The sequence below is a fragment of the Solanum lycopersicum genome, chromosome 3 (assembly GCF_036512215.1).
Source record: "Solanum lycopersicum chromosome 3, SLM_r2.1".
Taxonomy (NCBI): domain Eukaryota; kingdom Viridiplantae; phylum Streptophyta; class Magnoliopsida; order Solanales; family Solanaceae; genus Solanum; species Solanum lycopersicum.
In genome coordinates, this window is record NC_090802.1 from 49,314,679 (window position 1) to 49,372,011 (window position 57,333).

The 57,333-nt window shown below is 32.1% G+C and overlaps 4 protein-coding genes across 4 annotated transcripts; 2 read left to right on the top strand and 2 right to left on the bottom strand.

The window, feature by feature from the left end:
- The first annotated feature begins 318 nt into the window (after positions 1-318).
- On the top strand, positions 319-2,798 carry LOC101268366 (AAA-ATPase At2g46620-like). The gene has a single exon (XM_004234951.5). The coding sequence runs from the start codon at positions 1,193-1,195 to the stop codon at positions 2,615-2,617; it is 1,425 nt and encodes a 474-aa protein (XP_004234999.1). The 5' UTR covers positions 319-1,192; the 3' UTR covers positions 2,618-2,798.
- A 13,052-nt stretch (positions 2,799-15,850) lies between these two features.
- Positions 15,851-19,847, top strand: LOC101268078 (uncharacterized). Its single transcript, XM_010319744.4, has 8 exons — positions 15,851-16,164; positions 16,991-17,135; positions 17,223-17,391; positions 17,614-17,884; positions 18,427-18,692; positions 18,771-18,986; positions 19,134-19,236; positions 19,361-19,847. The coding sequence occupies exons 1-8, from the start codon at positions 16,011-16,013 to the stop codon at positions 19,423-19,425; spliced, it is 1,389 nt and encodes a 462-aa protein (XP_010318046.1). The 5' UTR covers positions 15,851-16,010; the 3' UTR covers positions 19,426-19,847.
- A 520-nt stretch (positions 19,848-20,367) lies between these two features.
- On the bottom strand, positions 20,368-22,056 carry LOC101267784 (uncharacterized). Its single transcript, XM_004234949.5, has 3 exons — positions 21,844-22,056; positions 21,263-21,422; positions 20,368-20,948 (listed from the first exon to the last, which is right to left on the bottom strand). The coding sequence occupies exons 1-3, from the start codon at positions 21,920-21,922 to the stop codon at positions 20,717-20,719; spliced, it is 471 nt and encodes a 156-aa protein (XP_004234997.1). The 5' UTR covers positions 21,923-22,056; the 3' UTR covers positions 20,368-20,716.
- A 1,188-nt stretch (positions 22,057-23,244) lies between these two features.
- On the bottom strand, positions 23,245-38,053 carry LOC101256264 (MAG2-interacting protein 2). The gene is made up of 12 exons (XM_069295015.1): positions 37,881-38,053; positions 37,742-37,793; positions 36,327-36,500; positions 35,894-36,095; positions 35,585-35,796; positions 34,449-35,454; positions 32,920-33,878; positions 32,057-32,139; positions 29,863-30,222; positions 27,492-28,701; positions 27,106-27,371; positions 23,245-26,078 (listed from the first exon to the last, which is right to left on the bottom strand). The coding sequence occupies exons 1-12, from the start codon at positions 37,968-37,970 to the stop codon at positions 23,469-23,471; spliced, it is 7,224 nt and encodes a 2,407-aa protein (XP_069151116.1). The 5' UTR covers positions 37,971-38,053; the 3' UTR covers positions 23,245-23,468.
- Positions 38,054-57,333: the final 19,280 nt, after the last annotated feature.

The window sequence follows — 57,333 nt, forward strand, 5'->3', positions numbered from 1 at the left end:
AAAAAATTCTAGCTTAGTGGTTTTAATCGTTGAACTCTTACTAAGTTCTTTGCAACTTACGGTGCGCGGGTTCGATTCCCGTTATTTGACTTTGATTTTTTTTCTTTCATTAAACATTTAAATAAAATTTGAAAATAATTATTTAATTTAAAGTTAATAACCAATTTTTTTTCTTTTCATTAAAAATTTAAATAAAATTTAAAAGTAATTATTTAATTTAAAATTAATAAGCAAATCCTATTTATTTATTTCATAAAGCTACTAAAAGTGAAAATACTTTATATAAATTCTCTTTTAATATAACTCATTTGATTTTATTCTTTATTTTTCATTTCTCATTGTTAGTCATCAGAGGTTTGTGAAATCTTGAAATATAAAAGTGATTTCACTCTAAACTGAAATATATCTCTTTTTCTTTGTTGGTTTACTTCTTATCAGATAAACGTGAACATCAAAGCAAAATATTATAAGTACACCCATTCTTTAAATTATATTTACGAGCTACGAGATTTTTGGACACCCTTCATAAAATTTCTGGCTACGCCACTGATAATGGATAACAACGAATCAAACATAATTTAAGTTAATGGTTTAAAATCTCTTGTATTAAAACATGGATAATTTTGAACATAAAAAAAATCAGATCTTCTGGATAGAATAAAAAGAAGAAAAAAACACATCATTTATTCTCAAACAGAAGAAGCACATGAATAACTTGCTATATACTATTACTTAATGGAATAAGTTATAAAGGAATTGGTGTATTATTGCATAATTAGTAGTCTATAATTCTAATTTCTAACCAACTAAGATTATAATAGATCAATTTCCACTAACAAAAAAGGATAGAAAATAAATCTCATTAATCCTGTTTTGACCAATTAAACCTAGCAAATTATGCCGTCTCTTAAATTCAAACAAACAAATTAATAAAGACTTATTCATTAATATAAAATACTAATAATTAATGTGCTGTTACCTGCCAATTCCCCATCCCCTTAAATTTATTTATACTATAATAATCCTTTCTTTATGCTTTTTCTCATCACTTTATATATAGTATACTATATAATATACTTCCATTATTACAACATCCACCTTCTCATCATATCATCATTTTCCCCTCAAATTCCCTTTTTCATCATCATACTTCATTTCACTGTTTGATTTTTACTTTTTTTTTTTTTCAATCATGTTTTGGTATTTGATTGCAATAATTGCTTCAGGTTTGTTTCTGAAGATTCTGTTGAAAACTTCTGTACTGCAAATTGTGAAAAAATGGTGGAGGTTTTTGGAGGATGGTTGTTATGTCTATCAGTTCTACAGGGTACCGCAATTCAATCACAACATGCAGGAAAATCAATTGTATCGAAAAGTTTCTACTTATCTGAATTCGCTCCCCTGTGTTGAAGATTCTGATTTCACCAACCTAATATCCGGCGATAAGTCCAATGAAATTAGCCTTGTTTTGGATGCAAATCAAATGGTTGTTGACAAATTCCTCGGCGCTAGAGTTTTCTGGATCAATAAGAAGGATGAATTTACTGGTTTGAAATCGCTTGTTATGAAGATTAGGAAAAAGGATAAGCGTCGAATTTTACAGCCTTACCTTCAGTATATACACTCTGTGTTCGATGAAATTGAGCAGAGGAAAAAGGAGGTGAGATTATTCGTCAATGTAGATAATGAACCTCAGAGAAACGGACGGTGGAGATCAGTGCCGTTCGCACACCCAGCAACTTTTGATACGGTAGTGATGGACACGGATCTCAAAAACAAGGTGAAATCCGATTTGGAATCGTTTCAAAAATCAAAACAGTACTATCACCGACTCGGCAGAGTTTGGAAACGGAGTTATCTCCTCTACGGACCTTCAGGCACCGGAAAATCAACGTTCATCGCCGGAATAGCAAATTTGCTGAACTACGACGTGTACGACGTCGATTTATCCAAAGTCACTGACGATTCGGATCTGAAAACGCTTCTGTTACAAACAACGAACAAGTCGCTAATTGTGATCGAAGATCTCGATCGTTACCTTGGGACCAAATCAACAGCTCCAAGTTTATCTGGAATTCTCAACTTTATGGATGGAATATTCTCGTGTTGTGGGGAAGAGCGAATCATGATATACACTATCAACAACAAAGATCAAATTGATCCGACGGTTCTCCGTCCAGGAAGAATCGACGTTCACATACACTTCCCTTTATGTAATTTCAACTCTTTCAAAACCCTAGCGAATAGCCATTTGGGTTTAAAAGATCACAAGCTTTTCCCACAGGTAGAGGAGATTTTTCAAACCGGGGCGGCTCTCAGCCCGGCTGAAATCGGCGAGATTATGATATCAAACCGGAGCTCGCCGACTCGGGCATTGAAAACAGTCATTTCAGCTCTGCAAATCAACACCGAGTCGAGGGCGGCGACTCGGCATGCACGGCGGTTGAGCGAGAGCGGGTCGGTTCGAGCCGCCGAGGAAACGGGTGAGTCGGGTATTTTTTGCAAAGAGAATCTCAGAGAGTTCAAGAAGCTATATGGACTTTTACGAGTAAGGAGTTGTAGAAAAGATTCATCCTACGAATTTGATACGTCAGATAAAGATAATTCAAAGGCATGATAATTAACACTAACATATGTTTGTTTGGGGCATAAATAATCACCCTTACCTGCATAATCAGTAGTTTAGTTTAGCTTATAATTTGAAAGTTGATATTGTGATTTATTTAGTTGATTTAACATAAAGATCGTAGCTAAAATTCATTATTTTATATTAATTAATATAGTATTGATCAAAGTTACTCACTGTTATATATATATATATATAAAAATTTATCTGTATCGAGTGTTTAACTATTAGTAGGTCTAATATATTTTCTCGCCGTCTCGCTCAAGAAGCAGCAGATTACGAGGAGTTTCACCAAAAGTTTTGTCTTACAGGTTGAGAACTTGTTTATTAATTGTACGTGTATTCGTTTATTTTGATTTTATTATATATATATACACACTAAATATAGAAGAATCATATATCTTGTTAAGTAATTTGAAACACAAAAGCTTATTTAATGCACTTGTCCAACGCCGCACAAGTATGCTAATATCTGTTCAAATCTTTGATAATGTATTTTTTTCTTCATTTTAAATTAAAAATAATTGTATATCTAGAGAGTTCACCGTGATGTCTAAAGTAAAGTTAAGGTACTATATTGAACCACATAAGGAAATGTGTTAATTTTTATCGTTTAATGTATACCTTTTTAATACATTTTTTCACACGTGTTTGATACTAAGATTTACTACGAAAGCAATATCCATATGGTGTAACACCATTTTGATTACATACTTCTGCCTCTAATAATGTCCTAGTTATCTTCTTATTCCGAGTTGGCATCTAAAAATTCGTTACTTAAAAATAATGTCTTTGCTATAAAATAAAGTATTAGAAATTTAGTACTACAAAGAAATAGAGAGAAATTTAGTAATATTTTTCTTTTAATATTTCGATGCATTTGTTTCTACGTATAAGATGATTATATATATAAAGTAAATATATCCCTAATCCTTCAAAATCATAAAAGAGATCTTTTAAAGTCATAATTAAATCCCTCAAAATTATATTTAAATTTTTTAAAGTCATGAAATGTGAATTCGATAGATGATATCCATGTTTCATTATTTAGAAGAGTTTCATCATTCCCTACTATCGAAAGAAATTTGTTAGTGAAGATAGCAAACTTTATTGATTCCCCATTGAATAATTAGGTAAGGTAGAAAAGAATCAATATCCATTAATAAAGGTGATTGACTTTGTTGTTTTATTGCATGACATTGTAGAAACTTGATCTTTTCTTTGACTTTGCCAATTGAACAATAGACAATGAACATGAATGGAACCAACAGAAAATAAAAATAAAAAGTACCCTCTCCGTTTAAAAAAAAATGTCCTTATTTTATTTTTAGTTTATTTAAAAAAAGAATGATTCCCTTTCTTTTTTGGCACACTTTAATCTTAACTTTTCACGTGACATGTTCAGAATCAAAAGATTAAAATACATTTTGGTACATTTGACATAACTTAAATTTGAGTCACAAGATTAAAAAATTTCTTTTTTTTCTTAAACTCCGTTCCAAGTCAAACTAAGTCAATCTTTTTAAAATGGAAAGAGTAATAAAACAATAAATTCACCAAATTTAAAAAGGGAAATTTTTCATAAAATCCATATTTTAATTTATTTTCGCTCTTTTCCTCTTTGACTTGTGGGCAATAAGCTATCCACTTTGTATAAAAAAAATCGAGATATCATTATGACATTTTCCCTACTGTCCATTCTCCACGACTCAACTTAGCTCGCGTTTGGACATAAATTTGTAAATATTCTTGACAAATATTATTTGAGTGAAAATTTAGGTGAAATTTCACCATGTGTTTGGCCATAAAATTTGGGAGATATATTTCACCTTTTTAGAAAAATATGATTTATACACACAAGTTTTAAAAACTATCAAAACTAACTAAAAGTTTGTATTACAGGTCAATTGAATGTTAGTTACAACAATAACAAATAATATCCATGACACTGAAGCAATGTGATAATTTGGAGTGAGTACAACAAGAATTATTCCATACATCGTGAAGTAGATAAAGTACATGATTTTGTTACTTAAAGCCAATTTTTAATAATTTTCATCAACAATCATATCATTATTTAATATTCACTAAATATTTCATCACTATTTTGGTGTTCACGTAAAAAATGATGTAATACAACGCAAACAAATACTAGAGAGGGTGTTTTTGTGAAAGATAAAAGATTGGGGTAAAATTTTAATTTTTAAAATATCCCAAATAATGGTATTTGGCCCAAATACTAGAAAAAATTAGTATTTGAAAATTTGGGATATTTACCAAAAATATTTGCCAAATAATGACAAATTGTATGAACAAACATTATTTGCCAAATTTTTCCCAAATATTATTTGGAAAATTTATGGCCAAACGGGCCCTTAAAGTGTGGCAATTAATAGATCGTCTATTTTACTCACATGTTATGTTTTGCACCCTTTTTTTTGGATAAAAAATACTAATTAAACAATAATTGAATTACTTATTCTTATTAATTACTTTTTCCAATTTAATATTATCTCTATCTATTTTATTTGTCCAGATTTAACTTTGACAAACTTTTTATAAAGCAATAAATAGAATGTCAATTTTACTATCTCATATTTTGAATATAATAAATTAATTACTATGAAAAATGCATTGAGAGAAGACTATAATTAATAATAAGGTAGGAACTGATGTGATAAATTTAATTTTCAAATGGTACAAGTAAAAATGGACATCTCTTTTAAGTAGATTATTAATGATATTTTAGTTATATAAAATCTTATTTATTTAAATTAAATTAAAAAATTAACCATAACTATTTTGGACCAAAATGTAGTAGTACACATAAACTATAAAGTGGAGATTGGAGAGAGGATTGGATAGATAAATTTACCAGTTTAAAGCTTGTTTTTTAAGAAAAAAATAAATGCCTCTTTTAATATATTTTCCTCTTTGTCATTTTAACGAACAATCATAATCTCAAAGTAACTTAAGCATTTTATTTTCACTCACTCGCCATAAAATCTATTCATAATGATTATTTATGAAAAGGTTTTTTGCTGGTATTTATCTTTTCCTTTTGATTGATAAAAGTGAAAGGTACGTAATTCACGAATTATCTCAAATAATTTAAAATTAAAGTTTGATTGTTGCAGTAATTAATTTATTTGTTTAAGTTTAAGCATTAATAAATGAATGTGATGGAGCGATAAGTACTCATTTATCCTTATAAAGTATCTCAGGTTTGAGTCACTTTTGTCAGGAAACATTTTATTTTCTAATTTGAAACTTTTTAACTCGAATCCTAATTTAGTCGGGCTTCAATTGGATACCAAACATCGGACAGAAAATCAATAATAAATAAATATGAGGTTTCTGAGAATAATAAGAGTATATTTTGTTGAAAGAAGTTGAAATATTGTATAGGAGCTGAAGTGATAATTGTATATGAACTTAATTCCCTAACTTTATTAACATAATTTCAAATATAATTGAATGGGTTGGGTTACGCTCTTCAGCACATTTTAGTTCAATTTAATCCAAATAGTTTTTTGACATGGCATGAAACATTCATTTATTATCTTAATCCATTTTAATCTATTCAAATCTAACTCAACTCATCCATTTGATATTCGACTCTTTTTCGATCATAGAGTTTTGCTCTTTAATTACTTGAAGACGATTGATTGACAAAAATAGTCTCAAAGGTTGTGGAGCTTTAGACTTTTGGCCTCCGAACTTCAAATAAGAAGTTTTAACTTTTGACCTTGAAGGTTTTCTATGAACACATAAGGATCACAAGTTCAAGGAGCATTTAAGTTGGGCCAACAATCAAATCCCACATCCTTACTTGTTATATGAGCCCAACTAATTGTGTTTTTATCATCATCAAGAGTCCAGAACCAACTTTTCAGGCCCAAAAACCTTTATCATAGGAAAAAAATTGGGCAACTTTCACATATAGCAAATAAAAAATTCATATTTGTATGCTATAGCAAACTTTGCATAATTGCGTTTCATAGCAAACATAAAACTGTATAATTTGCTATACATATACAATTGTATAATTCGCTGGCCTAAATTGTATAATTCGCTGGCCTATTTCGCTGCAATTGTATAATTTGTTTTCCATACAGTTGAATCGAATTAAAATGTATGTATATTGCATAATTATAAGTGTATAGCAAGAAGATATATGTTTTTCTCGCTTTATACAAAAACAGAAACACAATATATACACTTCTGTTGTATAAAGCTAGAGAAAATTGTATTTCACTGCAATTGTATAATTCGTTGGTCTTTTTCTCTGCAGTATTTGTATAAAATTTGCATTTGTCTATAATTGAATTGAAGTAAAATGTTTGTAAATTGTATAATTAAGTGTATAACACGAAGATATACATTTTTGCATGTGTATATACAATTTTCTCTCGCTTTATACAAAACAGAAACAGAATTATACACTTCTGTGTATAAAGCGAGAGAGGCGAGCAAGAACGGAGAGTGGCGAGCGAGATTTTTGGGAGAGAGACGCTGGCAAATTTTAGCTAATGTTTGCTATGGAGCACAATTAAATCAAACCCTAGCTATTCCATTTAATTTAGGTTTTTAGTTTGCTATTACATACAATTTTCCCAAAAAAAGTACCTAAGTAATTAATTCATGTTCATTGGTCAAATTAATTAATCAAAGTGTATTAATTCATGTTTATTAATTAAAAAGGGAAAGAATGACAAATATGTCTTGAACTATCGTAAATGGTACACATATATCTTCCGTCATACCTTTGGAACATCTGTTCCCTGCCGTCCAAAAACTAGAGCATGCACCCTTTATACTGACGGACCTACATGTGTCATAATCCTATCAAATTGATTGAGAAATTCATGCCGACCTTAACATTTATCAAATATTGCATCGATGAGTAAGATTGTGTCATGTGTCCCTATCTAGTCTTCCATTAGAGTGAAGGACATATATGTTCTAGTATTTTAACAATAGAAGCACCTATATCTCAAAAATATGATAGAGAATATCTGATTTTATTTAGACAGTTCAGATATATTTAGAAATATAAGAGTATAAAAATAAAATTAACTAATTATTTAAGAAAATATGAAATCTTCTAAAATAATAATAGTCGAATAAAAATGAAGAAAATAGAGTATATTTATATATTAAGATAAAAGACAATAATCATTAAGGGGGAGGGCTTTGTGCCTAAGTTTGAGATGATGAGAGTTGAGAGTTATCATTGGAAATCATAGTTGACAAGTGCTGTTCGTGCAAGGCACTCATCATGTGCTAATTTACCAAGTTTTTTTTGACTAAAGTACTCCTCCTCCCTTTATTTTCGGTGCTTGTATTATGTATAATAATTTTATAGATGTAATATATAAACTTGTTTTATTTTGTGTTTTGATTGAATTTATTATTTATTAGACTGTTTTAAGATTATCTATACCTTAGTATTGAAATAATAATTCAGGAATAGAAATCTCAAGTTATTTTGAAATACTTGTCACTTTTTGTTAAAGAATGACAAAAGTCTCACATCGTGAGATGAGTGGACTCTTTATAAGGCTTGAGCAATCTTCATCCTTTGAGCTAACTTTTGGGTGTGAGTTAGGCCTAAGACCTAATTTCACATTTTTTATATTTATTTGATTACGTCTAGTTCGGATTTGTTTGTACAGGAATATGTTTTTTCTATCTCTTAAACATAAATAGGGATGTTACTAATTAGATTTTCAATATAGAGAATCCACGGAATTTGAAGTTGTTTGATTTTATTTGTCCTAAATCTCTTATCATAAATAGGTTTTTCTGTTTTGGATTGATTAATCCTTTTTCTGGTAAGAAAAGATTTAGGATTTTATAAATAGAGGAATGTTTTTTCTAACTTAATCAGCATTCACAATGTAGTCTTAAAGACTTTGAGAGTTTTGGTTAGGGAGAAAATTTATGGATCACAAGCTTGACACGTTATCACTTGTGTGAACCTTCCATGTATATTGAGTGAATTGGTTGAGGTTGTTTCTCTCTATATTTTGTACTCTCATATTTATAGTGGATTGCTCATCTCCTTTGTGGACGTAGGTCGATTATCCGAACCACGTTAAATCTTTGTGTCTTTTGATATTTTTTTCGTTGTTTTTTATCACTTGTGTGAACCTTCCATGTATATTGAGTGAATTGGTTGAGGTTGTTTCTCTCTATATTTTGTACTCTCATATTTATAGTGGATTGCTCATCTCCTTTGTGGACGTAGGTCGATTATCCGAACCACGTTAAATCTTTGTGTCTTTTGATATTTTTTTCGTTGTTTTCTTACTCGTGATTTTTCGAAGTTTATTTTGCTGGCTTCCGCGTTACACCTGCTTATTTCCGATTCTAACAGAAGTAACATTCAAGAACAGAAATCATGTTTAACAATGGATGTGAATAGGATGGACGATGATTCAAGCAGACGTACCGGTGCTATCCTCCATCTTTCATTGATAAACCACAAATAGAAAACGGAGACAAAATTATAATGCTCTTGATCACTCAACATTGATTATCCTCTGTGGTGTTTTGGAGTTCATTGCAGAAGAAGGAATAATATTCATGCCATATTGGATGATGCAAAATTTATGCTTACAAGAAGAAGAAGGTGATGTAGTGACGATGAAAAATGTAAGTCACATATGTCAAGCTGCAACCTCACACGAAGGATTTTATGGATATTTCTAATCCGAAGGCTGTATTGGAGATGAGACTGAGAAAACTTTTACTTGCTTAACTAAAGGAGATAGTATAGTATTATGGTGAGTTACAATGATAAAAACAATATTATAGTCAACGAAACCTTGTAATGGAATAAGTATTACTGAGACAGACTAAACCATATTTGGCAAATAGAAGGAAGCTGTGAAAGAGGAGGAACCCAAGTTTCAGGCTTACATATTACTAACATTTTCTTTTGTTAGTCAAATATCTTAATTATGTTTAACTTATTTTACTTTATATAATTTATACAATTTGAGTTAACATTATTACTTCGGCACTCCCTTCGTTCACTAGTATTCGTCACGATTTCTAAATATAAGCACTAGCTAATACTTTAAGATATGCCAAATTTTTATTTTTAGAGTCAACGTATACGCACTTTCACTAATACTTTAAGATACTTTTTTAATCATATTGATATGCAAAGTTATAATTTATAGTATTTTTCATATAGTTTTTGTATATCTAATTATTTAAAATATCGAATTAATATAATTTAATTTAACTTTAAAAATTAATCAAAAATGCAATATGATAAATAAAAATAGAGAAAGGGAATAGTTATTACAAGTACTTCGTGAGTTTCAATTTATTTATAAGGTTTGACGGGATTAAAAAAAAAGAGAAGAAGATATAATTTAAATAATATTTAAAAATCTTTGAGATTATATATAAATCAAAGATTTTTCTTTCATATTGATACAGAATAGATTAATCTTAAAGTAATATTCAAGAATTTTTAAGATTATAAATAAAATATTTTCTTTTAAAAATTAACCAACTTTTTGGAAAAACTTTAATCATAGAGAAAAACTACCCAAGTAATTGATTATGCTCCAAAAAGTATCATTCTAAATATCGAAAAAAACATGTGGGAAATGTTTCGTTATCTTTATCATACATGATTCAAGCAATTTTCATACAGATTTTCTTGGCTCCAAGCAATTTTCACCAGTGATATGATGAATAATGAATAAAATAAGTATTTGGAGAGAATTATAGAGTGCGATTTTTTTATTTATGATTTTATTTTAAAATAACATATAAAAAAGTGAATAATTAATATGAGATATAGAGTAAATATTTTGAATTTATTAATTTAATATAAATATTAATATACAGATTATTTTATGTCTCGAGGATATCAAATTAGTATTTTCTTCCTTTTTATTTGTTGTCATTCTTATTAAAAATATATGTTTAATACTAATTACTTCATCAATTAATATATAAATAACTCTATTTTTTCTATTTTAACATTGAGAGTTGTTACATTTGAAAATCCGAATTTAACCAACATAAGAAAATTAAATAATTAATTCATTTTCATAAACCAATTTAAATAATCAAAATAAATTAATTTGTGTTCATTTATTGAGTATTTGACTTTAAGATCAAAAGCACTAAATTATTGTACAATAGTAAACTTATCTAACATGAAATCTAAAATGATGACATTAAAATAGAAACTGAGGAAGTGTTTGTCATTTTACAATATCAATTCATAAAGAATATTATTCTGGCTATTTTTCCATTGAGAGTTATTACCCTTAAAATTATACATTTAACTTGCATAGAAAAATAAAATAATTAATAATGTTAATTGATCTAATTAATTGATCAAAACCAAATTAATTCATACTTTTATTAAAAAAAAATTAACTTCAAGAGAACACCAAATAAAATTATAATAATAAACTTACTTAATATTTTTTTAAAATAAGAAATTTAAAATAATAATAATTATATAGAAACGGAAAAAATAATATTATATTAAGATAAAAGACTAGTCATTTAAGTAGGCTCCCCGGAGTAAAGGGAGAGTTTTGTGCCTAACTACTTCATAGAAATAGAAATAGCCTTACTTTGAGATGATGAGAGTTGAGAGTATCCTTGAAAATCGTAGTTGACAAGTGCTGTTCGTGCAAGGCACTCATGTGCTACCTATGCAGGTTTTGAATAAAGTATTCCTCGCCGAATTGTGGTGCAGTAGTGAAAATATTTCAATCTTAATTAGAGATTTTGAATTTGAATCTTCGATATGAAAGAAAATTTTGTTGGAATCGTCATCACGAATGGACTTTGTAGAGCGCGATTCAAATTTAATTGAAACTCTAATATGGACTCTGAAAATAGGATGGGAAATAAAAAAAAATATTTCTCTGTTTATTTTAATAGCTTATTCGGTATGAGGTATTAAGTATAATAATTTCATAAATAATGTATAGAAGTATTTTATTTCGCATTTGATTGGAGTTATTAGATTGTTGTGACAACCCTGAGGGATAGCTCGGCTGGTAAAGGCCCGAGGACAAAGTCTTTCAGGTCGCCAGTTCAAGCCTCATAAGGATTCAATCAAATAATCCTAGGAGTCATCGTTTGATCTCAATTCAAGTTATGACACGACTAATGATGATGAGATAAGTTATGTTGAGAATATTTTTATTGAGTATTTGGTTTGCTGAATTCAAAATAATAGGCTTTGCATAGATCTGAAGAATAATTTATTTGTTTACAAAAAGTACTCTTTATGAATGTGAAAAGTGATGTATAAAAAGGTTTTACAGGATATTTTTGTCATTTATTTATTTTATCCTAATATTACTATACCACCCAAAAGGAGAAATAATATAACATATCTCGATATAAGTTATCCCCTACATGCCAACCAAATGACAAATTAAGTAATGACAAATTAAGTAACACTACAATTTAGTCCCATGACTATTTTGTACAATCCTTCACAATGTTAACTACTCCTTAAAGTTAAAACGATAAAATATACAATTAAACTATTTCATTTTATTGATTTTATATAACCATTATTGAGAGTTTGAGTTTTCTAAGTTGTTTCTCAATAGTTAACAAAATAATCGAGACATTGACTAAATATTTATTATCGCATTTGTTCATAAAATCTTCATCCATCTAGCATATATAATAACTTTATATAGTGACACATTAATTTTTTTAATATATATTGTTAATTATCTTCTTTCAAATCACTAACTCTCTCCATTCAAATCGAAGATATCAATTGAAATAAATTATTTTATATGGTGATAGCTTTAATTTTTAACCTTAATTTTAAACTAATTAATAATAATGTATTAAAATATTCTTCGGTGGAATTATTTTTCTACATGAAGTGTCACATGACAAAATTTTAAACAAAAAAAATAGCGTAGACATATCATGAAAAATTAGTTCAACTGTATTTCAGTAACTAATATGTGATAGCTCAGTTAAAAAACTCACTCTCAATAGTTTAAGTATGAAATCAGAAAAATTAAGATAAAACTCACAGTTTCATTAGATGTTTTAGCCTGTACATCACTTTACTTATTTTCCAAATTACTTCACAAAATAGAAGACTATTGATGAATTAATATAAGTATTGTGATAACGTATTATAATTTTAAGTGAATTTTTAGGTAACTATTTTAATTAAGGATAATTTAGATAAGTGAAAATTTTCTATAATTCAAAAGGTAATAATCACTTCATTTTATTTTATTTTTATAAATTTACCCTTATTTAAACAAGTAAATTTCTACATAATCCAAATATCATATCTATTATATTCATTACTATTTAATTAAAACACTTATTATTATTTTTTAGAGATAAAGACGAGCTATAATTCATTCTTTTCAAGATTGATTTTGATCGCTTCATAAAATCATCTTCAATCAATTTTCATCGTATTTTTGGTGTGGCCACTCAAGAATCGTAAATTGTTTAAATTTTACTTATTTATTTTTATAAATAAAATTGAATCCTCTAAGTACCATCAACATATTATAAAAATATAACACGCATCTGATTTTCAACGATAATATCCCTTCATGATTTTAAATTTTAGCTAGAATAGTTAGGTCCACTCTAGCTCATGTTTTGTTATTAATTAATGACAGTTGCGTGTTGTCTGTTAATTTGCTTTGAGTAACTAAACAGAACTCACTAAATTAGGTTTTTGTTTCTTCATTCATTTAATTAATTTGGGACTTTCAACTAGCCAGAGCACTAATTAATATGGCCATTGGAAACTAATCACGCCATACTGTGACACTTTTAAGAGTACTCCACTTTTAATTACTCTTTTGGTCTATTTTTAACTGTCATGATATGTTTTTTGAAAATTAATTTGATTAATTAAAAATTTAAATATTCAAAAATTATAAAAAAAAATTATGAATGTGATAAAAAATATATTGTAAAATTTTTATCGTTTAACTCTAAAAGAGAAAATCATGATAATTAAAAGTGAACGAAGAGGGAGTAACACTTAACATTTTCACAAAAATGTAAATTAGCTTAAATAATAATTCTTTTGCTAAGTTGAAAATTCAAGTTTAAGAAAAAGGTAATCACGATAATAATACAACACAATTGGTAAATTAGTTCAAATTAATAGTCAAACAATTTAACACAATTATTAATAAATTATATAAAATTCACCCATAAAGCAGACAATGCATGCACACCTCCTCCATGATTTTTCCATAGCAGCTATCACCCATAACTCATTATTATTATTATTATTATTATTATTATTATGTAGCTCATTTATCTTAATTTCGTCATTTCTGTTATCTTTTCAAATTGAAATCTATTAAAAATAATTTTTTTATTTTAAAATCAACCTATACGATACCTTTTTGAAAACTTGGTTGAATAAACTATTGTTGTTTATTGTTAATTAGCATCTCATGTGAAGTTTATTAGTGGAGAGACGATACATTTACTAGACCTAGCTGCTAATAATAATAATAATAATAATAATAATAATAATAATAATAATAATGCTATTTTTTGTTCCAAAAACAAACAAATAGCACCATTGCTATATTTTCAACAACCCATCGACCTAACAATATAAATTATTTCATTCCATTTTTAATACTATATAATTACTTTACTTTTCGATAATTAATTCCTAAGCATTTTAACCTAGTTTTCCTATTAATTACTACTATTTATTTATTTATGGCTAGACAGTGACTTTACCTTGTGAAAAATAGTGAGTTCTTATATTTGTCGGTTTACCAGTTATGGACATTACCAAAATAAATTAAATAAAGGAAAATACACACGTTATCGACAATGGAATTTAGCAGTGGGAAACGAAAAATTAAAAGTTCATGAGAAAGCCCATGTGATATTAAATAGTGATAATGAAAGCGAAATGAAAATAAATATATTTATATATTTGGAAAAATTTGGTGCTTCTAACCCTCCTCTCATTTTTAACGAGATTGGTGGTAGAGTAATAAGTGTTTAATCTTTTTTATTAAAAATTTTGGGTTTGAATTTATTTATAGAAAATCATTTTTAGTGGGAAACACTCTATCCTTCATCGTGAAATTGCTTGGAACGAATTTAAATTTAGTCAAATTTTAAATGAAAAATAATAAAATTAAGCCTTCAGCTCTCTCTTTTTTACTCATTTCACATTTCAATAAAAACAAAATTATTAAATTATTTTTATTTAATAAATGAAATAGGTTAATTATTTTCTCTTAAATTTTTAGATTCTAAAGTGATTTTTATTTAAATTAAATTGACTATTAAAATGATATGGCAGGAGTAGACAATAATAACATGACAAAGCTTCCCTTTGTGTAATATTGAAATTGAAATGAACAAAAAAGACTTTCAACACACCTTTGATCATTTGACCAAAAATATTTATAAATGCTTGTTACTCTTTATATTTTATATTAAATGAGTTTTTCTAAAAAAATATTTTTGTAGTTTAAAATAAGTAAATTATTTAAAATTTAATATAAATTTTTGAACTCTAGTATTTTTTTTGTCTTATATCTACATTCTTTAGATGGTAAGGTCAAGAGAGTTAATTGTGTATATTTATAATTCACTTTATATTAATTCTATTTTCAAAAAAAAGTTTGACAATAATTAAAGGAGCAAAAAAGTGGAAAATGATATTTAATTTATGTCATACTTTTTGTTAATAGATATATATTACCTCATAAATTCAATTAATATTAACTAGAGAAATATAAATATACTTTTACTTAGGCATCTACAAGTAAATATTTAAATTTATATAAAATTAATATAATAAATACGCATATACTATATGATATATTCGTTATCCTATTTGATGAATCTAAAAAAATAAAACATTTTCATATCTTGTAGCAATTCAACTCTAAAGTGTATATTTTACCCCTAACAAAATAATTGACTATAAAATTCAATTTTATTTTTTTTCTAAAATTTCATATCAAGTCAAAGTAATTACGAACTAAAAGGCTTATTTCGAAGGACAATTTTATAATACAAAAATTGAAAAAAATATTTTTCAATTATTATTATTTTTGGTTCAGATGGGAGCAATAAGGATACTATGAAGTTGGGTACATAACCACCGACAGATATCACACAATACTTAATAGCCACGTGTCTTTTAGTCTAAAATGAAAGGCTGAGATTACATCTGATAAATCGTCACAGTAAAAGTGACATTTCTTTTAGAGGATTACAGCGCAGAAGAAACCGCGTATACGTTGCTTCAGTATATATATTAACGAACAAACACACCCATTTGTAGGAAGAAGAAGAAGAAGAATATCTGAGTGGCAGTTGAGAAGAGAGAGGAGCAATGGAGTTGTTCTACTATGTGTTGTTTGGGGCCATGGCTGCTGTTGTGGCAGTTCTTGAGCTGGGTGGGAAGACCAACAAAGATCGAATCACAACTTCTCAGGCTTTCAATTCATTCAAAAACAATTACATTCTTGTTTACTCTCTTATGATGGGTACGTTCCGTTTTTCGTTGTTTTCGCTTTTCAGATCTGGTTTTTTTTTTTTAAAAAAAAGAAATTTCTGTGCTAATTGATTCAACTCTACACTTTTCGCATTTTGAATTCTTGTATTTATGGGCTCGATCTGGTTATTTGAGTGTGGGATTTTGGAATTTGGGTGTTGGATTTTGGATCTGAGACCATTATGAGTTTGCTGTTCATACTTCTCAACTTCTTCGTTAATATGGAATCTAATTGGTTTTGCTCTCTTGTGGCTTGGGATCCTAATTTCATTTTTGTTATGTGAATGTTGAATCAGCTTCCGAAGTTTTGATATGCAGTTCAATTTGCTTAATGGTCTTCAGATCTGTGTGCATGGGCATTTTGTTCAATGCTTCCTCAATGCTTCCTTGTTAATCATACTATGTACATATATATACATTTCCTCATTGCCAATGGATGCAAAGCTAGAATGATTATGGACTCATCTAAAAAGCAAAAGAGATGTGGTATTCACTTATTGATGAACCTGTGCTGGAACCAGTTGATATTTAGCAATTATATTTAATCGTATAAATGAGCAATGAGTGGTGATACGTCCAGTTTTATGATGTGATTGCTCTGCTGCTCTCATTGTGTGTGATAGAAAGAATATAAGTTCTACTCTGTTTTAGATTCATTTTTGAAAAGTAGAAGGGGGCAATTTAAGATATTCTTCAAGTTTTGGCAAATGATATTCTTGTTTGTTGGTGTAGTATGTAAATTTAGTTGTATGGATTAAATTCATCATGTGTGAAAGGTGATGATTCCTTTCTAATCCTTGTGTGTTGTGTGGCAATAGCTGGTGATTGGCTACAGGGTCCATATGTATACTACCTTTACAGTACTTATGGCTTTGGCAAGGGGGATATCGGACAGCTATTTATTGCTGGATTTGGATCTTCCATGCTTTTTGGCACAATTGTTGGATCTCTTGCCGACAAACAGTATGATCTCAGAATTTGTGTGTCAATCATCTTTTAATACCCAAAAGCTTCTAGGTACATGATCTTCCTTGCCTTTTAAACTTTCAGGGGTCGGAAGAGGGCATGTGTAACTTACTGTATCACTTACATACTGAGCTGCGTCACCAAGCATTCCCCTCAATACAAGATTCTTATGGTTGGACGTATTTTGGGTGGCATTGCTACATCTCTACTGTTCTCATCATTTGAGTCATGGCTTGTAGCAGAACACTTTAAGGTGCATATCCTTGTTATCAAACTGACTATCAACTGGAAAAGTAGTATGAACTGTTAAGTAGTCCATCTTTATGGAATGTTGATTCTGCTATTGTTGTTCTTGAGATACACACTACAACCATTTGAAATAGCATATCAATTATCTGCTCTTTGTTTTTGGCATATTATTAATTTATCATGTTTTTTCAGAAATTTTAATATAGTACTTGCTTTCTTCATGCAGAGGGGTTTTGAGTCCCAATGGCTCTCACTTACTTTCTCCAAGGCAATATTTGTTGGAAATGGTCTTGTTGCAATCATTGCTGGATTGTTTGGAAATTTTCTTGTTGATTCATTAAATCTCGGCCCTGTGTCTCCTTTTGATGCCGCTGCCTGTTTTCTTGCCATTGGCATGGCAATCATATTATCATCATGGTCGGAGAATTACGGAGACCCATCAGAGAGCAAAGACTTGCTCACTCAATTCAAGGGTGCAGCTGTTGCCATCGCCTCAGGTATAGTTGGATATGCAACACATTATGTCTTAATTCATGAGACAATTTTCAACCCATGTGCTGTATGTTGGTGCAGTGATTCCCTGCCGATGAGATTCAACATCGATGTAGATTTCCTATGTTCTCCCAATATATTCGTTAGAATTCAGCTTCATAGGATGAGGACTTCTAGACTCTGGGAGGGGGCGGGGGCATAGGGAAGTGATTTTGGACAATTATCAGTTTAATTACATTCTGGTATATTCAAAAGTTTACAGGCACACAATGTTTCTTCACCAGGTTATCTGTTAGGATTTAAAGTTCCAAATTAGATTGGTCTGCTAGGGAAGGCGTAGGTTGCAGCTTCTGGGGACTTGCCTCTTGCCCCGTTCTCCTGATACTGCATTCTTTTGTGATATATCTGTTTGATAACTCAACTGATGTTTGGTTGAAAAAAGTCTTCCTTATTCAAGCTTTGTCTTGCACCGTGTCAGATCCGTTCTTTGTTTTGTTTGTTTCATTTACTTCTACACTGTGCTTATTTCTGGATGGTTTTGTGACAGATGAGAAGATTGCATTGCTCGGTGCTATACAATCTCTATTTGAAGGTTCCATGTATACATTTGTGTTTCTCTGGACGCCTGCCCTCAGCCCAAATGATGAAGACATTCCCCATGGCTTTATTTTTGCAACTTTCATGTTGGCTTCAATGTTGGGAAGCTCATTTGCAGCTCGTCTTATGGCAAAGAACTCACCTAAAGTTGAGAGCTACATGCAGATTGTTTTTGTCGTATCTTCTGCAGCTCTCATGCTTCCCATTCTGACAACTGTAAGTAGGATACAACTTTACTTTTAGAATTTTATGCCTTGTGGTTTGGAAGTTGTTTAATGTCTTTCATTGGATCAGTTCTTGGTACCTCCTTCAAATGTGAAAGGGGGAGGCATCACCTTTGCTGGAAGTATCCAGCTTCTTGGCTTCTGTGCCTTCGAGTCATGTGTTGGCATCTTCTGGCCGTCCATCATGAAGATGAGGTCTCAGTACATTCCTGAGGAAGCAAGGAGCACCATAATGAACTTCTTCAGGATTCCCCTCAACCTGTTCGTCTGCATTGTACTTTACAATGTATGTAATTGTTCTTTAGCTCCAAGTAACTTTTGTGCAGATGTTCCTTTTCTTACATTTAATTACTCAAGTAATTATTCTGCTGCAACATATGATTCATGTTTCACATAGAGTTCTCATTATGGATGTTTTTTTGTCAATTTGTAGGTCAATGCTTTCCCCATCACTGTGATGTTTGGCATGTGTTCAATTTTCCTCTTTGTTGCATCCATTTTGCAAAGACGGCTTGCAGCCATTGCAGACAAGCCAAGTATGTACCGGATTCTCCAGATCACTGCTCCCACATGAACTATACTTGATTATTATTACAGTCGTGTCACCTTTTCGTTTGCTCTATTTGGTGAACTATACTGACTCAATATTTCTGATTGCAGAAGCAGAAGATTGGACAGCAATGAAGGAAAGGGACACTGAGGCTGATCCATTGAATGCACCTTGATTTGAGTTAATCAAGGTGAGCAGTCAAATATCCTCTGGAAATTTGTCTGAAAACGTCTATTTATTACCATAATCAGCCATCCGGGTTTAATATTAGTTGAGCTTACAATATCTGAAGAGCAATGACGGTGTGATTAAAAAATGGAGCTGTTCCTGCCTAGCAGATAAGGAAGAGGCATATGAGCTAGTGGTGTTATTATCATTCCCTGGTAGTTGTTGGTAGATGACGAATCAACGTCTTCCCCTATTTTCATGCTGCTGGGATAGTTATATTAGTTGCTCTGATTTCCCCCCTGTTTTTCTTGGCCTTGGTTCAATTGTTGACGGAGGCCTATATTTATGTCATAGTTTTCTTCATCTCTTTGACAATTTATCTCCCCAATGTAATAGTGAAAAAATACAAGTCAATTCTTTTCTAGCAAAGATGCAATTCTTGGGATGTGATTGAGATGTCATGCAAATGGCAGAAATGAGTTTGTTGCGTTTTTTTATTTTATGATTATTTTCGACCCCTTTTGGTTTTTCTTGGCCATGTATTTAGGCAACACCTAGGTAGGTCCAGAATCATGGGAAATCGAGGTTCAAATCTCAGCGTAGACATTGCATATATGTGAACAGGGTTTCCTGCCACTGGCACAAGATGATAATTGATGCGTTAGCCCCCTCACTTGGCTTACCGTTGACAAGGAAAAAGAATTACTAGAATGTATCTTATGGGTTCAGCCAAATTCGATAGTTTTAGTCCAAAGCCAATATTTGTCTTTATAGATCTATACAATTTGAACAATTATTAATTTAAAACTCAATAACGGCAAAGAACTTACAATCTTCATCTCAGAGAAAATGATAGGTAGAAAGATATATAGTAGATTCAAGAGATTGATGCACTCTAGTAAGTTCAAAGGTACATTTGCCATACTCATTGCTGCAGCACTCAAAACTATTGTAGAACAAAATCTAGGTTGAACTTCATATAACAGTCAACATTCACAAGTTCAAATTCATACAAAACAGAGAAAAACATTACACACAACTATTTGGATACCTGGGCTTAAAATCACTATCAAAGATTAAATGAATACATCAAATTGCATACAAACATGAAAGTATATTGAAACATTTATTATTACATAAAACTAACAATTACAACAAGATACAAACAAAAAAATGTTAGCTAATTTCTTCACATTTGCCTAAGCTTTGGTGAGCGGAGTTGTGCCATCCAAAACAATTGAGGTGTACGTAAAAACTGATCAGGATACTACCGTTGTTCAAAAAAAAAGAAAAGTTCTTTACACCAGTCGGCTTCGTTTAGCCTGGACAGAAGCAGATTCCAAGTCCCCAATGAAGAAAAGTATCTTGTCCAAGATGCTTAAACTTGGTACCTCCTCTTTGACATCTTTATAGTCAGCTGATGAAACAGATAAATCTTCCATTTTCGATTTTCTTGAACCTAAATGTCTCTGAATTTCACCCTGGTGTATAAGATAGTAGTCATCTCCTTCTCTTATAATTTTCAATCCCCTGAAGAAACATCCCATGTACAATGTTAGTACTATGTTTCTAATACAACAACATACCCGGGGTAGTCCCACAAAGCAGGCTCCAGGGAGGGTAGAGTGAGGTAAAGGTAGAGAGGTTGTTCCCGAGTACTATGTTTCTAATACTACAACAACCTACCAAGTGTAGTCCCACAAGATGGGATCTGGGGAAGGTAGAACGTACACAGATCTTACCCCCTACCTCAAAGGTAGAGAGGTTGTTTCCGAGTATTATGTTTGTAATGCAAAAACTAAAAACATGTATAATGTGTTGAACTATGGAAAATTTAAGCTTACAATCCATTCCGATCGCAACGATCTTGAACCATATAGACATGTTTCCATGATTTGGAATCTGAAGGGGCATAAAAAGTGGCTTGATCTGATCCCCATCTCTCTATAAACAGATCACACCATAAACTGTTATCTGAACCCAACATTTTCCATCTTCTGCAAACTTCCAAACAAACAAAAAACATCAATTTTTCATCAATCAAACCAAAATACAACAATTCCCTAACTCTTGGAAACAATTCAATCATTTGCATGAAAAAAACAAACAAACGCAACTTTGACAGAGATCTAATCTTTTAATACCAATTTCATTTCGAAATCGTCAAGTAATGCATAATTCTCAATCAAAGCCCAATTCTTGAAAACCCATTCACTAATTTGCATGGAGAAAAGAATGAAACTTTGACTTTTCTTGTCAAAACAGAGAGCGATCCAATCTTAATGCTAAATTCAGTCAAAAAAATGCATAATTGAAAAAATACCCAAGTGTTAAAAGAACAAAAAACCCTTCATATAAACTACAAATTTGTTATATGATAACTGAATCATCAGAATAAATAGTAAAAAAAACAAAAAAAACTAACCCAATTGTGCAGTTGCAAGATTGTGGCGATCCAAGAGACAGAAAATTCTCAGAAAAAGTTCAGGTGGCAACTTGTCCATCAGAGTTTTGTGGGTGAAGAGACTTGAGAAAATGGATGAGATTAACTTGGTTCAGTTTTGTAGAGTGCTCTTTACTGTTTCACCTTTTTGTTTCTTTTTGATGTGCTGGATATTTTGTCATGTCCAAATTATTTATTTTTGTACCTTGTCAAGTATAATATATACGTTGCTTGCAACTTTTACTTGTCAATTTATCATAAATTATTTGTTTCGTTTCTATATTATATAATTTAAAAATATCTGTCATATAATATTGTAAGTGATCTTAAAATTTTATAGTAGGATGAAATTGTTAATATTTTTTTAGAAAAGTATTTAAAATCCTTCTAAACTGGGTGAGAATTTTGGTATGTGTATGTAATTTCAGTTAGTCAAGTAAATGATTATTTTTAAGGTTGTTAATTTAACGATAAAACTAATAATCAGTATCGAATTTAAAAGTATTTTTAATATTTCTTTTCTTTTCTTTTTTAGTCTATGTTGGAGTTATACGCGAAACAAAATTTAAAGAACTAACAGAATTGTTTTATGATTGATATTGTAAGTTCGTCTTGATGTTTTTTTTTTAATGATCATTGTGTTTGAGTCAGTTTTTGTGCATTCCAACTAACTTAATAGGAGATCCGCCTTCCATTAGCCATAATCGGTAACTTCGATCATCAAAACTAAAACAAATAGAAAGTATCACCTGATACTTTTATCTCCATTAATATTTAAATCTAAAACATCATGACTCTTAATCACTTAATCCCGCTATATAATGTTTTCTTTCATCAATATCATGAATTGCTTTCATCAAATATTAAGAATTTCTCATCATCTTTTATATAAAACATGATATATATGGTGTTGCTAACTTTAACAAGTAAACAATAGGATGTGGACTTCTCGTTTCGGCAAATTTTTATAATTATTCAACTAAAAATTATTGCTACTTACTAGTACTATAAAAGTACCTTTTTGTTCTTTGGAAGATGCTTCTACTTATTTTGTCCTTTGTATCTGAAGACGAAGAAAAAGATGGGAATTGACATTTCTCTGGAAGTCTCATTCTGAAAAGAATTTTTTTGGTGGAGTGTACTTTTTAAAACAGAAACTATGCAATCCGTGTTATTTTTTAATACATCAAATCATATACAACATAAGAAATAATCTCAACATTAATTAATACAAGCATTATTAATGTACTATATTCAACACTGTTCTTATACACGTTACTAAACGATCCTAGTTCATTCCCTCATCACCTGTTATGACAACTCAATTTTTTAGTAAACCGAGTAGAGGAACGACAAACTAAAGACATCAATCTGCAGATAACCTTTTGTTCTGAAACTAGATCCATTGCCCAAATATTTATGTACAAAGGGATGCAATTCGAGTTACTTGAGTTTTGGTATACAAATATCATTCCCTTTTGAATATATCACCATTTACGCTCCAGCAAAATTGCTAAAATGTTCTGGCTACAGAGTTTGTACAAAGATTTCAAAGAACAATGACTGGCATATGAACAAAAACAAAAGGGAAAACTCAAATGTTATAATCATCTATGATCATGCGAAAGCGACGCTAGTGAGGATTGGATCAGGTTTTGCATCCTATCCCTCAAACTGGATATCGTATTTACCAATGGTTCAGACGATCCCACCCCATCTCTAAAGGAGGGGTTGCTGTCATGTTGTTGTTGTATTTGCCTCTCCAAATACTTTGTGAGACAAGCACCTGCTATGTTGATTAAGCTAAGAGAAGGATTTGAATGCATAAGCTTGGTAACAAGAAATCCTGCTAAAACCTGCTGCCCTGACCTCACAAGCTCCGAGACGAAGCAGGGAAAGATCAGTCTTGGGAAAAGATCAATATAATATTTTGAAATACTCTCACTTTCTGCAGATTCACCACATCCGGAACTTGATAACTGGGACTCTTGGCACTGTCGAGAGAAGTTCCCCACCATAAAGCAAATATAAGAGAATGTGGTACCATATGAAGATTTGGTGATGATAGTTGATATGACTCCAGAAGATAAAATGAGAAGTAAAAATTCAAGATCCACGCCAATTTTGTCAGATATGCCTTCTTGTTTCAGCTTCTGCTCGACAGATTCCAAGCACTGCAACTGCATTACTTCGTATGGCAACAAGAGCATCAACTTAAGGGCTAGAAAGCAATCTATTTCAACTGCAATCTGGCTCAAACCTTGAGCACTCTCTTCGTCTAGTAATACTTCGCCTGGCTTTGCCACTGATTTGTCTAGCAATTTCAACATTTTGTTGTATTGGGATATAGTTAGTAGTTTTCTGAATATCTCCATCCAACAGACATGAAGAGGATGAACTGAAAGTTTAGCACCCTTCTTTGGTTCTTCTTCATTCGGTTCTTGGAAGCTTTCCCATCCCTCATCCCAATCATCATTACCCCAACTGTTTCCACCATCAGATACCTCACCAGAATCCTTTTCCATTTCTTCCCTACTAAAGTGCCCCTCCCATTCTCGGAGCATAGCTAATAATGCGTCAACATGGGATTCAGATTCAGCAAATTTAGATACTCCAAGGAAGCAAGACACGGTAGATTCCACAGTTGAAAGATCTTCTGGTCTGATCTCTATGTTGGGAGAAATAGTGGAGACCAGCTGTGTAGATTTTAGAGCAATCAAGGTATTTGTGAACTTATTAGATGTATCTATCTTATTTGAAATCCCATCAGTGGCAGTGTTCTCACAGTTTGCAGTTACATTATGCGTATTATCCCAACCTTCCCAAGAATGAACTTCCACCTGTAGCTTGGACGAAAATCTTTTGCTGCTTTTATCAGTAGCTGCAATAAGTTGCATAAGCTCCAGTATGTAAACTCGAACATGGTTGGGAAGCTGAAAGTTCTCAGAGAACTCTTCCAATCTCTCCCAAACTGCCTGTCTAACACTCTGCAGATTATCCAAGTCACCATCTAATTTACTCAAAGATGACAAGTAACAGTGTAGACACTGATGCTCACAGGATTCGTCAGTCAACTCCTGCAAGATGGTCTTCAAGATACTAAGATAGAGATATCGAAGATTCTGGATGCTGGCAGCTTCTTTTTTTAAGTCGGTCAGCGATCCAGCTTCATGTGGGAAGTGAGTCATGACTTCATCATACACAACTGCAACGGCTCCAAAGCCACAACCAGCATAAACCATCGCTCTGAAGAAATTGAACATTTCAGCAGCGACATCACCAACAAGAACATAGCCTACATAGTCAATAACTGTAGCCCACCCCTGACTAGATGAAACTTTTTCCCCAGCAACTAGACGTGCAAAAACTTTCAGACACATCATTATACATTCTAAGCACAATCTTTCTTCTGAATTCTCAAGGACTGCAACTTCATGCATGTCATTCAACATTCTGAGCCAAGTATCCACAAGCATGGCAAGGCACACCTGCCAACCTGAGCCACAGGGAAGAGACTTGAAAGATCCTTCAGCAGGTAGTATGATGGCCAAGAATCGTTTCAGAATGTCCAGACGAGCAGGATTTGGGACAAATTTTAAGTATTTGCAGCAGGTATTGTAAGTCTGCTCAATCTCACTGATTAAGCAATGAAGACTTTCAGAGCTTTGAATATCGACCCCCGGTTCAGCTTTAGCTTCCAACTTTGTCAACAAACTTAAAACATGATGTTTATATACATGCTGCCAAGACAAGAGACCATCAGGCACAGGACCATCACGAAGAAGGTTCTTGACCATGTTTGCCAATGCCTCAACATTGTTTTCATTGATGTGAGCAGAAATTTCACTGTTGAAGCAATCCAAGTTCAAAACTTGAATTCCAGCAACATTTTTGAAGTTCAGATCCTCGATACAGGACACACTGAAACATTCTTCTTCAGCAATCTTGGAAAAACGAGCAATATGAATAGAATGAGGATGTATTGGATCCTTTTGTTCATCTTGCTGCAAGTAGCAGTCAGAGAGCAGGCCATATATTAGAGAAAGCCTCTGCTTATCATGTCCATCAACTGCGGGGTAGATCGACGAGGAAATACATTTTATTGTTTCTGCAGCACAAGCAAGAAGTTCTTCTCTGTGATTTGACACTTCATTTCTAACATCATCAGTGCTCCAAGTGTCAGAAACAAAGATAGATCTCAGATAATGCATCAGCACCTAAATAAGAGAGGAGCAGTGGGAGAAACAGTAAGTTATGCGGAATTTGTAATACAGGGATTAATAAAGCAGGGTTTATAATGTGGAGCTTTTGTCGACTGTTAGGCTTATTGTATTGAAAGTTGGATATACGATGGATGGCTTTTTTTTTAAACCTATATGATGTATCACTTAAAACTTGCGTTTGATTTAATATTGTATAATATTTGGTTTTCTATTTAACCCTTGTACTTCTGTATGACTTTTTTCTTTCATTTATGGTTAGATAATTCTGCATTGCACCAGGAGTGACAATCAACACCAGTGGTCTAGAATTCCCATATTCCATATATCCTATTGTATAAAATTGTCCTGTAAAACAAATTATTCTATAAAAAGACTTTAATTAATTTTTAATTCTAAAAAAATGGCTAAAATTAAAAGGGTAATGAATTACATTTTAAGATCTTTATTCAAAAATAGATCAGCAAAAGCCAAAAAGTACGGTGAATAAGAAAGAAAGTGAAGCGGCAATGCATTTGTCTGCAGTGAAACACTGAAACTAACCATGGCATTGGATAACCAAGAATGGAGTATTTTGATTGTCAGATCAAATAATCCAACTTTAGCTTAATCAACTTTAGCATGTGGTAGCTGTTGATTAAGCTTAAGTTTAGCACAATTTTCCTTTTTATTTTGGTTCTTTTTTCCAGAAGTATGTTTTTCTCTGAAGAAGAACAGTGTGCTCTGGAAAAATGAGTACAATAACATCAAGGTATTTGCCTTTATATATGGTTTATCCCAGTTTAGTTAATCCAAGTACTAGTTATTCCATCCTGTATAAAATAATACAGAAATTATCGTATAAGCTATTTAAGTATTATCTATATTGAAAATGGTAACCAGACATTGAAGAACCTAATACAGGTTTTTATACTGACTATTTTTGCTGATACCCAAAACCAAATGTGACCCCTTAGTTCTCTAGCATCTTAGAACTTGTAATTTCATTATCTCATTTACGAATATGTTCAAGAACAGTGCATACCTTGTTGCAATCTAAGCTATAAGTATTGGCCAACTTCAGTACATCCTTCACACTCTGTTTCTTCTCTGGGGTCATGGACTCGATAAATGATAAAACAACATTCTCTCTGTAGTCCATGTCCCCAGATAAGAAGCGAGAAGCTTCAACACCAGGGAGAATTTGTTCTAAGCTCCTTGAACTGTCTGCATTGCGCTTTTGCTCTTCTAGCTTCAGTTTCCATTCTCTCCAAAATGTAGATTGTGCTTGGTCTATTTGTTCTTTTTCATCTGAATTAGAAGACGACATTTGGATAGCAATAAGAAAAATGAACATGCCAAGAAAAAACAGAAAGTTCTCCACCTACAGTAAAAAATAATAGATCTATAGGTCAAAGTTAACAAAATCACCTGAGCAGATCAGTTTATGTTTCTGCTGGAACTTTGTCAGAAGCAAGTCCCTCCTTTGTGCAGGGTCCTCACACTTGATTCCACAATTGTGCAACAAACTGTAGATCATCCCAACATTCATTATGCTGGTTATTTCATTGTAATTCTCTCTTGTTATCAAGTTTCTTTCAATTATATCCACCCCTGAAAAGGCATCGGCAAGATTTAATAAGAAAGAGCATCCTAGGATGTCTTCCTCCTCAGAGACAGGCGACTCCATAATGGACTTAGCAACACAGGAAATCAAACTGTCCTTTGGGGAAAAACCATTCCTTGCCAACCAGGACAAGATAGTCATCACTGCCTGTGCTCTTAGACTGACATATCGATTCCCTGAAAATAAGCTGGATTTGAATTTCTTATTCTTTTCTGCTTCTTGACTCAGTTCAAGTAACCATGGAAGATACACAGCAGCAAATGACAATAGTTTTCCATTTTCTCTCAAGATGGACGGAATGGTCCAATCACCATCCACCTGTACATCTTTGGCTACCTGAAAGAGTACATTTTCAATCTGCTTAAGTTGTGCTTCCTGGTCAGAACACTCCTTTAAGTCTGTTTTATCTGGCGTACAAGGTGGTTTATAGGACATAGTTGAGTCCTGAACTAAGGCATTTTCAGGTTCTGTCCCAGTCAACACCATTAAAGATTCACATTGATCTTGCATATCCAGATCTTTCCATGCATGTAGTAACTCAGCAATTGATTCCCCATCACAGTGGCTCAAAGCAAAACCTAACAGCTGTTTTCTGGAAGAAATATCCATGTTCTCAAGGGCAGGACCTCTTGCCAGTGCTGCACATAAGTCCCAGACCGAACCATGCCCTTTTTTGGCCAAAACAAGACATAGATCAAAAGCCAGTTGGAGATCTCCAACTACTGCAGCTTCTCTTGCAATAGCTTCTTGTACAGCTGATATGTCGTCGTACGAGCTTAACCCAAGAAGTTTGGCTAGTTCAATAATCTCATCGACATTCAGATAAGCTCCACCTTGACTTGTAACAACCAACCTAACTATTTCCATCGGATCTTTAATTTGCCTGAATTGCATTGGCAACAAGGTGACACCAAGGTTGGGAAGTTTAACAGTTACAGCATCAATTATATCAGCCTCCACCCTCACATTTCTGCTAGTTGGAAGGATATTCAAGCATTCTTTAGCCTTCCAAATCTGCAGAATTCAGCAGCATAATACATTGTCATTTCAATTTACATTGGACTACTTTCGAAGAATATGTGCAACCAGTGAAAAGCATTAGTTCCTGGAACATACTTTGGACACACTTTAACTAAATCAAGAATGCATCTTTATTTTTTATTAGAACAACAATATTTTGGCCAGCTTGTGTGCACCTTGACTATATCATCGGGTACCTGCTACCTCCCACCAACACAGTTACCAAGTAACTCTGCACAACAAAGCTTAGTCAAATAGGAAAAATCATCTAGTTTTTTTTGTCTCTGCTAGTCTGATAGAATTTGAACCTTGGTCTCCAAGGTTAATATACGCTACATTGACCACTAAGCCACACACTTGCCTTTTTTTAAATAACCAGAACAGGGCATACTAAAAAGGAATAAGGTACTTAGTCAGACCCTTGCATGTTTATTGACTAGTTGAAGATCTAGTCTGAACAAGTATGCTTAAAGTCAATACAGACAGTAGAGCACCCTTTTGAATGCTTTACAGGGGAGGGGAGTGCGAAATTTGAGGTTTGGCAGACCAAATACAACATCCTTCTCTCATGTAACAAGACAAAAACAAGCAAGCATGTCCTTCGTTGTCATTAAGGAAAAACAGGTTTCATTAAAGACAAAAAGGCAAAGGTATCCATCAAAGGTGCCATCAATTTCATTCAATCCAAACATCACTTCTAAGGATATAGTGCACCTCCATAACATTTTCAGATTCTAGCACAACCATATCCCTAGAAGTTGATTCTAAATAATTCTTTGATATCGGTCAGTGAAACAACATGCTCTCCAGATACACCAAAAGCTACTGCCACATTTTTTAGCAAAATGAACAATGTTAGAAGCGATCTGTTTTTTTTTTCCGAAGTGGCAACATTAGAAGAGATTTATTTGTTTCACTAATTCACTAGAACATGATACACACAATCAGCAGTAAGAGAAGTCTCAGATCAGGACTTGTTTCAATATCCTTTGGAAGAGTGGAACATCAGGCAGAATGAATAGCAAGTTCAGGGTGCAGGTTTTAGCTTTTGAGCAAGACAACTCATCAACGAGTAGAGACTTCTACAGTCTTTGCAACTTTAATATAAAGATCATATAATCACTCCTATGCTAGTATTAGATTAAATGAACTTACTTCAGAACTAGAAAGACTAGACGCTGAGAAGAAATATTCTCTGGCAGCTTGAATAACAAGGTTTTCTGCTTTATCATTTGCCAACGACACTGAACCCACACCTTTCAAATAATTCCTCGCAAGTGAAAATTTTCCTGCTTTCAGCAATCCCCTGCAGAACTCCATCAAGACATACTCAAGATCTATGAAGCTAAATGCTTTCTCTTGCAAAGACTGCAAGTCAAGCCACATGTTTGTCCAATCATTATCTGATCGTCCAGGCTGTCGGCGAACAAATTTGGATAAAATGAGACGAATTATCTGCTTTACACCCTTTTCATCAGAATATGCCTCCTGGAAAAAGCTGATAGGCTTTGGGACCTGAGAATTACAGGACAATAGTTGGAAACTATTATTACACAGGTTGTGACAAAAATCAAAGAAGGATTCACTACCACAATCAGTAGTCAATACTACAAGTTACAACATGATCCATTTGTAAGTTACTAGTTTCTTGCCACGTGTCTTGCATTTGCCGAATAATACAGTATTCGAGTTTGTAAAGTAACACCAATATACAAAATTAACGCTTTGATTAGATAATTATACATGAAAAACTTGAGTACATGTGATAAGTGAGACTCGTCATCACTTGTTTGTCGATGCCAAGATGATTGATATTGAGGTCATGATAAATTTTTTGAGCTCATTACCAATATACAATGTTGCTACCCCTGGTAAATTCCTCACAACACCTTCTGGTTGCTGGATATTTAATACAGTACTTTTTAAAGATTAAAAAAATAAATTGGAACTTCATAAATATGAAAATTTTATTGTGCACACAGCAAATCAGTCGTCACGTGGAACTCATCATTGACATTTTGTACAACAACGAGGAGGTTTTTGATATGAAGCTTATCGGATATTAGGTAACTTTTGCTTTTATGTTTGTCCACCTGCTGGTTTTTATATTCCATTGTTTCCCTTCGCAAAAATCAGTGTTCATAACAGTGCTTTGTATGTCCTTCAGTGTGTAAACAGTATTTTTTCATTTTGACAAGTTTTCTTAAACAATTGGACAACTAGATTTATAAGATGACTTGAGATGCAGCTATTTGGTCCGTAACTAACGGAAAATTAATGTGAAGGGCTTCATTTGATATTGCAACTTCCACAGATTTGTCTGTAAAAGGCAAATTTAAAGTGTCTAAAAAAAAAATCATGCCTATGAAATAGTAGTTCGAAAAGAGAAGGCTGTTGCAGGTAACTAGAACAACATACTAATAAGTGCAATTAAATAAGCTTGTATAATTAAATAGCAATATTTGGTGAGTGATTTTGGACAAATCAAGGTGAGCTTGTGTTTTACACAAACCAAATGATTCTTGAACTAACCTGATGTATAATCTCTAGTATGTTTTTAATATTCGTCTATTGGACAAGCAGAAATTGAGGCTTAAGATTCTCGACACGGAGTATCAGAAAGACAAAAATACATTTGAAATTTGTAGCCTAAAATGAGACTTAGATAAAATGTGGCTATAAGTCATCTCATTGAGAACAAAATGAGAATTTTCATGGTACATTATTTTAAATTAAAAAAGTGGCATTCTTTTAGGAGAAACTAAAAGGGTAAGAATCGGTACATAGTGAATATTATTTTACAGAACTCTATACTACACCACTTGATATCCACGTGCAACACAGTTTCAAAAATATACACATACAAAGCATACACCAAGAAACTAGATGCATATATATAAAGTAGTAAAGCCAGCGTCTTTATGGCACCACAATTGGTTGGGAAGAAAAAAAAACATCAGAATCTTGACCATTGTGATTTAAAGTTTGGCAATAGCAGTGGAAGTTAAGACCAATTTAGCATATGCTTTAAACAATTCAAAGATGCACCCAGGCCTGGGTAATTATGGTTGTTAAACCATAAAAAGGATTGTAAGCAGCAATTTTTTTGGAAATGAGGAAGTACAGACAATCACCCCATATAGTGAGAGAACACGTCCTGTGAATCAATATGACAAAAGAAGTTCCAGGGAGTACTATTAAGATCCAACAGATGCCTGATGACAATTTGGATCACGAAAACACTAGATTGCGGAACTTAGCCTAGACGGAAACAGCAGTATCCTGTGGGGGCTAAGAGAAAGAAAATCTGGGTTATACATGATTACTACATACAAAGGTAAAACCTAACCTGGTAAAGCGCCAATATTCTTCCTGCTTCAATATGACCTTCTGTGAGTCTCAACCTTTCCTTGAGACTCGCCGCTTCAGAATCTGTTAAACCACAATTTGAACAATTATTTCTTATCTTTTTCTGTAAGTTACCACTTCTAAGGAAAAAGATTAGTTGTGACTTAAGTAAAAGTTAAATAAGAATGTTCAATTACTCAGCTACTCATTTGATGTCAGTCACAAGCGGTCTGACATTGAAAATACAAAGAAAGAGATATGTGAGACGAGAAACAAACTAGTGTGGAACCAATACGACTATGATAGTATTAAATTACCAGCTATGCCAAGCATTTAACAACAGTTTTTATCCGAACCACAAATTATAAATAGGCAAATGGCAACTTCAACCCCTCCCTAAAAAGAGAGGGCGAAAAAGGAAAAGGAGAATAAGGGGAAAAGTCAATAAGCAATCAAACTTCAAAAATTTAATAAAAATGTTGAATCAAACACAAGTAAAAATCAACTAATTTTTGGAATTCTATTCATTTCATGCAAGCCTGTGACATATTTTTACTTATATGACCCAAAAAAGAAAAGCATAGATGAGAATACATGGAATATCCATCATTAAATTTAAATTACATATATCAAGAACTAATTTCAAAGAAATCTTAAGACTAATATTTAATCAACTTTTAGCTCCACACTAGCAGAGGAGAGAAGAGAGAGAAAGAAGAGAAGGTGGAAGCTTAGCAAAACCGCCACAGGTTGCTAAGATAGTAAATCACAAGAAGAAAAAGCAGGAATTTCTTTGTTCTCAAGGTTGGGGGGGGGGGGGGGGGTTGGTAATGACAGGATTATAGCATTTTGTCAAAGGCTTACCACGTGGAAATGGAAGTTTAGACAAAATGGAGGCCATCGTACTCCACCTATCTGTACCAGAGCAAGCGTATATGCACTGAAGAGCACAATCTACAACCTCAGCCTCATTATGGAAAAGGTTATTATTCTGGGCCTCTCTGCTACCCTCTTCAATTACAACTGAACACATCTCCAATTTATTCTCAGAGGCGATCTCCTTCAGCCATCTGACCAGAAATGACTCAGCTGAGTAATCTGTTTTTTCATCTCTGGAAGGCACAGTCAAAGAGTGAAACCTCTTTTTCATGAATGGAATTGCTTTAGTATGTAGTCTTTTAATAACAGTATCTTCTCTGACCCCAATCACCATCAATTTAAATTTTTCATAATCAGGTAAGCTTTCCCATCTAGTAAGACTCATGGAGAAATTCATTTCTTCATTCTCCTCAGAATAGATTAGCTGGTGTAAGTAAGAAATATCCTCTAGGAAAGGCTGCAATTGAAAAATGCCTTTGCGACAAGCAAAGTCAATCAAGCACATGGAGTTATCAAGTTGCCCACTTAGGGAATCAATATCTCTGGCTCTCTTTTTGTACCAAGACGAGAGTTCACTTACTGAAGGCCATTGAGACCCCATAAATTGTTTTACAATTGGCTCAGTTCTGATCTGAGTATAGCTCTCATGACTCTCAGGTACTCTGCTGATAACAAAAGTTACCATCTCATCGCACTCAACCCAATCTTCTTCCCTCAAAGAAATACTTGGAGGAGGGGAACTCCCAGGAAGGAGCTGTCCATAAGTCTGCACCGGAACAGTCTCAGGGATGGCAGCTAAGACATCCAACAACGAGGAAGTTAACGAGTAAGGATGACGCTTAAAGAGAAGATTTAATGCCCCAATCTTGTCACTTTCTGCAAGTGCAATTGCAGCTTCTTTAATGGGCAAACTACAAAATTTCTTGTACTCCTGTAAAGAAAACCTGCAAAATGCTAAGTCATTAAGTTTCAAGTCAGTAGAAACCATTCGAGTACTACTTTATTTAAAAGCATGATGATTTGTCCTTGTTTCAGAATCAGTAGAACCAATAACAAAGACAGGATAAGAAGCACACCTAATGAAATATAGGAAAAGAACAAAATTAAACAAAAGAAAAAGAACATACAATTTCACTGTTGGGTCATTGAGCGACAAGCCACTTTAAGCCCCTAGAAGAAGTTTATGCTTCAGTTTCAAAATGAAAACTTGTCATCACTCATCTCAACCACAAAATTAAGTTAAATGTGGAAGTCAAAGGCGACATGGTAGTATAGGAACCTCATCCCAATTTTGAAGTTTTCATCTTTTGTCGACACTTCCAAAAATTCTAATTAGTTTAGAAGCTTCATAGACAATAATAAAGAACAGAAAATGTTTGCTTTGTAATAACAACAAGCCTGCTTGTGAGCATCACAACATTCCAATCAGTCTTTCAATATAAACCTTATGAATCCAGTACAAAAATCATTCACAATCGAAGAAGAAAAAGAACAGGGAACAATAATATTATCACCTGCCCATGTTTATCCCAAGAAATGTCTCTATCCGGTCTCTGTATTGCAACAATTTAAGTCTTGCCACAAGACAATCCCACACCTTACTATGATCATCAACCTCAGGCTCAGAAAATCTGTAACGGTCAGTTATGCGAAGACCAAGATCAAGCAAAGCTCTAACTGCGTCTTCAGTTGGTCCAAATCGACCTACACATTCAGAAAGTACGAAAACTTGATCCTTGATATTTGAAAGTAGTGTATTTATCTCATTTACACCCTGGGAGCAGTGCAACCACTGTGCCTTTAGAGCTTCGTCTTTATCTAGCCCATGCTGATCGGAAAACATGAGAGCAGCCTGATACTCTTGTCTGGAGATAAATATATCATACATTTCAGAAATGGATCGTTCAGAAAATGAAACTAAGCTCCATCGGAAATTCGCCCAGTCAAACTTATTATTCATATCACCATAATCACACTCCATGAGCTGAAAGTTACTTGCTCTAATTTCTTTAGTCGACCCATTGTTCTGAATGGATGGTTTTGTCTCCAGTAGAAAAAGCTTTCCCGACAACTGTGGCACTCTCTCTAAAAGGGGCAATGAATACATAGTCTCATCCTTCTTACATAGCTTAGCACCGGTACATATATTAATCATAGTGACGTTGCCATTCCTTTCTGCAACGGCGAGTATACCATCAGACCACCAGGCAAAATCTGTAACCCCATTCACGAGAATGTTCCCCTTATTTGACTGCTTATTTCCCTGATGTAATTCATTTCCCTCTCCATAAGAACATTTTGAGAGAGAACGTTGTTCCTCATCAAACTTAAAGGTATTCAAAGATCCTCCCATATCAAGAGTAGCGACAAATCTTCCCTGTGGTGATATTGACACCTTAGAGGAAGTTATATGACCGACATAATCTTTCGGGATAGAATAGATACCCTCAAACTGAGTAGAAACGACAACTTCCAAGGCTAAGTTTCCCCTTTTCCGGCAAAGAGAAAGACTGTATAATCCTAGAAAATAAATAATATCAATGATAAAGAAAAGTAATGGGTAACTTGCATCAATTCGAAGTGTCTGCTAAAATGAAATTAAGAACCAATTCATAAATATGTTCAGATATATTAAGAGACTTTGAGCTACCATTAGTAGTTAGCTGTAAACCGCCAGCACTGCTAACTATGGAAAATAAGCTCATTTCTGGCTGGTAATCCAGGCAGATCGTATCCTGTGGAAATTTCTTCAGCATCGTCCCACTGCTCGAGGCAAGGGGGGAGAAAACAGATGCACTTGGATCTTGACTGATCTCAATGTCATGAATCAACCCATCTGCTGTAATTATAGTGAAGGTACACCTGAAAAAGAGTTATCCACCAAAAATAGATGTACAAGCTAAGTAAATAAGATGAAAAATATGAGAGAGAAGAAACCTCCACAAATAATTGAACTTACAAGCAAGATTTCTTCAAATCAGCATCATCCTGCACCATCAGGCCAACAATTGGTGAAGAGCTTTTTATATGACCCTTGGAAATTCTGGTAATTTCCTCACCATTAGCTCTGATGAGATAGATTGTGTCACTATCGTCAGCAACACCAAGAACGTCATGAGTTTCAGACCAAGCCCCACAATGGAATGAAGTAATGCTTTTGCCTAGATGTACAGAGGCAGTAAATAATAGATAAGTTTAGCAATAATAAATAATTTTGGTTCAACGACCAACTAGGATCAAAAGAACAAGAAAAACACTGACAACCGGCAGGCAGGAAGGCAGCTTTCATACATTAAAAACAAAGAAGACCTTTGACATGTTAAAATAGTTGCCCTATTCTTGACTTATGCCACAATCGTTTGTTCCTTCTGTTTTAGGTTCCTGAAACTTACAGATAAATATTCCACAAGGTTTTTGGTAGTCACCATCCTTCTGCAGGATTGTTATCTGATTCCCAGATGCTACAGCCACAAGATCACCTCTTGGGGAAACAAACAAGGATGCATATCTCCTTACTTTTGCTGGATGCCCATGCTTTCTCCATTTCTCCTTGAGCTGGGATATACCTTCATACATGACAAAAATTGATACTTTTAACTAAAAGGTCTGAACAACAAGTGAAGTAAAACAAATACTCTCTACATATAAAGTTGCTTGACCTAATTTCTTTTTACATCGTATTTTCTTCTAATTTCCTTGGTTCATTTCCATAAAAGCAAAACTTCTTATCCTTCAAGAATTTTAAACTACCACTATCTATCTAATGGTAATTTAGATACTTTTTTTATGAAGATCGTAACTTAAATACTATTGTTTCTCAACTAGATAATGTACCTCTTTTCACCCTATTAATTCAATCTATTCTTCTTTTTTAGATGAAGTAAGAAATTTTATATAATAGGAATCAAGAAGATGCAATAAGTACAAAACGGGGAATGAGAAGTCAGCTTGGTACAAAAAGTGCTTCGATAGATTTTTCCAACTACTATAACCATAAAAGACATCTAGCTTTAAGAGTGTGGCGAGGAGTTGAAAACCAATCAAAGCATCTGTGATTCCGTTCCTCTCTGTCCAGACACACCAAATATACAGGCAGGAATCATCTCCCTGACTTTCCTGATGGATTTGTCAACTTTCATTTGAGACCAGCATTCATAGGTTTCTCTGATACTGTGTGGCATAGTCCAGCTGAGTCTAAAAATTCAATCTATTCTCTATCAAAGTTTAATATAATAACCTATTCTTTCTTCTCGTGAATTTCTACACTAGTGAACCACAGATAGTTTAACTTGAGGGATAAATTGCCTAAATTTCATGTGAATTCAATACTGAAAGAAATAACTGATTGTTTCTTATGCAAACTAATGTGAACCCCTTCAACACAATGCCTCCAATCTAATGAGACTGAAACCAAAAAAAAATGCAAAAGAAGAAAAAGAAGCTCATCGGTGAAGAACCTCACTAATGAATAAGGTCACATTCGTATAACAAAAGAAAAGAACTTGCATTTAAATCACATCAAAGAAAAAGAAACTAAAGAAGGCAGTCCTTTCTCATCTATCAACATAAAAGTTTCTAAATTTACAACATACCCAGTGAAACCCACTAAGTGGGGTATGGAGAGGGTAAATTGTAGGGAGACCCCTCAGCTCAAGCGCATCAAACCCAAGTAAAAGCAATGTAGAAAGCATAACAGTTAATAACAGCAACAAAATAATGTGGAATAAAAAATCAGTTTAAACAAAATTCAGTCAATTAAGTTGTAGTAACTTCACCAAATGCCCAATTCAACAAAAACTGAATGTACCTGAGGAAGAAAGCAATCTTGAAAGATAACTGCCTTTGGCGTCTTGATTCAACTACACCAAACACAAGAATGTAAGCAATTGAGGATAAATTAAGAAAGATTCATCAAAAGAAAGACAAAATTGAAATCAGTGTAAAACCTGTTGATGATTTGGAGGATAATTGGAAATATATGGGCTAGAAGCATGATGTCGTGTCTCAAATAAAATTTCTCCGGCAGTTTCTTCCATCTATGAATTTGTGATCTTCGAGATCCTAAACCTTCATCAGCTTCAACTTCTTTGACTGTTGAATCTATCAGTCGGAAAAAATTGTATTGGGGTTTAATTGGTATGGGTTAAATTAGTGGGTTAGGGTCGGGTCAAAAGGGGAGACGGGTAATTTTAACTGAAATTTGGGGAATGTATAAATTAGGGGTATTTTGTAAAGTTTGATAACACATATATATATCTATATATACACGCACACATTTGAATATCTTTTGAGAGAGATTGGGGAAGGGAGGAGAGAGACTAGCGAGATAAAAAGAGTGAAAAGAGAGGCGGCCGAGAAAGGCGAGAGAGTGGAGAGAGGCTCGTTGTATTTGTATGTGTCATATATAAATATATATATATATATATGCATATAATTTGTATTTGTATATGTATACAAGAGGGCAAGTGACGTAATTAAAGCTAAAATTAAGTTGTGAACCGTAATTATTCATACTATAGCTACATTAACTAATGAACTGATATGTTAATTTTTTCCCTTTTTCCACTCTCTACCCTCTCTCCCCTCCCTCTCCCAATCTTGATCACATCCATCCTCTCTCTCTCTCAATCTCGCTTGCGAAATATACAAATACATATGTATAGTAGTTGTGTACATACAATTATTTGAAAATATACATATACAATTTGACAAATATACATATACAATTCGCCTCTCTCCACTCTCGGCCTTTCTCGCTCGTCTCTCTCCTCCCTCTCCCAATTTTGCTTGCCACTCTCTTTCTTATAACATGTAACTACGAATTATAATTAGCAAACTATAGTTATAAAACATAATTAAGTTATTTTTTGGATCCTGAATTTTGAAAAAGGATAATTATATAAAATAGCAAATTAATAACCTAAAATAAATAGAGTAGCTACTGTTTAATTTAATTGTGCCCAATAGCAAACGTTTGCCAAAGTTTGTCAGTCACCTCTCTCCCAAAACTCTCGCTCGCCACTCTCCCTCTACTCACCTCTCTCGCTTTATACAACAGAAGTGTATAAATTGTGTTTCTATTTTGTATAAAGCGAGAGAAAATTGTATATACACATGCAAAATCATATATCTTCGTGTTATACACTTAATTATACAATTTACAAACATTTTAATTCGATTCAATTGTATACAAATGCAAATTTTATACAAATATTGCAGCGGAAAAGACCAGCGAATTATACAATTGAAGTGCAATACAATTTTCTCTCGCTTTATACGACAGAAGTGTATAAAATGTGTATCTGTTTTTGTATAAAGCGAGAGAAAACATATATCTTCTTCATATACACTTATAATTATACAATATATAGACATTTTACTTCGATTAAATTGTATGCAAAACAAATTTTATACACATATTGCAGTGAAATATGTCAGCGAATTATACAAATTTAGGCCAGCGAATCATACATTTGTATATGTATAGCGAATTATACAGTTATATGTTTGTTGTGGAGCGCAATTATGCAAACTTTGTTATAGCATACAAATATGAACTTTTTGTTTACTATATGTGAAAGTTCCCCTTTTAAAAATGATTATTTATCATAAAAAATAAAATAAAAAAGATATATATTATTTTATCTTTTTTAACGTCTTTTCTACTTTATTGAAAATATGAATTAATAGTGAAAATTGTTTAACAAGTGAATTACTATATTTTTAAAAATTTCTTTCAAAATTTTAGTTTCAAGCATTACAATAAGCATATGAAAGTAGGGTAGGGTATACAAAGTCATCAAGTTCTTGAATCAGATTTGATGATCACTTATCTTTATTTAAAATTTGTCAGCTTATTACTTATAAAATTATGCTAATAATTCATATAATAATTGTGTCACTAAAAAAATGTTTTTTAACATTGACTTGATAAAATTTTGTTGGGACTAATAACTGAAAAAATAATATTAAATACTAAGATTTATATATAAGAAAATTCTTTTTTTGAATAAATATTTATATAAAATTTGTTTGTATTTTAAGCATTAAATTAAATTTCGTCTTGGACCCCAATTAAATTGAGTCCCCTGTGATATTTTGTATAGTAAATACACCCCTTAATGGAGCGATGGTAGACAAATTGAGTACTTAAAGATTCTTTTAAGTGCTTAATTTTATGGTGACATCAGAAATGTAAATGACTTTAATTTTAAGTAAAAAGTTAACATTCTTCTTTATTTTTATAAATTTTGTGTCAAAAATATGATAAATATAGGAGAAATTTCATATATAGTCATTCAAGAATAGTTTAATTACACTTCATAGCTATAATTTGCTAATTACGATTCATAGTTGTATGTTATAGGGAGTAGAGTGATGAGCGTGGTTGGATAGGGAGGAGAGAGGCGAAATTGTATATGTGTATTTGTCGAATTATATATATATACATGTCAAATAATTGTATATACGTAACTAATATACATATATATATTTGTATATATGCTAGCGATATAGGGAGAGGGAGGAGGGAGGAGAGAGACGATAGAGATTGGAAGAGGCAAGCTAGAGAGGGCAGAAAGTGGAGCGAGGCGAACGAAATATGTATATCTATTAGATAATTGTATATGTATAGCTGATATACATATGTATTTGTACATCCGACAGAGAAATTGGGAGAGGGAAGAAGAGAGGCGAACGCGTTTGGAAGAGAGACAAGCGAGAAAGGTGAAAGAGCAGAGAGAGGCTATGTTTGTAAAAGAGGACAACATGTTTGTTTTTTCGCGTAATTTTTCCAAATTGATATATATTATATATTTATAAAATTATCTCGTGAGATTTATCTCATAAAAAATAGATACTTTGGTCGTTCAACCAGTGAAGTTCACAATTTTTTTTCACTTCTCTAGAAAATCCATCTTCTTTCTTGATGATTCCATCGAGACCCACCAAGCCAAATCTTCAATCGTATCATAAAAAAAAAAAATTCATTTCTTTGCAGTATTCTGCAAATGGGTGTTACTATAATTCAATTTGAAGAACTAAAAGATCAGGCCTTTCCACTGGGTTTGATTGGTTATGGAAGAAGCACCTTTGGTTATTATTAGTATTATTTTCCATATTATGTCAGGGAGTTCACATTGGAGTTCTAACAAAATTCACATCGTGTATTACATGACTCGTTTGGGGTGAGTCTCTCAATAAATTTTTCTTCGTACCCAGAGCTTGAATCCAAAACTTCTAATTAATGATAAAACAGTCTCATTACTATACCACAAACATTTTTTAGTCACAGTAGAAGAGGTTAAATGTTGTTGACAATGTTCATAGTTTAGCTTTGGAGTTTAGGTCCTAATCAGAACCAATTGGTACAGTGGAAAGATTATTACACTATAAATTTAATTAAAATTTAAAGAGTATTGTTTAGAGAAATATTTGAGTTGAGGTCCACTAAAATACATCATTGAAGAGTTTTAAAATTCAAATCTTAAAATTTAACTTGCCATTTAAATAAATTAAAATGATGTGATATCAAAAAATTTAAACTATTTAAAAAATATTAAAGTTGATCGAAATTGAAAAAAGAATTAACTCATTAAAAAAAAACAATTTATTGTAATTCATGTGATAACATAGGCGGGAATAATGTAGTAAAGAGAATCGATATTTGAAAATAAGTAACTCAAACGTCTAAGTAAGTGTAGAAAATGATGTTACCAAATAATATTATATTAATTTTTTTAAAATATATACATCAAATATCTAATTTACTATTAAAAAAATTACGAATTTCACATATTCTATTTTTAAAATTAAAAGGTTAAGTTTAAGTATATTACTTTCTCTTATTAATTTATTTTTATCTTATTTTTCTTTTTAATTTTTTAAAATAACGCATCTTTCTAATTTAATTAACAACTCTTTAATTATTCCACATATAAAATAACATGAATATTTTGATAATCAATATATATTCTAATTTAAAACTACAAAATTAAAAAAAAAAATCTTTACTAGACACCTAACCTTGACATGTACAGTAATCTGGCGGCTAATCAAATCACATAGACTACCTTTAATTAATTAGCCCTAATTAGTAACCAGCTGTATGCATATGATTCGTTTGACAGCCAAGTAATTGAGATTATGTTATTATAAAGTCTTGGAGTATTATTATATTATTACTATATTATTTATAAGGGTAAGGTATATCTTTCTTTTTTTTTTTGCTTACGACTAAAAAAAAGCATATGGTGTTTATATATATAAAGATGTTATAATGAATTGATTTTTTATATTCTTAGAAGTTAATTTGAATGCTCAATATTTTCTAGTGAGCTAGTATATGCATATATTGATGTACACTTTAATTTTCTCGAATGTGAACATTATAATTTAATTAAAAATGAACGATCTAACTAATCACTCTCAAAGGATAGCTTATAATTAAAGTGATGATAGACCAAGATTCACAATTTAACCTGTGAATTAATACTGTATATAATATGTCATATTCATACATCAAATCAAAATACTATGATGATTATTTTTATGATCGTGATTCGAATATTACTGAAATCCGTTTCAAATAAATTGTGATAAAAGATTAACCAATTTGAAGTCCTTTTTATCGGTATTGACATGACATGAGACCACTATCAAATCATCATCTTGCAATTTGCATAGTGTACTACATATATATATAGTTTAACTTTGTGTGAATTAAATTAAATTATCATACAGAAAAGAAACGAGTTATAAATAAACCAGTGAAGATTCTGTTTGTTTCCCTCATATTTGGTGCTTTAGATTTCCACTAGATATTCCATTTTTATAAATATATATATACATTATAAATAACAAAGTGGATCATTGGAATAGCGTTAGCAGCCTGTACGCAGACATAAAAGCACTATATATAATACTATATTTGTATATATTAGATCATAGTGTAAAGTTATGATGCTTGCAATTTTAGGTAAATGTTTCCTAAACCTTAAAGAATTTCTCCACTGACAGTGTTACTGTATAAAGTTTGACCACATCTAATCTATAATTAATAAATATAGGAGGCACACAGACAATGAATCACGTGCCATATTATAATTAGTATAAATAATAAAGCGCGATCACTATAACGATCTGAAAACAGTTGATGAAACTGTTCCTCCTTTAATTATATATTTCATGTTTGGGTTTTAGGTATAACAAGAACTTTGATAGAGAGCGTATATGCAACACAAATTTAAAATAATTAAACTTTAATATGTACCGAATATCAGATGAAAAGAAATATATTATTAATGATTAGTGGATTCCTATATCTTGATCTAAGATAATATATATTGTTCCCTAGCTAGCTATATGTAGATCTATATATGGTATAATTAAACAATAACAATGTCCTTTCTTCTTATCTTTTTACACCTTTTTTGGCAAGAAATAGTAATAATAATAATAATGTCCTTTGGTATGTTTTAACAGCTTATTACTAATTTGTTTGCAGGAACCCGTGAACCATAAATAAATAAATATATATATATATCTCTCTTATACAGTAGCGTCAGATTCGTTTGCATGCATATAAAGAGAGGCATGGGCGACGAACATATGTATATATATACAGAGCAACAAATAATTAAATGATGAAGAAGAAGACATGGCGTGATATTGGTTTGGCTCACTAATTTCTGATTCGCGAAACAGATAAGAGATGAGCCGAACCAATATCACTCTTGTATTCTTCTTCATACCGTACGTACTATCCTTGTACTCTTTTTTTTAAAATTTTTTTACGCTTAATTGGAAACACAAGTCACATAAACTTCTTCCTTTCTTGTTAATTATATTTGTATTAGTACTATTGCTCTAACTATTAACAGGCTTACTATTTTGAAACTTTGAATTAATGGCAGTGGTGATGCTCCTAGACACTGAAGTTGTGGCGGTTGTGATCGGTGATAGTGGTTGATGTAGTGATGATAGAGTAGTCGTGGTCGTGATCGTGATCGTGGTCGCGGTGCTAGTTAACATTTGATAGTAACTTGTCGTGACGTATGTGGTTGATAGTCATCACTAATTGTAGTAATTTTGTTTTTCTTTTGACAACCATCACTAATTGTACTGATTAACAATAGTGGTTCGTGATGGAGCCATATATACTCTAAGGGTGTCAGATCAATATTTCTTTATCATAATTACACTATATAGCCAAATAAAATTACTATTTTATATTTATATGAATTGATTGATACTCCTTTGACTTTTGAACAGTGACCAGATTTTGGTGGCCTAAAGCGAAAATTAAATGGGGGCTTTAAGCTTGTATTGTTAATAGCTTTTATGTTATTGATTTCTTCTAGTTTTCAATATATAATATAATCATTTTTATTTTAAATTATTTTTCATAAAATATAATATTTTAAATATGTCAAATTTCTTCTAAATATTTCCTTCATTTTTTCATGAAAAGTTAACTTTTTCTACAAATACAATTCAATATTTGTTAAAAAAACAACTTATAACCTATTATTATTAAAAATGAGGCCCCTTAAATTTAAAGGCTTAAGACGCATGTCTTTTTTTTAAACACTGTTGAGACACTCTTGACGGTAAGGAGCCAATTTAAAACCTTTATAGTAGATTAAAAGAAAGAACAGACTCATATGAAAGTTTCCCAGAAAAAATGGTTGTTGTTGAATCAGCTGTGAAATACGCTCTTGCTCACGAATCTGCTGTTCTAACTCTGATCAGGCTATCTCCGAGAAAATAGGGTGACCTAAAGGAGGATGCAACCTTGGTTGATTGAACCCAATAATTTTAACACCGGATTTAAACTAGCAAAATTTCAACCATCATAAATGATAATTTTAAATGTGCAATGATCTTCTTAGCAAGAGTCTTAAAGCTAGAATCCATTAAATTAAATATTTTTTTAAAATTCACTTTTATTAAGGTTCTTTTAACTTTCAACATGCAACTATTTTCGTGCTGTCCTTTAAATTAGGTAGCACTTCAATTCTGTGAATATTTTTTTTTGTAGGAATATCAAATCAAATACGTACAGGTCTTGTTATGTCATTTTGATTTTAATTTGTATAAATTATAGTTTGAGCCTATGCATATATAAAAATAATAATATGTAGCAGTAAGCAGAGGAAGTTCTTCCTTATCTTGATGATATCTTAGTAAAGTCATGATATAAAAAGACCTATTGACAAAATCCTTGATATTGAATTACATAATATTCCGATGTATATATATGAATTGTAATATAATAGCTGAAACTCATTTTTTATTTTTAACTAGAAGTATCAGATTCGTTGCCCTTTTAAGATCAAAATGAATTCAAATTTAATCAGGTTCTATACGAGTACGGAATACCAAACTAGAGGATTTGCTAATGAGAATTTTGAATATATCTATTGGCTATTAGAATGTAAAGGGCTGAAAGATACCTTGCATTGCATGACAAGGAAAACTAGAAATAGCAGGAAAGTAAAGTATTTTATTAAATATGTTGCGCTCACACATTATTGTAATCATATCATATGTGCATTTCAAACTTTAGTTATTTGGTCAAGTTATCAAAATTATCTTTTTGAGAAAGTTTTTTTAAAAAAATTAAAAATGACTTTGAAAAATATTTTTTGAAGAAAAATAGTTTATGTATTTGGCCAATTCATTTGAGAAATGATTTTTTCAGTCTTCAATAAGCAAATTGTATTATTTGATCTATTTTTTAAAATTTTAATTTATTTTTCGAATGTCAAATTGAACAACAAACGGAAAACAATTTAGTATCAGGATATGCGTTTCTTTTTACTGTTTAAAGGAGAGTGTAACTATAAGATCCTTAAAATTAATATGAAATCTATTTAACCCATATTTTTCTAAAAATTGCTTTGTTATTCTAAAAAAAAAGAAAAGAAGAGAGATAAAGGACAGAGACAAAGAGAAGGAGAAATATAACTTGTATTTAATTGAAAGATATACCATTTTAAATTTTAATTTTGCTACAAGATATAAAAATGCTACATTGTTTTCTATTTTTTAAGTTAACATAGTAATTTTGCTATAAAAGATTACATGTTATATACGTTATTTAATTGTAGGCAAAATATATATCTATATACTCCAATGCAGTATTTGACCATTTGATAAAAATGATAACTAGATACTATCACTCTTTTTAAAATTCACTAATTGTGTAAAAAAAATCATACATGTTATGTGGAGCTAGTAATTTTATTTTTTATTAAAATAAAAAAATGTTTACGTTCAAACGATTTCTTACGAAAAAAATTTATCTGTACTAGATGTTTACATAAAATTAATGCAAAATGCACTACTATATAATTTAATAAATTAAAATAAACTATAAATTTAAACACATGATATACATGATTTGATATAAACATCATTTTATCCTGACTTAGTTTATTATTTCCAAATTTTCCCCTAATATCGGAGATTTGCCCTTCACATAATCTAATAAAATAGTGACAAAGAAATAACTTTTTTTGACCGCAAGAAGCAGAGGAATATAGTACAATTAAATAATTTCCAAAATGCTTGATGTTGACCAAAACATTAGTATTATTGGAGTCATTATGAGAATAATAATTTTAAAATAAAATATAAATTTATTTTTATTTTCTCTTTGTCTTAAAATTATTTATTTAATTATTTATATTATAATAATAAAATAAGTTATTATTATATACATAGTGAGGTACCTAATCTACTTTGCTATGTTTTTTCAATTGGTTAAAGAAATAGTAATAAACCAATAATAGTAACAAAAATATATATCGTACTTATATTATACATAAATATATCATATATAATAATATCAAGGCATGTCATCTTCCTAAAGTGCTACTCTTTAATGTTTAGTATACTTTTCCAAGATAATGACTAAATCTTTTTTTCCTTATATTCTCTTTCTTTCTAGAACACTTTGAATTCATCAAACTTTATGCATCCTATTTTTTAAAAAGAACTATTTTTCTTTTGTTAATGATCTCATTTAATAAATAACCTTTTAAGGTTAACAATGGTAGTATATTTTTTCCTTTTTAATATTCACTCTGTCTGCTTTTGTTTGTCATAGTTTTTGAAAATCAATCTGATTTATTTTTAAAGTTAAATTAGATAACATTAATTCGATATTTCAAAAACAAAAAATTTCGATATTCAAAAACTATATGAAAACTGAAAAGTACTATAAATTGCAATTTTTACATATCAATATGATGAAAAAATACATCTTAAAATGTTAGTCAAAATTTTTGTAGTTTAACTATAAAAAATAGAAATCACCATAAATAAATATGGACAAAGTAATAATTTGCAAGTACTCTGTCTAAATTCATTACAAAATTTGTTACAGCCCAATATCATTGAACAAATAGCATGTTCATCAAAGTTGAGACATTGACTAATAACAATTCCCATCGTTAGTCTTTGTTTGAATACAAGCATAAACAACAAAAGCAATTGGTTATATTTGATCATACTTGCAAGTTGCATGAAATATATTTAAACAATTAGTGCTAAATTGCCAAGTACAAGAGCAACTAAATGATATTAATAACCTTTGATATCATTAATTTCGATCACTAAGAGGTATTTACGGGTTGATTTGGATTCGTTATTAGTAAAATTCAAAATCAAATTAATTTAATCGGTTTTAAAATTATCAAAATCAAATCAAACCTAATATAATATATATTTATTAATTTTGATTCGGTTTGGTTCGATTATTAATAATATACATAAAATTAAACGAAATAATTCATTCAAAACGTGAAAAAAGTGATAATAATTCATTCAAAACGAAAAATAGTTAGAAGGACTGACATTACACAACTTTCAATCTTTGAATTTACTATGAAAAAAACTTCAAATTCACTATTGTTGAGTCCATCCTATTTTTTGGTCAACTTTTGCTAATCAATTGCTACAAGTAATTGTTAAAAAGGAATAGTAATTGGAGTTGAAAATAAAAGATTCGGTGGTTGACAAATTGGTAAGATTTGCAACCATTTTTGACTTTGCTATATTTACCAATGTCATTAGTGACATAGACATGATTTTATCCTTCTATAAATAGAGCATTCTTGCTCATTTGTAGAACACACCAAAGCTAGAGAGAAAAACCACTTTGAGAGCAAAGTGAGGTATTTCATAGACTATACAAGAAAAATAGTATGTGAAGAAAAATAGAATGTGAGAGATATTTTAGTAAGATGAAAACAAAAAGAATGTTGTTCCTTTTGAGTGTGTAGTAGTCACTTTGAGTATTATATTCGTGACTACACTGTGTAAAATTCCTTACTATAATGATATCAGTTGTTCCTCTTGGCCTGTTGTTTTTTCCCTTATTGAGAAAGATTTCCACGTAAATTTTTTCGTGTCGTTATTTTTTTATTTTATTTCCATTATTTTTTTAATATATATTTTTGTATTTATCCACATTTTTCCAACAAACTAGTATCAGAGCAAAGGTTTTATCTGAGTATGCTCTGTGGTTGCAGCACAGTCTGAACTTTCACATCAGAAAATATTTATTTTGATTTGCGATAACAATATTTTTTGAGGAAAACAATGGAACCAACATAAATAGAATTGTTACTTTGAATGGTGTTAATTATGCCATTTGGATGGGAAAAATGGAAGATCTGTTTTATGTTAAGAATTTTTACAAACTAGTATTTACCACTCTAAAGCCTGATAATAAAACAGATGAAGAGTGAAATTTGTTGCACAGACAGATTTGTGGATTCATTAGGCAATGGGTTGGCGATAATGTGTTGAACCATAACTCTGGGGAGACACATGCTGGAACCTTATGGGAGTATCTGCTCGGAAGACTGACAACAACAAAATGTTCTTGATAAAACAGATGTTGAGTTTTAAGTATCATGATGGCATCTCTGATGACAGATTATCTGAATAATTTTCAGGGGATCATGAATCAATTGTCTGCTATGGACATCAAATTTGATGAAGAAATTCAGGGCTTGCTTCTACTTGGTTCCCTACCAGACTCCTGGGAAACATTTAGAACGTCATTGTCAAATTCTGCTTCGGATGGGTGATCTCTATGAATTTCTCCAAGAGTTTTTCTTGAACGAAGAGATGAGAAGAAAATCTCTAGGTTCTTCTTCATCAGATGTCCTGATAACTAGCCCCAGGGTGAGAAACAAAACTCGTGGTTCTCAGAATAAAGAACAAAATAAGAGCAAAATCCAGAGGCAGACTTAAGAATATTGAGTGTTATCATTGTGATATGAAAGAGCACACGAAGAAGTTCTGCAGGAAGTTGAAGATGGAGAACAAAAACAAAGAGGAAATTAAAGAAAATGACAATGAAAATTGCCTAGCCACCGTCACCACTGAAGATCTTGTTACCATTCTTGATGCAAACATGATAAATATTGGTTGTGATGAGTCAAGCTGGATTGTGGACACTGGTGCCGCATCTCATGTGACATTAGGAAGGATTTTTTCTCTTCCTATACTTATGGTTATTTTGGAACCTTGAGTATGGGTAATGAGACTGTTTCTAGGGTGGTTGGTATTGGTACAATTTGTTTGAAAACTAGTGTTGGAACTAAACTAGTTTTGAACAATGTGAAACATGCTCCTGATGTTCGTCTGCACCTAATTTCTGTTGGTGTTTTAGATGATGAAGGATATGTTAGTACCAATGGTGATGGAAAATGAAAGCTCATTAAGGTTCCTTGGTTGTAGCTCGTGGTAACAAACGTCGTGGTCTATACTAGACTACCGCCTCTGCTTGTGTTGATATGGTGAATGCGATCGATAGCTCTTCAATATTATGGCATAAGAGGCTTAGCCACATCAGCGAGAAATGACTTAATGTTCTAGCCAAGAAGAAATTATTGTCAAATTTCCAAAGTGCTAAATTAGAAAAGTGTGAGCACTACTATGCTGATAAACAAAATAGAATTTCCTTAAGTCCTTTGCTTGAGTTGGTGCACTCTGATTTATATGGTTCAATGAAGACAAAGACATTAGGTGGTGCACTCTACTTTGTCACTTTCATTGATAATTGCTCAAGAAAACTTTGGGTCTATGTCTTGAAGACTAAAGACCAAGTGTTAGGTGTCTTCAAGCAGTTTCAGGCTTCAGTTGAAAGAGAAATTGAAAAGAAACTTAAATGTATTTGTATTGATAATGGTGATGAATATTGTGGACCATTTTACGAGTACTGCAAGCATCAAGATATTAGACACCAGAAGACTCCTCAGCTTAATGGTTTGGCTGAGAGAATGAACAGGACTTTTGATGGAAAGAGTTAGACGTTTGCTTTCTGAAGCAAAGTTGTCAAACTCATTTTGGGGTGAGACTTTATTGACCGCTGCACATGTTATTAATCTATCTCCTGCTGTTGCTTTGCAAAGTGATGTACTAAATAGTGTTTGGTATGAAAAAAATGTTTTCTATGACTATTTGAGAGTATTTGGTTTCAAAGCTTTTGTATATGTGCAAAGATGAGAGGTCAAAGTTAGATGCCAAGATAAGGCAATGCATCTTCATTGGATATGACCTAGATGAATTTGGTTACAGGCTATAAGATCCAATTGAAAAGAAACTTATGAGAAGCCGTGATATTATTTTCATGGAGAATCAAACTATTGAAGATATTGACAAAGCGGAAAAGGTAGAATCTTTAAGTTTTGATGGTATAGTTCATCATGATGACGTTCCTCACATAAATGTACATGATGTTGTTGGACTTGATAATCATTGTGACGCCCAAAATCATATATCGAATCAACATGTTTGATGTTCATAATAACAATGATATTGTTATTGATGATCCTGTTGCTCATGAAGTTGTGGACGAATCAAATATTCCACTACGAAAGTCCACAATTCATGTTAATCACCCGATGAGTATGTGTTACTCACAGACGAGGGAGAACCTGAATGTTATGAGGAGGCCATCGAAGATGAGCATTAGGATCAACCAATTGTAGCCATGCAAGATGAGATGAAGTCTTTGCATGAGAACCATACTTATGAGTTGGTAAAATTGCCTAAGGGCATGAGAGCTTTGAAACAAGTGGGTGTTCAAAGTTAAAGTTGAAGAACACAACTTGAAGCCCAGGTACAAAGCCAAATTGGTTGTTAAGGGATTTAGTCAAAGAAAGGGTATTGACTTTGATGAAATATTTTCTCCTGTTGTGAAAATGTCCTCGATTCGCACAGTTATAGGTTTGACTGCTAATCTTAATTTAGAGATTGAGCAGATGGATGTGAAGATGACTTTCCTTCACAGTGACCTAGATAAATAGATTTATATGGAACAACCTGAAGGCTTCAAAGTAGAAGGTAAAGAAAATTTTGTGTGCAAACTCAGAAAGAGTCTATATGGCTTAAAGCAAGCTCCTAGACAGCGGTACAAGAATTTCGAATCTATTATGGGGGAGCAAGACTATAAGAAGACTTCTTCAGATCATTGTACAAAAAATTTCTGACAATGATTTTATCATCCTCTTGCTGTATGTGGATGATATGTTGATTGTGGGCAAGAATACTTCCAAGATTGACGAACTGAAAAAAGGAGTTGTGTAAGTGTTTTTCTATGAAAGACTTGGGCCATGCCAAGCAAATTTTGGGCATAAGAATTAGTCGTCTTAGAGAAAAAAGAAAAATTTATTTGTGCCAGAAGAAGTACATTGAACGTGTATTAAAGCACTTCAATATGAACAATGCCAAGCCTGTTAGTACACCTCTTGCTGGTCATATAAAATTGAGCAAGAAGACAAGTCCTACAACTAGACCTGATATTGCTCACGCAGTTGGTGTTGTCTATTCTGACACCCAGAGTGCAATAGACTTGAGCAAAAACTTCATGTACCATGCAAGGACAAAACACATCGACCTCAGATATCATTGAATTTGTGAGGAAGTGGAGAGTGAATCATTTCACATAAAAAAAGATCCACACAAGTGAAAATCCTGTAAATATGCTTCTAAGACGATATGGAAAGGCAAGTTTGAGTTATGCAAAGAACTTATAGGTATGAACTCTCTCTAAAGAAGATAAAGATACCTCCTTCCAGTGAATGAGACTGGAGGGGGAGATTTGTTGAGTCTATTCCATTTTTTGGTCAACTTTTGCTATTCAATTGCTACAAGTAATTGTTAAAAAGGAATAGTAATTGGAGTTGAAAATAAAAGATTTGGTGGTTGGAAAATTGGTAAGATTTGCAACCATTTTTGACTTTGTTATATTTACCAATGTCATTAGTGACATAGACATGATTTTATCCTTCTATAAATAGAGCATTCTTGTTCATTTGTAGAACACACTAAAGCTAGAGAGAAAAACTACTTTGAGAGCAAAGTGAGGTATTTCATAGACTATACAAGAAAAATAGTCTTTGAAAAAAAATAAAGTGTGAGCGATATTTTAGTAAGGTGGAAACAAAAGAGTATTGTTCCTTTTTGTAATAGTCACTTTGAGTATTGTATTCGTGACTACACTGTGTGAAATTCCTTACTATAGTATATCAGTTGTTCCTCTTGGTTCGTATTTTTTCCCCTTATTAAGAAGGGTTTTCACGTAAATTTCTTGGTGTTGTTGTTTTTCATTTTATTTCCATTACTTTTACCATATATATTTTTGTGTTTATCCGCATTTTTCCAACACTATTTTGAGCCTAAAAGAAAGAGACATTGACATTTTTAGTCCCACAAAGAATTTTCATTGACACTCATATCCATGAAACCAATAAAATAAATTTATTATATATAATATAAGTTTTTCAATTAGAGACCACAAAATTTTTCTTCTGGACACATCAGAGACCACAAAATTTAATTACTGAGACTTTCTATTATAGAATTAATTTGAAATATTTACTAATTCTATCTTAATAAATGTATTATAGTCTTTTATAGCTATTGGAAAATAAAAACAAGGGATAACGGTCTAAAAAATATTCAATTTTGATCGAATTTACTGTTACGATACTAAACTTTCATGAGGATCTATTACTTTCCTAAATTATTTAATATCGTATTTTAAACATATATATTTGTCCACATGAACATAAAAAATAATGTAAAATTATAAATAGTAATATATCCACGTGGACACATACTTTTAAAATACACTATTAAATAATTTCGAGAAAAAAATACACTATTAAATGTAAAGAGGTCTGTATATATTTGTTAATTAGTTTACTTTGTGGAATATTTTTGTTCGTACAATTAGGTGAGAAGACCGCTAAAAAATTCAATTTCGTCAAAATCCAAGTGGACTGCCGGACTCCAAAAGAGAAAAAAAGAAAAAAAGTAAAGGGTTCCGGACTCCAAAAGAGAAAAAAAGAAAAAAAGTAAAGGGTCAAATATGCCCCTAAACTATTTGAAAAATTCTAGATATACCATCTATTTAAAGTTTGGCTTACTCATGCCTTCGCCGTCCAAATTTTGGCCCAAATATATCCTTATGGGCATTAGTGGGTATGTTGGACATATCCAACTCATTTTTTATTTCTTTAAATGCTACATGAAATTGTCATGTAAATTATGTCCCTAAAAAATTGCGACACATAAACATCTAACCCGATCCATAAATCAAACATCTTTTAAATAAACTATCCGACCCATTTTCAACAACTTTGTTTAATTTTTATTTTTTTGATAAATTTTGAAAATGAGTAACTGATTAATAAATAATAGAAAAAATATATATGTAACGATTCAAAAAAAAAGAGAATTATGTAAATAAGAATAAATAGGTATTTAAGGGCATAATTGCCCTTTCACGTTTTAAATGAATAAATAAATAAATAAATAAAACAGATTTGTATTTATTTATTTTAATGTTATTTGACTAATTCTTGAATTAGTCTCCTAATCCAATTAGCCCTCTCTCTCTCACGCTTCTAAACTCCCTCTCTCACGTTCTCCATCTTCCTCACATTATTTCTGCCAAAATATCAATAATTTTCATGCTTGAAGAACTCACAAAAAAAAAATTTTTAAGCAAAAGAAAAAGTAATCAAAACGTCAAGGCTAAGAGAGGGTTGGTGAGTGAGGTGTACGTTGAAGTGAATTGGGAGTGGTTTGGAAGAGTTTTCCGGGCAGCAACATTTAAAGTTTGAACATCGATTAAGGTATGGGTTTTCTTCTCTCTTGGATCCTTTCCCAAGAGGTTCCTTACGATTCAAACTATTCATCTCGAAACTAAGGTTGTTCCCCCGTTGCATGTCCCTGTCACTAGCTCCCTATGATCTTAGGTTGGGTATTCTTGTTGATAGAATTTAGGGATACTTGTTTGTGGTGATAATCTCGTTTCGAGTATGTGTTCATGATGATGTGATTATATTTTATGTTTTTCGGAAAATATTAATGTAAATATGTATGTATTTGTGCAAGATTTTGATCATGACTTTGAGTTTTTCTTTAGCATGTTAATAGATTTGAGATTACTCGTGTTTTATGTGCAATTAGAGGCTCTTAAAATCGTAATATTCGTAATATTCACATGGTTGAAAGGCTATAAATTCTAGTCACAATAAATGATCAAATCATCCCCCTAAATTTGTCTTAAGAACATTAATGAATGTATAAAAAAAAATGCTAAATTAACCCGTAAAAAGGATGTGAAAAATTATGGAGTAGTGTCCCAGAATCTGGAAATAAGTTTTAGACACATTCTGGAAAATTTGAGCAAAAAACGAATTAAAAAAAATAGGTGAGGTCTTCAGGGATCGAATCCGAGACCTCACCAACACATGCCTTGATAAAATAATTAAAAAGGAGTGTTGAAGACGGGGCTCGAAATGGGGGCTGGGACCAGCGAAATTCGCCAAGAAAAGAAATAAAAAAGGGGCTGGGGGGAATCGAACTCGCGACCCCCAGCCACGCGCGAAAAAAAAAGGATTAAAGAGGGAATGCTGGGGGCGGGGATCGAACCCGCGACCCCCAGCTATGCGCGGAACAAATTAAAAGGGAGAAAAGGAACGCGAGGCGTGGGAATCGATCCCACGACCTCAGCGCTGAAGGGAGGGCGCAAATAATAGCGTGAGGCTGTGGGGATTCGATCCCACAACCTCACTGCCACTCCCCTATTTAAAAAATAAAAAAAAATAGAGGGGCTGTGGGGGTTCGAACCCACCACCTCACAGCCTCCTCTTCAGCGAAAATGAGAGGAAAAATAAGGGGGCTGTGGGGGTTCGAACCCACAACCTCCCTGTTCAAGCGAATTTAATTAAAAATAATAATAATAATAATAAATTAAAATTCTAATTAAAGTTGGAAAATTAATTCTCTTATGTAAGCCTTGAGATTTAATTTAGAATTTTAATTAAAAATAGAATATTAATTCTTTTATGTAAATATTGAGATTTAAATTGGAATTCTAATTAAATTAGAAAATTATTCTTTCACGTAAATGATTGAAATTTAATTTAGAATTCTAATTAAAAATAGAAAATTTATTATTTCACGAAAATGTTGAGATTTAACTTAGGGTTCTAAATTTATGAATATTAGAACTAAAATCAATGAAAAATATAAAGGATATTCAAATAATTCAAAATTTGGGTTCTCGTGTCCAAACCTCCGTATTGATACATAAGTCATACGTGAGTGAAATATTCAAGAGTAATGTCATCTACTTAGATCAAAAATCAAAGATCTTGGCATATATACAAGATACATAAGTCTTGTAATACATAATCTTAGAAAAATAAGAATCACTTAACGAACTATAAATGAAGTCCCATGGCTTGTATGTATAGACACATAAATCTAACATACGTTCAAAAATAAGTGGACCTAAGATATACGTAATGAAATGAAGAATGTGGTGACAACCATGATGTGAGGCTAATGTATATGATGAGAGCAATCTCAAATAAGCCCAAGTAAATGTTACTAATACGTACTTACCAATGTGAATGTGAGATAATGAAGAGACCAGCCTCTATGAATATTCTAATAAAAATATTGAGTTTAAAACATTTAATACTAATGATGAGATGAGAAATCATCTATTGAGCTATGATGTCCTCATACTAGAAGCAAACTTCTATGATGTATGAGTTGAATGTAATGGAACTTTATACCGAGCACCGATAGGCTAGCTATGAGTGGTGATGCCTTCTTTCGGGAAGGGCGGAGGTTCACGTAATTCTCATGAGATGAGACTGTCCGGCTTGCCGGGTATGGTCTCCATACATCTCCTAGTCTTTGAACCTATATTGCCACTATAGGGATCTGGCGGGGTTAAATTCCCATATACGCTAGTATGTTATTGAATCGCTTTGGCCGGTGATTCCACCTCTTTTCGGTGTGGGGAAGACACTGGATTTCATGATGCTCACATGATCTATGTCGGTTAAAGTTAAAGTTCCCAATGAATGAATGAGGCCAGCCTCAAATGAATCGTATAAAGAAATGAATGATACCGAAGGTGTTAGGATAGGATAATCAAGAGGTGAGCTAGATTCAGGTAATGACATTAGGTCATTCCTGATCATTGCACAGCAAACCCGATGAAAGTCTTAAACTACATCCTAGGTATAGCTGGTGTTCGCACTGGCCTATGAATGAATTGAAATGAAATACGAATGAATGAGTGAAGCAGACTCTGTGTTTGCTAAAGAAGGCTCCCTAGTTGAGGTCCCATATGTTGAGCCCTCATTTTGGAAAGTCTTAAAGTTAAGTCTATGATAATAAGGTCTCATGGTATACGAATGAATAATATGAGAGAAAGTATGTGTTATATGTTATGTGCTATATGAATATGTTGTGTTTTGTGTGCCATACGATAATTATAATGATGTATGTCACTCTCATGGCATAACTTTCCCAATCTCAATTTGGCAAGTCCACTGACTTGACTTCCAAAAATCATGTTGTTAGGAAAGAGCTATTCTTTCTCATGTATGTCCCTGGTGTGTACTTGCATATACCCATACTTAGTACTAGTGTGTACTAATTCCATACGAACATCTACTTTTAGGTGCAGGCACAGGTGGACGCTAGAGCTACAGGTTCGTCGTTGCAGCTATCCGGACGTCAGTATTCATCCGGAGTTTGGTAGGTCCTCATGCTTTCGAGGATGCTACTGTTTTACATTCTAGCGTAGTTTTAGAGTTGAGCTAATGGAGCATGTTCCACTAGCGTTTCTTTCCTGTTTTGGTTCAAACTTTGTATTGGTGCTATTGTGGCCGATATACAATTAATACTTAATGAATTATTTCTTTCAGTTGCTTCTCTCTTAAATGTTAGATGGTTGATGATGAACGATTACGAAATGTTAAGAATGTTCAGCAAGTATGATAAAAAAAAATATTTCAAATTTTCCGCTGAAATTAATCTATGTAAAGTAAGAATGACGTA

Bases quoted from the DNA above. Each gene is read 5' to 3' on its own strand.
- LOC101268078 (XM_010319744.4), top strand. From the start codon at position 16,011: ATGGAGTTGTTCTACTATGTGTTGTTTGGGGCCATGGCTGCTGTTGTG. The intron at 17,136-17,222 runs GTATGATCTCAG...TTAAACTTTCAG, and splicing joins GGATCTCTTGCCGACAAACA to GGGTCGGAAGAGGGCATGTG. The intron at 18,693-18,770 runs GTAAGTAGGATA...TCATTGGATCAG, and splicing joins TGCTTCCCATTCTGACAACT to TTCTTGGTACCTCCTTCAAA.
- LOC101267784 (XM_004234949.5), bottom strand. From the start codon at position 21,922: ATGGACAAGTTGCCACCTGAACTTTTTCTGAGAATTTTCTGTCTCTTG. The intron at 21,423-21,843 runs GTTAGTTTTTTT...TTTGTTTGGAAG, and splicing joins TCTTGCAACTGCACAATTGG to TTTGCAGAAGATGGAAAATG. The intron at 20,949-21,262 runs GTAAGCTTAAAT...ATGTTTCTTCAG, and splicing joins CGTTGCGATCGGAATGGATT to GGGATTGAAAATTATAAGAG.
- LOC101268366 (XM_004234951.5), top strand. From the start codon at position 1,193: ATGTTTTGGTATTTGATTGCAATAATTGCTTCAGGTTTGTTTCTGAAG.
- LOC101256264 (XM_069295015.1), bottom strand. From the start codon at position 37,970: ATGGAAGAAACTGCCGGAGAAATTTTATTTGAGACACGACATCATGCT. The intron at 37,794-37,880 runs GTTTTACACTGA...TGTTTGGTGTAG, and splicing joins ATCCTCCAAATCATCAACAG to TTGAATCAAGACGCCAAAGG. The intron at 36,096-36,326 runs GTAAGTTTCAGG...CTGTACATCTAG, and splicing joins ACCTTGTGGAATATTTATCT to GCAAAAGCATTACTTCATTC.